At 42.4% G+C, this 72,089-nt stretch overlaps 1 protein-coding gene and 1 pseudogene across 3 annotated transcripts; both read right to left on the reverse strand.

Moving 5' to 3' along the window:
* Positions 1-13,214: 13,214 nt before the first annotated feature.
* Positions 13,215-49,268, reverse strand: KMT5B (lysine methyltransferase 5B). Of its 3 annotated transcripts, XM_066611082.1 has the most exons (11): positions 48,777-49,157; positions 42,423-42,541; positions 37,106-37,341; positions 32,816-32,963; positions 25,132-25,297; positions 23,965-24,074; positions 21,255-21,421; positions 20,807-20,826; positions 20,554-20,690; positions 19,908-20,104; positions 13,215-18,377 (listed from the first exon to the last, which is right to left on the reverse strand). In XM_066611082.1, the coding sequence occupies exons 3-11, from the start codon at positions 37,263-37,265 to the stop codon at positions 16,903-16,905; spliced, it is 2,580 nt and encodes an 859-aa protein (XP_066467179.1). In that variant the 5' UTR covers positions 37,266-37,341; positions 42,423-42,541; positions 48,777-49,157; the 3' UTR covers positions 13,215-16,902. The 3 variants fall into 3 exon arrangements, with proteins under 3 accessions (XP_066467179.1, XP_066467190.1, XP_066467186.1); XM_066611093.1 differs by lacking the exons at positions 42,423-42,541; positions 48,777-49,157 and adding an exon at positions 49,218-49,268; XM_066611089.1 differs by lacking the exon at positions 42,423-42,541.
* LOC136637880 (5S ribosomal RNA) lies at positions 41,688-41,807 on the reverse strand (annotated as a pseudogene).
* Positions 49,269-72,089: the final 22,821 nt, after the last annotated feature.

Here is a 72,089-nt window from a genome sequence, read left to right on the forward strand (position 1 = left end):
AATAAATAAAGGTGTACACTTAATAAAAACAGGAGGTATAATTTAGATAAGGAGCTAGAGCCCAAACTAAACAAAGTAGAGGATAATAGAGGGAGAAAGCACACTTGGTGTCTCTATTTTATAAACAGGGCTAAACAGGATTTAATCCTCTGTGTATAAATTCTGCCAAGCCCAAAAAACTCTTAAACCAGTGCAGTTTAAACTCAAATAAAAAGCAGCTTGAGGTTAAAAAACAATCCAGCCTAAGAGAATTAAATTAGGAGGATAAGAACCTAGGAAGGGCCAGTTCCCAGTCAGCCAGGGCAATTTAGCATAGTCATTGACCTTTAGGAGTTGATAAGAGCCCCATTAGGCAAATCCAAGCACCCCATTCAGGAGCCTGCAGAGTAGATTAAGCCCATCAGCAGCCTTTTGTCTTCCTGATTTGTAATCTCACCTGGGAAGACCAGCCCCCTTTCAATCAGCAACGAGGGAGGGAGGAAGAGCCAGCTAGGAGTATAAAGCTAGCGCCTGCCACTGCATAAGCCTCTCTGCAGAAGCACGTGTGGCCTCTGGGAACCCAGTGCCTCGGGAACGAAGTGCCAGGTAAGGCACAGTGAGTTTAGCATCCGTGCGAGTTCAGCAGCAGGGCGAGGAAGCCAGGGCCCCAGACACTGCCCTTCTCTTTCCTTGAGAAGAAGGCAGCAAACCAGTGAAGGGTTTTTAAGTACCCCTAAACAAACAAACAAACAAAAAATATAGACAGCCAGCCAGCCAGCAGCAGGGTGGGGGCTATCCAGTGTTTTGCATTGAGTGCCACATGTATGACTATATGTCTTTGGGGCATAAGTCATGGGTGTGTCCTCGGTGCAAGGAGCTCCAGGGACTCAGGGAACGCGTCCACTCCATTGAAGCCTTGGTGGCCGACCTGGAGAAGCAGAGAAAGGCAGAGAAGGGCCATGGGGAGACTTGCGGGGACAATCAGGCTTTGTCCTAACCTCAGGTGTGCAGCTCCTCAGCTGCCCAGGTGGGAAGTCTCGAGGCTGGAGGATGTCATCCTGGAGAGGAGGGAAACAATTCCCTGGGGGGGACCCTTTCTCCAGGGGACGGGCCCGTATCCGAACGCACTCAGGATACTCCTCGGCGGGAGGGGGGTCAGGGGCTTCTTGTAGTGGGGGATTCAATTATTAGAAACATAGAGAGGGGGGTTTTCGACGGATGTGAGGACAGCATGGCGACTTGCCTGCCTGGTGCGAAGGTTGTGGACATCACTTCTAATCTAGACAGGCTGGTTCAGGGGTCTTCATGTGTGGATGAGACAGTGGTGTAGGGAGGAGGGGTTTAGGTTCGTTAGGCACTGGGGAACGTTTTGGGAGAAGCGGGGCCTGTACAAGAGGGATGGGTTTCACTTGAATCAGAATGGAACCAGACTGCTGGCACATAACATTAAAAAGGTGGCAGAGCAGCTTTTAAACTGATCCCTGGGGGAAAGCTGACAGGATCCGAGGGGCATCCAGTTTGGGACTCCTCATCCCTATGGGATGGGATGGGGAGGTTAGAGAACAACAAGGTAAAGGCAGAGTAGGAGAAGAAATTGGGAATGGTAGCATGATGGGATGTGATAGACTGTTTGTTACAATGAGAGGATGCAGGGATAAAGGAGCTAATAAGCAGCCCATCCTGGGGCATTCCATGTTCAAATGCTTTTATGTGACTGCCCGAAGTCTCCGAGCAAAGATGGGAGAACTGGAATGTCTGGTGACACGGGAAAACATTGACAGAGGGGGCATAACGGAAACCTGGTGGAATGCGGAGAATCAGTGGGATACCGCAATCCTGGGCTATAAACTCTACAGGAGGGGCGTGTTGGAGGTAGGGTGGCCATTTATGTTAAGGAAGGGATAGAATCCAGCAAAATAGACATTGAAGGCAGGTCTGACTCCACTGTAGAGTCTCTGTGGGTTAAATTACCAGGCCTGAGGAGCGATGTAATACTGGGGGCATACTATCATCCTCCAGACCAGAAACCTAAAGGGGACCTTGAAATGAGGAAACAGATCAGGAAGGTGACAAGGAGGGACAAGGTTGTAATCATGGGGGACTTCAATTATCCTCACATCAACTGGGTCACTTATGTTCTGGTCACGAAAAGGAGACGGATTTCTTGACATGTTAAATGACTGAGAGCAGCTAGTCATGGAGGACAGGTGTCTCTGGATTTAATATTGTACTCTGATTTAATATTGTACTCAGGACCGGTTAGAGATGTCAATGTTACGGAGCCATTGGGGAACAGTGATCAAGCTGCGATCCATTTCGACATGCATGTTGGGGGGAGAATACCGGGCAAATCTCTCACAAAAACCCTTGACTTCCGACAGGCGGACTTCCCTCAAATGAGGAGGCTGGTTAGAAGGAGGTTGAAATGGAAGGTAAAAAGAGTCCAATCTCTCCAGAGTGCATGGAGGATGCTTAAAACAACAGTAATAGAGGCCCAGCAGAAGTGTATACCGAAAGTCCAGGAGGGTGCCTGCATGGCTAATGAGTCAAGTTAGAGAGGCCGTAAAGAGCAAGGAAGCTTCCTTCCGTAAATGGAAGTCTTACCCTATTGAGGAGAATAAAAAGGAACTTGAACTGTGGCAAAAGAAATGTAAGAAGGTGATACGGGAGGCAAAGAGAGACTATGAGGAACATATGGCCAGCAACATTAAGGGGAATAATAAAAGTTTCTTCAAATATGTTAGAAGCAGGAAACCCGCCAGAGAAGCGGTTGGCCCTCTGGATGGTGAGGGAGGGAAAGGGGAGATAAAAGGAGACTTAGAGATGGCAGAGAAATTAAATGAGTTCTTTGCATCTGTCTTCACGGCAGAAGACCTCGAGCAGATACCACTGCCCGAACGGCCCCTCCTGACCAAGGAATTAAGTCAGATAGAGGTGAAAAGAGAAGATGTTTCAGACCTCATTGATAAATTAAAGATCAATAAGTCACCAGGCCCTGATGGCATCCACCCATGAGTTATTAAGAAATTGAAGAATGAAGTGCTGATTTCTTGACTAAAATATGCAACTTGTCCCTCAAAACAGCCACAGTGCCAGAGGATTGGAAGATAGCCAATGTCACGCCTATCTTTAAAAAGGGAGAGGGGGGACCCAGGAAACTATAGGCTGGTCAGCCTAACATCTATACCAGGTAAGATGGTGGAATGCCTCATCAAATATAGAATCTCAAAACACATAGATGAACAGGCCTTGCTGAGGGAGAATCAGCATGGCTTCTGTAAGGGTAAGTCTTGCCTCACAAACTTTACAGAATTCTTTGAAAAGGTCAACAGGCATGTGGATGCGGGAGAACCCATAGACATTATATATAAGAACTTTCAGAAGGCGTTTGACACGGTCCCTCACCAAAGGCTACTAAAAAAACTCCACAGTCAGGGAATTAGAGGACAGGTCCTCTCCTGGATTGAGAACTGGTTGAAGACCAGGAAACAGAGAGTGGGTGTCAATGGGCAATTTTCACAATGGAGAGAGGTAAAAAGCGGTGTGCCCCAAGGATCTGTCCTGGGACCAGTGCTTTTCAACCTCTTCATAAATGACCTGGAGACAGGGTTGAGCAGTCAGGTAGCAAAGTTTGCAGACGACACCAAACTTTTTCGAGTGGTGAAGACCAGAAGTGATTGTGAGGAGCTCCAGAAGGATCTCTCCAGACTGGCAGAATGGGCAGCAAAATAGCAGATGCGCTTCAATGTCAGTAAGTGTAAGGTCATGCACATTGGGGCAAAAAATCAAAACTTCACATATAGGCTGATGGGTTCTGAGCTGTCTGTGACAGATCAGGAGAGAGATCTTGGGGTGGTGGTGGACACGTCGATGAAAGTGTCAACCCAATGTGCAGCGGCAGTAAAGAATGCCAATTCTATGCTTGGGATCATTAGAAAAGGTATTGAGAACAAAATGGCTAATATTATACTGCCATTGTTCAAATCGATGGTAAGGCCACACCTGGAGTATTGTGTCCAGTTCTGGTCGCCACATCTCAAATAGGAAATATTGGAAATGGAAAAGGTGCAAAAGAGAGCGACTAAGATGATTACTGGGCTGGGCTGGGGCACCTTTCTTATGAGGAAAGGCTATGGCGTTTGGGCGTCTTCAGCCTAGAAAAGAGGCGCCTGAGGGGGGACATGCTTGAGACATACAAAATTATGCAGGGGATGGACAGAGTGGATAGAGAGATGCTCTTTACACTCTCACATAACACCAGAACCAGGGGACATCCGCTAAAATTGAGTGTTGGGAGAGTTATGACAGAGAAAAGAAAATATTTCTTTACTCAGCGTGTGGTTGGTCTGTGGAACTCCTTGCCACAGGATGTGGTGATGGCATGCCTTTAAAAGGGGACTGGACAAGTTTCTGGAAGAAAAATCCATTATGGGTTACAAGCCATGATGTGTATGTGCAAGCTCCTGATTTTAGAACTGGGCTATGTCTGGATGCAGGTCTCTTGTTGTCTTGTGTGCTCCCTGGGGCATTTGGTGGGCCACTGTGAGATACAGGAAGCTGGACTAGATAGGCCTATGGCCTGATCCAGTGGGGCTGTTCTTATGTTCTTATATAGCAGAGCTTCACAAAACAATTCAAAAGGCTATCTGTAAAGAGCTTTCCTACCCCACGTTGGTGGGGACAGGTAGATGAAAGTGTCAACCCAATGTGCGGCAGCAGTAAAGAACGCCAATTCTATGCTTGGGATCATTAGAAAGGATATTGAGAACAAAACAGCTAATATTATAATGCCATTGTACAAATCTATGGTAAGGCCGCACTTGGAGTATTGTGTTCAGTTCTGGTCGCCGCATCTCAAAAAAGACATAGTGGAAATGGAAAAGAGAGCAACTAAGATGATTATGGGGCTGGGGCACCTTCCTTATGAAGAAAGGCTATGGTGTTTGGGTCTCTTCAGCCTAGAACAGAGGCGCCTGAGGGAGGACATGACTGAGACATACAAAATTATGCAGGGGATGGACAGAGTCTTTACACTCTCACATAACACCAGAACCAGGGGACATCCGCTAAAATTGAGTGTTGGGAGAGTTAGGACAGACAAAAGAAAATATTTCTTTACTCAGCATGTGGTTGGTCTGTGGAACTCCTTGCCACAGGATGTGGTGATGGCGTCTGGCCTGGACGCCTTTAAAAGGGGATTGGACAAGTTTCTGGAGGAAAAATCCATTACGGGTTACAAGCCATGATGTGCATGTACAACCTCCTGATAATAGAAATGGGCTATGTCAGAATGCCAGATGCAAGGGAGGGCACCAGGATGAGGTCTCTTGTTATCTGGTGTGCTCCCTGGGCATTTGGTGGGCCGCTGTGAGATACAGGAAGCCGGACTAGATGGGCCTATGGCCTGATCCAGTGGGGCTGTTATGTTCTTGTGTTCACATGTACATCAAAATGGTCAATGGGAATTCAATGATTGAAGCAGAAAAATGAATTCAATGGGAAGCAGTGAGACCGCACTACATACTTACTACGTACTTACACAGAGACCGTGTGCGTACACATGTGGTACACGATATACCAAATGCCAAGCGAAGCTTTGACCCCTTGCTAGCTGAGATGTTAAAAGACAGCAACATTAGGAAAACAAAGTATAACACATACTTGTTTTCAATGTTTTAAGAACAACCCCATTCCGAGTCAGATCAGTTGCGATTCTCACCTGGAACAACCTCATCTGACAAACAGCATTCTCCAAGAGTTCAAGTACAAGTCCATAGCAGTTAAGGTTGCCAACCCTCCTAGATTGGCCCAGAGTCTCCAGGAATCAGCATTGATCTACTGAAAGCAATCCTTGAGAATTAACAGAACCAGCTTGGCATAATGATGCAATGTCATGTGGGGGTGGGAATCTCCAGGAACAGCTACAATCAGAGTTGACAACTCTATTCTCTGCCCCACTACCTGAAATTCTTTAGCCACAGATTCCAGAAACTGAATTTAGCACCTTCTACTCCAGAGTCAATGCTCCCATCCATCAGTGGCATAGTTACACCAAAGTTCATTTTGGTTTGACTGACTTGTAGTGCTTATATCAGCCTTGTGTTTGCATTTAGCCTGACATATTAGATACTGTAGAAGACTTTCTGTATTTAGTGGACAATAGGTAATCAGTAATTACATAATCAGCTTGATGTAATTATTGACAAGCATGCATGGAAGCTAGTACTTTTCCCCACCATATGTTCTACAAGTTGATATTTTAGAATTCTGCATACACAAAAGTCTCTCTTTCTGCATTACAGCTAGTAGGCCCTTCTGGCCCAGCAGTGCCACCAAATCAGCCCTATTTATAGCTAAAATAGGGCTGAGATTAAGGGTGGAGTGGGACTTTCCAGGCAAGTTAGCTAAATCCACCCAGTTCTTTTCCTGGGACAGACCAGTATTTCAGTTCCACAATGCAGCTTATTACCTGTGTTATCGTACCTAAACCAGTCCATAAGATCAAGTTACATGTCACTGTTTAAAGCAGGAGTGTCAAACTCATTTCATACAGCGGGCCAAATAGGATTCATAATGCCTGCTGAGGGCCAGGTGTGATGTCATTAGGCAGGAAGTGATGTCATTAAACAGGTCAAAACCAGAAATAAGCATTCTGTTCTTATGTGGGAACTCATTAGCTGCAAACGACAGAAGAGAAAATACACACATCTTGATTGTATTTCAGCATATGGGAGAGCCCAATTTTCATGTGGGCTGCCCTTTCAGCAGTGACACCTCTGCACTGCGCAGCAGCTGAGAGACCAAGGGCCAGATAAAAAGTTTCTGCAGGCCACATTCAGCCTCCCGGCCTTATGTTTGCCACGTCTGGTTTAAAACAGGAAGTTTTCTGATGCAATTAAAATATTTAAATTTATACTGACCTGAATGCATTTTAATCCTGTTGCATATTATTAATGTTTGCTGGTACATATTTATAAGCAGGTTAAAATAAACAGAGTATATGAGGAATAACCCTGCTTGTTGGTTGTGGTTTATTTTGCCAGTAGCAAATGAAGGTCAACTATGTTTCACCCAAGGAAGTTTGCTTCCTGTTTCCTATTAACATTTGGTTAGTCTCATACCTCTAGTGTTCAGGTTGCTTTCCTGTATGTCTCATTCCTCAATTAAGCAAGAAACTTTTCTCTGTTAAGCAAAAAATACATGCTTTCACTGTTAATAAAGAAAAATGAAGATAATGAACAAGGAGAGGGCATGCGTTCCCCTGTATCTGCGAGTTCCCTGGAATAGAACCTTCACCAATACAGGGAGATGTCTGTATATGTGGTCCAGCAGCTAGTAATACATTTTAATGGAGTAGTAACTCCTGCGACTTCTCTGAGATTGTTGAAAAGCTTAGAAAAGAAAAAGCTCTGTGCTAAACTCTGCTTCTATTGAACATACTGTATATGCAAAATAACATTTCCCCAGCGCTATATAATGAAATGCAATATATTCTCAATGAAATTGCATCACAGTCTAAAAATATCCTGTAGGGCTGCAATCCTACACACGCTAACTGGAGAGTGAATTGAATTTGAAGACTTATCGAAGGAAAGATGAATTGTGCTGCAAATCCAGCAGGGAGCATTGCAAGATGAGAGCTAAATATTGAAGGGGGTAAAATCAAAGACTCTGATCCTCAAGACCTTCCCAAGATGCTGCAGGCAATTGCCAAAGGCAGCCCGCAGAAACTTGCTGACCTCTATCAACTCAGTTCTTGTGAACTCTACTCAATATGGGCAGACATGGTGACTCAAGTCCCCACCCCAGCATGGTCCCAAGGCCAGGCTGACTCACCTAATCATATTTATTTATCATATACCAGCTTCACCACCAGTTGATTTTTCTGGACAACCTCAATACCAGGTTGGGGGAGGGGAGGTAACTTTTTGGGAGACGCTTGAGAACTCTGATCTAAAGCTCTCTTTGCATTCTCTGTCTGTGTAGTCTTGCAAAGTTGTATATACACAGATGTGTAGTGAGCCATAGTTCAATCTAGAAATAGCAATCAGCAGAAGAGAAGCCAACTGCCCTTTATTTCTGAAGTTATAACCTTATTTCATGTTAAGCACTTATCATTATGCAGAAAAATTGACAGCCTGTATATGGCAAGGTAGGGGTGGAAGAAAGACAGTGCACCTCAGGGAGAATCAGCCTCCCAATGTCAAGAGGAATGGGGTTACGTTGTTCCATTAGGCTTTCCCCTCTCCAAAATGAAGGCTATTCACTTAAATGGGAAAAAGTAAAAGGGTGCACCTGAAGATATCATTAGCAAAGTCCCTACGTAAGACTCAATGCATCCTCCTTTGTACCAGCCCCATTCAGTAAGTTAGGGCGCAATCCTAACCAACTTTCCAGCACTGGCATAGCTGTGCCAGTGGGGGCATGTGCTGCATCCTGCAGTTGAGGGGGCAGTCAGGGAGGCCTCCTCAAGGTAAGGCAATGCTTGTTCCCTTGCCTCAGAGTTGTATTGCCCTTATGTCAGTGCTGGAAAGTTGGTTAGGATTGCAGTGTTAGTATGTCGGAAAAGCTGTCCTGAAACTGTGTGCCACAAGGGGAGTTACAGCATGCCTTGAAAAATGAGACTGCCAAATTTGATGCCCCCACTATTCTTCAGCTGGAACAGGAAGGCCCCGTGCAGCATCAGTCCTCTCGATCTGCACCAAGGTATGAGCCACAGCAGCATCATGACAGATCAGTATGCACTGGGAGTTTATCACTTATGATATAGCTGCCAGGAGCAGGGAAATTCTATTGGCTCAGGAAGCACAGTCTCATCCTCAAGACCTAAGTGGACAAAGGGCAGGAATACTCTGAACTTGCAATGATGCCAGCTTATTGTACTGGGAGCTTCTGGAGAAATCATACTAGGCCTATATCATCAATTGGAAGCATGAAGTATGCCTCTTTAATCCAAAAAGAGACTGTGCCTCAAGTACCAAGACTCTGAGAAACACTGAGCTGGAGTTGGAGTGAATATGACATTCCAGATTGGGATGGAGAGCTCGCTGCCCCAAGCACGAAGTAGAGTCTAACTGAAATAGAGACCAACAAAGAAACTTGGGCAACACTGCCTACAGGTGGCAGAAGAAAACATAATCCATAGCAGTGGCTCTCAAACTTCTTAGCACCAGGACTCACGTTTTAGAATGACAATCTGTCTGGATCCATCAGAAGTGATACCATACCCAGAAGTGACATCATCAAGCAGAAATTTTTTTAATGCTCCCCCATATAACAAAAATCAAATCAATTAAGTATTTTAAAAGTTTACAATAAGTAGAAGATAATTTTTTTAACTTAAAAGTTTAAACTTAAACTTTAAAATAAAGAACACTCCCAAGCAGTTGCTGATCTGTTAAAAAAAAAATTCCCCAAACATCCATAAGGCTGCAATCTAATCCACACTTATCCAGGAATAAACCCCATTGGCTATCATTGTTAAAAGCATATACATAGCTGCCTGTTAAAAGTACAGATCTGTAACATTTCCCCAAATGCACTCATACCAAGTCAAATCTATGCACCCACAGTTTGAGCAACACTGCAATAAGGAATGTCCTGAAACTACTGTGTGAACATGTAATTTTGTTGGATTTGTCTTCTGCTTTTCTTCTGCTCAATACCATTTTCAACTCACAATCACTACTGGAGCTTTAAAAACAAACCAAAAACTAATTTTTGCAGTTGTTATGCTCATTACACATGCATTCTTCTCTATTTTACACAGCTGTGCTCTTCTAAAGGGCCAGACGAAAAGCTTTCAAAGAAAGTTACAGTAGAACTTACTATGCAAACTTGATTGCCAATCTGATCCAAATTTGTTGCAGTTTACTACAAAACCCTGTGTCACAATATTCCCATGTAAATATATTATTATTAAAAGACTTCTACCCTGCCTTTCCTCCACTGCAAGCAGATGCCCAAGGTGGTTTACAATTTATAGAGTTAAAAATAAATGGTTGGCAACCTTCAGTCTCGAAAGACTATGGTATAAGCCTACAGCATCCGGTATTCCCAGGTGGTCTCCCATCCAAGTACTAACCAGGCCTGGCCCTGCTTAGCTTCCAAGATCAGACATGATTGGGCATGTGCAGGGTAATAAAAATAAAAATACTATGTACAATAGAGGTAAAAAAAATAGAAAATATAATACTACAACTTGGGAGAAGGGCAGCACTTGCAGGAATGCCCCCTCAAATGACCTGAGGTTTTCAGTCTCTGTGTTGTGACTGTCTGGGGAGGCAGAGAAAGCCCCCGGGGTGTCGTGAGGCATCTTGGATGGCCGGGCGGGGGTGCTACATTTGATCAGCACAGAGCCCCCTCTAGCTTCTGGCCTCCTTCCCAGTCAGGAGAGAGTTGTGCATCATCCTTCTAGCAGGCTCCAGTCCAGGAGGGAAACTTGAAGGGGGCTCCACAAGTAAGTGCACACAGTGAGGGGCTTCCCTCCACCTAGGAGGGAGCCCAGAACTTCATTCTATCCGCACTTTCCTGGGATAAGCTCCACTGACAGTAATGGGACTTCTGTATAGACATGCATAGGATTGGGCTCTCACAGCCCAATCCTGTGCATGTCTATTCAGAAGTAAGTGCCATTAGAGTCAATGGGGCTTACCCCCAGGAAAGTGTGGATAGGTTTGGGCTGACAATCTGTTCTTAGTCACGGGTGGGGAGAGAAGGTCCAAATGCCAGTCTGCATTTCTCTATCTGGTCTGGGGGAAGTGGGGTGGCATCTGTGTGTGTTTCACTCAGGGTGTATGTGTGAGAATGCCCCCCACTATCTACTATCCACTTTGGTGGTGAGTTGTAGTCTCACTCTGAGTCAGCTTAGCCAAGAAACATCACCTCTTTCTCTTCTTCCTTTCATCCCCCCCAAAAGAAAAAAGGCACACTTGATCAGTCAAGCTTTGCCTCCCAAAATGATTAAAAAATAAAAATACACATTAATTTTCAGCAGTCCCCTTTTTTCTCCTGACTTCTTTTTCTTTTTGGCATCCCACATTGGGTGCTACTATAAGATAAACAGTCTCTGGCTTCATGACCCTATGCATGTCTACTCAGAAGTAAGTTCCATTGTGTTCAATGAGTCTTACTCCCAGGAAAGAGTGCTTAGGATTGTAGCCTGGGTCTGTTTCTCATCAGTTTGCAATAAGCAGAATCACTCAAAAAGAGGCTTTTAATGCAAAGAAGAGGTAATCTATCTCCAACAGCCTGTGCAGGGAGTGTCTGTTTACACAACAAAGGCACTAGATTGGACTGAATGTTCACTTAATGACCTAATCTCATAACAGGGATTGGAGAACATATCCCTGGATCCTTAAGTGGCTCACACCTGTATATGTTCTTATGTGGGAGAAGGTAGTTCCTCACATAACCTGACCCCAAACCGTGAAGGGCTTTAAAGGTCAAAACCAGCACCTTGAATTAGGTCCAGAAATGAACAGGCAGCCAATGTAATCACCAAAGCAGTGGTTCAACAGAATAAAACGGCCTAGCTCCAGTAACCACCCTGGCTGCCACATTCTGCACTAGTTGCAGCTTCCAAACTGTCTTCACGGGCAGCCCCATGTACAGCACATTACAGTAATATAATCTGGAAGTCACTAGGGCATGGACTACAGTGGCCATGTGCGATTGACCCAAGTACGGCTGCAGCTGGCACACCAGCTGGAGCTGAGCAAACGAACCCTAACCACCGCTGTCACCTGGCTCTCCAGGGAAAGTTGGGAATCCAGGAGCACACCCAAACCACGCACCTGCTCCTGCAGGGGGAGTACAACCCCATTCAGATTAGGCAGATGACTCCGTACCTGCATCAAAGATTTCCTGACCAAAGGGACCTCTGTCTTTACTGGATTCAATCTCAACCTACTGGCCCTTATCCAGACCCCAAATGCCTCCAGGCAATGCTGCAGGATTTGCACAGCCTCCCTAGAATGAGATGGTAAGGAGAGTTAGAGCTGAGTGTCATCAGCATATTGGTGACACCCCACTCCAAATCCCCAGATAATCTCCCCCAGCAGTTTCATGTAGAAGTTAAAAAGCACGAAATGGACAGAATAGAACCCTGTGGCACCCCACACTGTAAAGGCCAAGGTGCTGAACAAGGAGTCCCCCAAAATCACCATCTGGGACTTGTCAGCCACGGAGCAGAACCACTGTAAAATAGTGCCCCCAATCCCCAACTTGGTCAGATGACCCAGAAGGATATCATGATCAATGGTATTGAAAGCCACTGAGAGGTCCAAGAGAACCAACAGGGATGTGCTCCCCCTGTCAAGTCCTTGGCAAAGATCATCCACCAAGGCAATCAAGGCTCTGTCTCAAAGCCTGGCCTGAAGCTGGATTGGAAGAAGTCCAGATAATCTGACTCATCTAGGACACCCTGAAGCTGAGACGCCAGCACCTGCTCACCTTACCCAAGAAACGAAGGTTAAATACTGGTGGATAGTTCTTTAGATTGGTAGAATCTAAACGTTTTTCAGGAGGGGGTGTACAATTGTGATCTTCATGATGGTAGGCATCGCTCTCTCCTACAAGGATGAATTTACAATGTGTTCCACCCAAGTGGCCAGACCAGCCCTAGTAGATTGAATTAACCATGCTGGGCAAGGGTCAAGCAGACATGTTGATGACCTCAAACTCCAGAGCACCCTATCCACATCCTCAGGCCCTAACAGCTGAAAATAATCCATGATGGAATTGAGAGGTGCCAGAGTGACAACTTCTGGAACAGTTATACCGGAGTCCAAGTCATGATGAATATGATCAATTTTATCTGCAAGTGCCTTGCAAACTCATCACAGCAGATGATCGTGCCCTCCAGCTCATTCACCGAAGAGGCTGAGTGGAGCAGATCAAGAACGACTTGAAAAAGCTCTGCTAGACGGCTCCTTGCAGACACAATGGTGGCAGAGAAAAAATTCTCTCTTAGCTGCCATCACCACATATCATTTACTTCTAGTTGTCTCGCTCTTGCCTGGCATCCTGGCCACTCAGACACAGTTGAATATGGTGCTATAAATCCTTCCATCAGCAATACTGTGTTTGGTATGGTTGTCTCCACAACAATCAGGTTTGTGCTTAAAAACAAGAAATAGCATGTGTTCCATTGAGTAGGATGCACAGTCTCCACTTTTCAAATCAATTTCACAAAGATGAGCATCATCACAGAAAAAATTCAAGCAGGTAAAAACTTGTTCAGAGCCAGCTCAGTATTTAATGAGTTTAAAATTCCAATTTCCCCCCTTTGGTCCCGTTTATTTCAAATCAATTTTGGCACAAATGAAAAATTGATCACTGTGTACACTAATTCTCTTGTAACACTTTTTGAAGTTTCCATTTTATATACTGGATACAGCTCGGAGCAAGGGTTAGAGCTATTCAATACCAACAGCATACTGCCCAAACTGAAGAAAACCCTTTAAACAATCAATATTAAAAGATACCCATTGATCATTAATATTACAGATATAATTCAATTATATTTATTGCATTTTTAACATGCCAGTGATAGCATAAGTTGGGGGAAAAATGAATGCCAGAAACTAATTTCAGTACCATAATCCTATTTTTACTAGAACTGAAACAAATTTGAAATAAAGTGTTAAATCTGCAGCACTTGAAATGAAATTTCAATAACTTAGTCTTGTCATTCTAACACAAATGATGAAACTTCCAATTTCCAAAGCAAAACCCCAACTAGAATTTTAAAAGTTTGGTGTGGACAGCAAGTTTTTCGACATCAACCAACTTCATTTCCAATGCACAGAAGTGTTTAGAGCTGCTGGGAAATCTGAACGCAGTGGTTTTTCAATCTTCTGACAGTGCCTCTGCTGATTTTTATACCCCAGCCCATTTAAAGTAAAATGTTTTCTGTAATGGCACAAAATTGGCCAAGGACAGTTCATTAACTAGAAAAGAGGGGCCGCTAATTTGCTTTTATTTTTCTGAAACATATTGGAGGGAGCACAAGACTTTAAGGGTAGTGTTTCACAAAAATATATTGTGGAGTTCCATAATATTCCACTGCACTCTTCATCAACTGTGAAGTAAACAAAATTTGTACTATCACATTACTTCAGCATCACAAGAGTGCTGCTCCTTTCTATGCTAATGGGTATCACAAGAAGGAAAAATCTAAGCTTAGTCTGCATGATCCAGGGTTTCTCAGGTTAGCCCAGCAGCACAGGAAAGAGATAATGCTGTAGCTCCGTACAACCAAGGTAACATAAGAATCCAGGTAGAATTGTTTTATCAACTGGTGCCAGAATAAAAAGAAGTTATACCTTCAAATAAAAACCAATTTATTTTCCAGGAAAACAAGAATAAACCCAAACTAAATTCCAAATACACATAAATATTATTGTGTACAATGTTGATTGGGATGCCTTGTTTTAGACTGATACCTGGGTTTGACACTGAAATTTGAGGGCATAGTATTGGCAACAGGATAAGAAAGCTAATTAAGGCTGCAATCCTAACCACACTTTCCTGAGAGTAAGCCCCACTGAACAAAATAGGACTTACTTCTGAGTAGACCTGGTTAATATTGTGCCCTAAGGGCACAATCCTAACCCTGGGTTAGGCCGGCACAAGTCACTTGTGCTGACCCCAGGGTGTCGCAATCATGCCATAAGGCATGTTTGCATCGACTTAAGAGTCAGGGAGGTCATTGCGAGGGGTTGTGCTGGCCTCCCCGTGCCGGATCCAGGTCATTGCGTTGGCCAAGCTCGTCAACGCAGGAGTCAGGGTGTGTGTGTGGGGAGAGCAGGGAGGAAGGGGAAAGGAGGTGTTTCGGGGCAGAGGGAGGACAGGCGATGGAAATTCCCAGGGTGGGCAAGCAGGGAAAGGGAGGCGGGGCCAGAATCCAGCAGTTATGTGAGATCATAACCCTGTTCCCGGGCAGCCTGGGGCAGTCCTGGGTTGCTTGAATTTGCGCTACCTCTTGAGGTAACGCAGATCCGAGTAGCCCTATTGGGGCTGCTGCTGCTTTACCCAGGGTAAGGGAAAGAGATTCCCCTTGCCCCAGGATGAGCCGCTTTCAGCCCCAATCCTGCCTTGGATGCAGTGCAGGCCCAGTAGCCTGCCTGCTCAAGGACAGGTTAGCATTGGGCTGCATGAGTAACTAGATGTATATAAAAGTGGAAATGATTGGAGGCAATGAGAATGGAGCAGGTAGCCATATACAGAAGCTCTATTCAGTATGTTCTACAGCTTTCTACAGACACTTGCTCCAACACACCAACTGCTTATAGTTTTGAGAAGAAAACATGCGAACAATTGTGTTCACAAGAGTGCCCCTTTTCATTTCAATGGAGGGTCCAATCTGCATACAGGAGGAGTTCACATACATGCATTTATTGGGAAGGATTACCTGCAAACCTACATCCACAATCACATGGCCCAGAAAAATGTCAAAAGCAAGCTAAAGTTCTCAGGAATTCTGCCCCCTATTAAAAGATTCTTTATGAGCTTCTGTGCACAGAACTGCAACAGATGAACAGCCCTGATTATATGTATTTTTATGCCAACTAAAAACCATTTGAAATGTCAGTTCAAATAAATTGTTAATTTCATAGTTTTAGAAATCAATTTATTCTTTACCAATAGCTCACCCTAACTCTAAAAAATATGAAGCTTTAAAAAAGTGCACACAGAGATTCTTGAAATCTCAAAAGGTGAGCTAAAACGAAAAAGAAAAAGTCGACTGGTAAGAGGTTAAAACTAGGTTTATAATTTCCTATTTATTGGCATGAATGTATTTCTAAACTTAAAAACCCTTCTGGTAAGTTATCAATTTTTTATGACAAAATTTCGCACAACACACAAATATTTACAACATATACATTTTTTCAGTCCTTTACACCGAATCTCAAAAGACAAACATTTTTATAGATTACCACAGAACAAAAGCTGTGACTTAGGTTTTTCTTTAAGTTTCATAAAACTATCATAAGTTAAAGTGAATAGGTTTCTTTAAATTCCTTGTAGCATTTTACAAGTGCAACAGAAAACTATGAGGATCCAATTAGGATAGCTGCAGTTCATTGGATAAATGTTGCCTGTTATAATCACATTGTTTCACAGCAAGTTCTTGAAAAAATAAGCACCAATCATTCTTGCAAAGAACAATTTTATCTAAAAGTATTGAAAAAGTGTTAAATACAAGGTGTTTTAATTTACATAAGAAATAAATACACCATATCCAAACTTGTATTCTGCATACTGATACCCTTGTACATATAATGTACTAAAAGTCAGCAAACTGTCAACACCTTTTGTTTTTTGTTAAAGAAATCAATTTGACTTCCAACCAACGGTTTGCTACTATAACAAAGGCCACAAACAGTACGTCTGGGGACAGCATACAGTGTTAAAACCGACAAACTCCAAAGGGGGGAAAACATCTAGCAAATAAACGGAAAAGCTGTAGTTCATTGCTGGTGATATTAACGTACTAGAAACCTTAATATGTTGCAACTATGATTTTTTAAAAATTAATTTTAGTCAGACATAAGAGCAAAGTAATGCTCTCAGAAATTAAAAATAATTGTGTAGTCACATTATTGTGATTTTAATTATCCTGCATGGAAAAATTTGATGCCGTTCTGTAATTTTGCTTGAGCCTTTATTTTACAATAGAGCATTTTCTCTAACTCAGAATTGCACATAAGAAGGCTATTAAAAAGTACAATAAAAATCTGCACAAATGACTTAAGGAGTCAGTATGCTGTACACTTTCTACAATATTATGTTGATATAAGTGAATAAACAATAAAGAAGTGCTTCCACTAACATTTTCAGAAAGTTCATAAACTGAGGAATAGTTGACTGGAATTGTTTAAAAAATGGACTTCCTGTTCAGTTTTAAGACCTCTAAGCTTATGCATTGAGCCTTAAAGACTGATCTTCTCTCCTCCTGGAAGAAATGTCAATGTCTATTGAATCTTTGCCAACTATAAGCCTTAATCGCTTAGCTGGAGGCAGAGGAATAAAATCGTCTTCAAAATCATCCTCATAGTCATCTTCTTCCTCCTCTTCTTCCTCTGTAGATGAAGATTCATCTACAGTTTCTTCTTCATATTGACTATAATCTTCGACTTCCATCCGTGACTCTAACAGAGAAAGAGGATCACTACAACACACACCATTCTCATGGAGGTCATCAGAATACGCACCCCTGTTTTCTTCTTCTCGCTTTAGCTGTATTTTCAATTTCGTTGAACTATTACTTGATCCTGAGTTAAACCCATTATTAAGCTTTGCTACATATAAGTTATTATCTTTCTCATGGTCTTTACTTAGTTTGATGCTTATTTTTGATGAATTCATTCCATCATTTTCTTGGTCATTTGTCTTACTGCTGCTATCATGCCGCCTCCGCAGAGTCAGTTTTGGAATCCCAGAGCTGTTTTCAAGAATTAGTTGTGCATCATACCTTGTGATTCGCCTTTTCTTTTTGCTTTTTGCAGTTCTAAAACGGTCCTTTGCTTTGAAAGTGTCTGACGTCACAATGGAGCAGCCACCAGATGCAGGAATACAGTCTTGATATCCAATGGCTGAATCCACTACATTGTTAATCTCTCCTAGGTTAGAACGTGAACTGATTAAATCTGGCACTTTGTCTTTGCCAGGCAAGTTATGTGCAGGATCCGTTTCCTCCATTTTTGTAGATGGCTTCACAAGTCTTCCTTGCCGGGATTTCTTTTTGGCCACAACCCTGTCGTTCTTCTGACACCTACCCTCCCCCTTATGTGATGACACATGCACCTGATCACTCTCATGCATCACATGAGATTGCTGCTCCACACTATTGGTTCGCATGCCAGTCAAGTTATTTTTATAGCTATTTAGCATATTTGGTTCAAGCTTTAAGTCAGAGGTCTCCTTCAAATTCATTCTCGTTCTCATTGACCTCCTTGTTATATATGTACAGGGTGATACTTCCCCAGGTTCATGAGCACCTTCCACTGAATTCAGTTTGTATTCTCGAGCTGCATGCCTCGTTAAGCAGCCACCAGAAACTGCCACTCTCACTGGTCCCTCTGTTTCTTTTTCCTTCTTAATGGACAAGTTTTTGTACAGGACTATTTTGGGCTCTTTAAGAACCAAGTTCCCCATTTCGAGTTTTCTAGATGCATTTTTCTGCTCTGGCCTTCTGCACTGATTTCGCAATTTTATCTTTGAAAGTAAAGGCTTTGCAGGCTTTTTCAGTCTCTTTGGTACCCTGGAATTATTTAGATGAGTTAGTTTGGATGAGGTAGAATTTGATGAAGCTGGAATTCTTGAAATAGACTGCCTTGTTAATGTTCTGCTCTTGCTGTTCTTTTTTACACCAACTGAAGATTTGCGGTTAGCTGCAAGATCAAACATAATAATGTCAGAATTTCAAGTAGTAGTAGCAGTAGCAATGCTTTGCCTGTATGTATGTAAACAGGGGCTGTGTTTGTTGCAGGGGGCTACATATAGCATAAAGTGTTAATATTGCTTACTCAAATCTAAAACGGTGTTAACAATGACTTTAAATGGTGAATCTCTCCAATGGCAACTTCCGTGTAAGCTTTCCGCCTGCTATTTTAAAGCCACTTCTGTAACTCATGCTGCTCCTCACTAAAGTCACTCAGCACTCCTATACACTGGTATAGTCCTAGTGATCACAGATAGTATTATACCAGTGAGTATAGTCGTTTTTCTCAACCACTGAAAAGGGATCATCAGGATCCCCATCCTATTCAATTTCTTATGCAGATAACTGTTGTTTGCATTATCCATGTGGATAAATTGAAGATCTCTCTAAGGAAAAGCTAGTGTTAAAAAGCTCACAAATAATACAGAACAAATTACTGACTACCTATGAGCAACAGGATAGATCCTAACTTGTGCAAGTGCAATTAAGCTCAAGCAAGGTTACTTTCCAACAGCTGCCACTTGTGCATTCTGGAAAGCCTCTATTCAGGATTGGGAGATCTGCAGGAAGAGGGTGGGATGGGACACTGGAGGAGAGAGAATTCCCAGCAACTGAACAGAGATTTTTTGGTGTGGGAAGCTGTGGGAAGGAGGTGGCAGGACAGATCCCTTAAACAATTTTTGTTCTGCTTGCACAAATGAGGATCCACCTCAACACATGTCCTGCCTAGGATGATTTGAAAATTTTATATCCAGAAAAAGTTAGATGTTATAGTACAGTCATGTAAAACTCAAATACTTTAGCAATTCTGTCTCTCAATCAAGTTGGCAATAACTTCATAAGAGAACTCTAAAATAAGTGAAAGCTAGCAGCATGACACCAAACAAAAATGTGAATCCGTATAAACTGCACATGACCATTACTTACGCCTAGATAATAAAACAATGTCAACTGCTCATCAAAGTGACCATAGTGAAGAGTATAAATTCCCTTAAGACAAAAAGATAATTACATTTCTGAAACGTAAAGAGTTATTTGCTACACAACTTGCTAGCTTAAAATTATTTGCCAAGCCTATTTGACCTATTGCCCTTCTTCTATCTCCAAATTCTAGAATCAATCTTGGTTGTTTTTTTTAATTAAATGGGATATTTTAAAGCTAAAAAGACACAATAACATTGAAACACACTCCTAGTACAAGGTATCAGTCATTCAATTAGGTTTAAAGCCTCAATTATATCACAATGCCTCCTGTTCTAGGCACTTTCATCAAAGGTTCAGCTACCACAGGGCCTGAAATAGTTGTTTCTCTTTTCAGAGGCCTAAAGGGAAATAATGGTTTGGGAACAGAATTCACTCAAACCCTCAAGATCTGATTGAATGAATCAGCTCTAATGAGACCCAAATGTTGGGTCTTCTTTAAAAGACAACAATCACCAGATGAGAATGTTTAAAGAAAAAGAAATCTCTCCTTGCTTACTTGCATTAGCTTTTTCCTGAGTGGTATCTGCATCAGTGTTAGAGCTGACAGATTGGCTGTCGGAATTTTTGCTGCTGTCACCCAACTTTTTAAGCCTGTTCAAACGCTTATCTGTTTCTCTAAGTCCATATTTGCTATTGATCACAGGAGTAGGTGCAGGCAGTCCCACTCTTGATTTAAAAGCACCAGTTCCACGTCTATAAGAGAAAATACACATTAAGAATTCTAAACATAACAGTAAAAAAACTGTATCTGAGGAAATAGTAATTAGGCCAATATACATTTAGGTAAAACCAAGTTCATGCAAATATTTTCAATTTATGCTTTTTTAAGCATAGGGAGTTTCAGAACCTTAGGCCACAACACACACGCCCACTATTCAAAGCAGTGTAGTTTTCATATGCCTTGTCTAGTATGCTTTTTCAATCGTCTTTCAAAAGTATATCAGAAATGGCCCAATAAAGCAAGAGGTATCAGGAATTCTTCCTGCACAGGTGGCATCACTGTATATTAACAAAAACCATTTTTCTGTTACAAATACAACCATACAACTTCTAATTGCAGGCAAACTTTAACTATACACCCATGCAGCTGTGCAGCTCAACTACACTATTTTTACAACATTTTTAGAATGGTCACAACATACCTTTCACATGTGTAGCATTCACAGAATTCATTATTTTCTCCAAAAAACCCATCTCCATAGTAACAAGAAATTTCTTCCCCAGGTTCAATATCTCGCAGAGCTTTCACACATGCTGTATCCCGGCCAGTTGACACAAACTATATAGGAAAAATAACTTATTTTTAATTAGGCAATTAGATTGAGAAATAATTTTAGAATATTTCCATATGCAGAAAATGAATTTGGGTGGTTTTAATGCTTGCTCAACACTTACCTTACAATTGGGTCTGCAATCTGAAAAAAGGTCCAAAAGATAAAATCAATAAACTGCTGTTAAGACCTGAAACATGAATAGTTACAGATATCTAAAGTAAGGTTTCATACTGATTTCATAATTCATTATAAAACTCAGTTGGTGGTTTGGTTGGCAACCTTCAGTCTCGAAAGACTATGGTATCAGCCTACAGCACCCAGTATTCCCAGGTGGTCTCCCATCCAAGTACTAACTAGGCCTGACCCTGCTTAGCTTCCAAGATCAGACAAGAGTGGGCATGTGCAGGGTAACAGTTAACTAGACAATATTAGACAAGAAAAATGCAGCTCATCCTCAATGCAATTTTGTTCATTCTAATTAAATTTAGGCTGAAATTCCAGTCAAAAATAGATTAAAAACTCATTTTTAATGCAACAGTCCTACTGCATTTCCTTTGCTAGCTGCTTACCATGATTGATGAATGCAGCTGGACCAAGCCACAGCTGAGCACAGTTTTTCCGTGTTGAGTACATGACACTGAAGTCGTTCTCTCCATGTCTGAGCAGCATGTTCTCTTCTAGCTCAGAGAGTTCAGCAATGCAGCCCACCAATAATTCTATCTTGTCATTTCGTTTCCTAATGAATGAAGAACAAACTATTTCAAGAGTGATCAAAAAGTTATTAAATGGGATCTTTTTCCAGTGAAGAATACATTAACAAATGGAAAAAAAACATTCTGTGACCCAACTTGAAACTTGGATATAGGACCGTATTTGGCAAATGAAAACAAGAACTGCAACATTTACAGCCCAATCCTATCCAGAACAGGAGAAGTGGCGCTAAATGGCTACCGGTGGCTCCTGAGCTGGAATTGAGCAGACTGGAGGTCTCCTCAGGAAAAGGGACTTTTGTCCCCTTAGCCCAAGTAATTCCGCAGCCTGCTCAATGGGGCTTCTCATATCAGTGCTGGTACAGATTTGAGAAGCCCCATGTCAGGCCTCCCCACTGGCACCGTTTACTCGCCAGGTGGCACAAATGCGCCTTGTGGCACTTTTGTGACTTCCAGCAGAAAAGGTCCATTTGGTGCTGAGGTCCGTTTGGATTGGGCTGCTAATCAGTTACATTAATTCACTGAAAATCTTTTGGCTTTAATCCCAATTAGGTACTCAGAAATCTATTTAAATTTTCCATGTAACTATTTAAATATTCATGGCGGCACGTATCTTCCTAGAAGAGGCCTTCTTCAGTCACAAAGGAGGAAACATTCTTCCAAGATGCTGTAACACAGGCATACAAAATCTAAGGTCAAATAGAATGTTTTTTTCCCCCTTTGGGACAATTTTGTTATGGTATACAAATTCATGCAGATTTAAATCCATTAAAATCTATGTGGTTATTGCCTAAGATTGCTTTGAGTGACAATAAAAATCCTGTACATCTACCCATCAGCTTTTCCACTGTTGGGTTCAGAAACTGAAACTTCTCCCAGCATTTTAGTAGCCATTAGTTATTGGAAATCTGATTATCTGGAGATTTTAGTAGCTAGAAATCTGTGAACTCATGTTCTTAGAATCACACTCAATCTTGGCAGAATTTTTTTTTTTTTTAAATATTCTCCACTACGGACCCAGGGGGAAAAAGTTCTCAGTTTGTGTATTATGTTTCCAGTCTGACTCCACCCCTTTTAAAAAAACTAATTAGAGATCAGGGCTTTTCCACCTTGGGGGGTGCAAGTACCACTGTAGCAAGCATTGGTATTTGCAAGTACCACTGCCTCCAGGGATGGCTGCTGAGTGGGTAAAATGAGCAGCTCATCACACAATTATTTCTGCAGCAAGGCAGCAGCTTCTACAGTTGTTGTTACCTCCTGGTTTCTCCCCCACTCTGCCCTCTTCTTCCTTTCTTACCTAAACTGCATCACTTCTGGAGGGTGAGGCCTGGGTTGTCACACAGCCACACCTTACTGCCCCAGCAATCATCACTTCTGGCACGGTGGGCTCAGACAAAGCAACATCACACAGCTCCTATGACAACAGTGGTGCTTCACACACACTGAGAGTAACTTACAGAGTAATAAGTGTAGCCACTAGTAGCACATGTACCACTGGTTGGAAAGAATGGCTAAAGAGTATACATTCTTAAATATGTATACACTTTAGCCATACTATTCCATAAATACTGGAATGTGTTCTACAAAGTAAAAACTTTTCAGGGGGGGAGAAGAGGGTCGAGGCAATGCTACCCTTAAACACTACTAAATAGTGTTCAGTGGCTGCATTGTGTTTGCTTTGTTCACTTACTCCACTTGGCAGGCAAAGAAAATTTTTCACCCTATCTACAGCATCCTGATTGTCAAGAGGGTTTGATTTTTCTAAATGAAAATCTAATTGAGTAGTAATTTCTTCTAGTTGTCACTTTCAAAATTTTTGAAACCTAATAGCAATTCAAAGGACTCAGAGGTATTTCTGCAAAGAGGCCACTAAACAACCAAACTTTTTAGACATTTATGTTTGATTTAACTTTCATATTCTTCACACTTGCAATTATATTCTCTTACTTGTTGTTGGAGGTTTGCCACTTAATTTTGTTCTACTTTAATTAAAGTCAGATAACAGACTATGATTTAAAAAACTAAGATTGTTTTGTTTTTGAACAGATCCTGATGCTGTATCATAAACTGGCTTTGAAATGCAGTTAAAAAGAAAAAACCATGTCTGAACACCCAGTGGGTTTAGGAAACCTTTAGTATAGTTGCCTGAGTTCGCTAAGTCATGCCTGGAGTTCCATAACATGACTACCCCCTTCCATATGTGCCCATTTTCAGTGATTTGGGGGGGGGGAATCTTACATGTATGGAAAGGGGGGAGTTGCCCAATTGCTGGGGCAATGAAACCGCTGCGGCACAGCAAAACAGGGAGAATTGGCATGAATGTGCACTTGAATGCCCTTCCGAGGACAGATGAATGCTCAAGGAGCTAGGATCCCTCTAAAAGAGGTCCTTTCAAGTAAATAAGTAGTACCAAAGCAGCAGCAGATCCAGGTAATGATGGCTGTGAACAGATGTGAACAACTGCATGAAAAGGGGGCTTTTCACATCTCCCCCAACAGTAAATTTTGTATTTTAAAAAATCTATCATGAAAATTTGGTATAGCAGCAATATAGCAATGGTAATGCTTACCACTCTTTTGTTGCAACTATTTTGGCTCCATTTTGCTCTGATGAGTAGCGGTTGCATGGCAATATCTCAAATCCACTGTCAGTTGCAAACATTCGTAAATAAATAAATACCTGCAACAGAAAAAAAAACAACAGCTAAGTAGTACTGTTGCACTGTTTTGAATGAAACTGTATACTTATACCCAAGCTCAAACTCAGCTAATCTCTTCACAAAACTTCACAGTAAAATGACTACAGGTGAAAAGTGCATTCTATAAAATTGTTTACAGTGAGCAGAAAAAATTTAAACACTTCTTTATAAGTCTACCTGACAGGGACACATGAACAATTGCATCCACTCTGTTTCATCCATTTTCAACTACCAGTAATTCCAGCATTCTCCACCTGGGAAAAGACTGTTTTCAAGTACTGCAAAATATTCACTAGAATGCTAATGTGCTCACACCAGATTTCAGGGCTCCCAGTAACCAGCTTCTGATCCTAGCTTTGTCCAACTTCATACTTTGTTATTTTGACAAATAAAAAAAATTAAAATTCTAGTTTTTGAAGGAGATTTTTCAAGTCCCAGATTTTTCAAGTTCTCCTAGAGAGGGCATAGTCTATAATATTTATAGCTGCTTCATTTTTGACTTCAACAGCCTTTACAACCAAAGACCAACAAGCTCTTTAAAAGATAAAATATCTTCTTTTTCAAAAGAAGAAACCCTCAATTTCTGAGATTCTATCCAACATGCAATTTATTTTTCAAAAATGGGTTGCAGACTATCTCTTCAAAGAAAGCGGAAGGGGAAAACTCAGAATTTCCAGCTGCCCACATCTATTCAACACTTGTCCTTAAGCATTACACTTGCATCAGCTAATGGTAGGAGTAGGCAGTGGTCCCAGAAGGCAAACTATTTCCCCCCCATTTCTATCATGCTCCTTCTGCTAACTGCTGCCTCCTCATTCTCTCCCACCCCAACTGTATGGCTTCTACTATGCTGATCCTGGAATAGCTTTTATCCCCTTTCGTTTCACCTTTTCCCACTGTCTTCCATCAAGTCTGCTATTCAGTGTCTTTTATATCCTAGGGGCTAAATAAAGTTAGTTAAGCTTAAATTTGCATCTACAAGAGCCTCAATGCTATACACTAACAATCTGAACTTGGTTTAAGTATAAATATACCTACATGTTCCTTGAACAAGGTTTCCTGCATTTTGTTCTTGTTAAGAAAATAGTGCCGGGCCCAGTCACCTGATGTCAAGGACTTGAAGGCTTTTTCCAAGTGCTCATCTTTTTTAAAACGCTCAATAACTTCCTTGAGTTCTTCCTGCCTTCCTTTTATTGGTCGAAACCTAAAATGCAACAAGAAGCCAGTTCAGTAAATCAGGCCACATTATTCACTTATTAGGTCTTAAACAATTGCATTTCTGAGACAGACCTATAAATGAAAGTGAATACTGCTATCACCAAGCTCTGCACAACTTGAGCATTAAAGGAAAAACATACAACAGAATCACGGCTATCAGATTTCTTATTTACAGAGCTGTAAATATTTTTATTTAGAGTGTTATATCCCAAGCAGATTACTGGGGGTTGTTAACAACTGGAAGTGGACCAAGTACTAGATTAGAGCAGTGGTTCTCAAACTCTAAGGGAAGGTTTGAGAGCCGCCAATAAGTCTTTGCCTCAAAAGGCAGGGGGAAGGCAGGGACACGATGCCCAGAGCACTCCAGAAGGCAACCACAACCACTTTTGATTTTGCGATCGAGAAACAGGAAGTGGTCACAATCGTCTTCTGGAGGGCTGTGCACTGTGTGGGGAGCCTTGTTGAGGCTGGCACTGGACTCTCCTGATCCCCGGGAGGTTGCTGCAGGCGGTAGTAAGTGGCAGCACGCCCCTGCGCCCCGATCAGAGGTGTGATGCTGGGTATCATGTCTCTGCCTCCCCCCCCCTTAAGGGAAAACAGCACAGGGCTCTCAGGCTGGGGTGTTGCAACGCCCCAGTTTGAAAACCACCGGATTAGAGTGACAGAAGCCTCCTTTTCGCAGGCATCCTGCACTCACTACAGGAAGTCAACTGTGCAAACATGAAGTCTGTGCTGGTTCTTGTCAACCACTAGCAGTGGTGCAGTGTAAACTGAAGCACTCCACACATGTGGGTTATATGGGTAAGAAGCACTGAAATAGCACACTTAACCCTCAAAATGGGAGTGACTTGTGCATGCTTTTAAATACACTAATGCAGTGTTTCTCAAAATGTGTACCTTGGAGTCCTAGAGCTCCCTGAGACCTCATCAGGGACTTCACAAGTGCACCATAATTGGCCACTCTGCCATGCTGCACTATTCTGTGCATGTGCCAGCATTCTGAGGCTCTCCAAGACTCTGCACATGTGCCAGCAGAGCTCCTCAAAACTCATTTTACGAGTACATGCTTTATAAGTGTAAAGTGTTCCAGAGAACAAAAGGTTTAAGAACCACTGCACTAATACATGGGGTAACTAGACTTGACTGCTTGCTTCTTCCCACATTACACAATGGAAGCAAGTACACTGTCAATCAAGATTACATAAAATGGATATGGCTCCCAAATAATTTTTAATTTTAAAAAATCTGTTTAAAAATTGTATTAATCATTCCTATGATCTGCAAAGATAAAAAGAACCTTCTACTGTGGAATTAGCAATCCAGAACAATAGGCAAAACATGGTTACAGGTAAGCAGACTGTAAGTTACTGCACCATCAAACTAAGATGCAGCTTGACTGGGATACTGATCATCTGTACATAATCACTGTGATGAGGCTGCAGGTGAATATAGTTACTGGATGTATCAGGAAAGGTATTTCAATAGGCAGGGTAAGCAAGTAAATGTATCTTTATGCCACTAGTCATAACTATGTAATGGGGTAGAGAGATATTAGCACCCATGTGCAAGATAGGAAGTCACATATGGGATACCACGTCTAGTTTTGTTATCCATTTTCAGAGAATAATTTTAGATCTAAGACATAAAGCAGAGCCACCAGAATGACTCCAAGAATTATTGAAATTTAACAGCTCAAACTTATGCATGTCTACTTAGAAGTATATATATAATTGCAGCCTTTATTTTACCAACACAATTAAATTACATTTAAGTAGGTAGGGCTGCAGAAGGTGAGGGGAGCCCTGTGCAGCACTCCCTGAAGCTTGGAATCTTCAGTAAAAGTGCTGCAAAGCACTTGCGTTTTGCAGAAGGTTTTACTAAACCTTTTACTGAACATTCAAGCCTTGAATGTATATGAAAGTACCCCCCTCCCTAGTTCCTCCCTACAAGGATTAACTGAGGGAGTTAAGCTCCCTCAAAGTTTGAGGAATGCTGCTATAGAAAGAACATAGAACTTAACACAGAAAGTTAAAGAGTTAAACACTAAAATGGATATTAACAAAATTTTTGGCTGCATAACTGGCAGGCTTCATTTTTAGGTTAGTATCCTGATACTAGAATACTATCTTTGAAATAACTACAGGAGCAAAGCTTTTAACTGATTCAAGACAATCAAATATGCCATTTCTGAAGAACATCTTACAGTTTCTTCTTTAACACAGTCCACTGGGGATACTGCATGATGCCACACAGTTGTCAAAATTAGAAATAGATGCTAAGTTACCTGGAATTCTATCCCTCCCAAAAATAATCTCTGGGAGGATTAGCAGATGGGTTCTATGCATTAGTTGATGGGTTTTGCTCATGCTCAGATACTAGTGGTAGTTTAATAATTTGTTTTAGCCACAGACTAGCAGAGACAACTAAATATACATATGAACATTCTAAAACTGTGCTGAATATCATGTTGGCAACCTTCAGTCTCGAAAGACTATGGTATCGCGCTCTGAAAGGTGGTTCTGGAACAGCGTCTAGTGTGGCTGAAAAGGCCAAATCGGGAGTGACAATCCCTTCCACACTGGGAGCAGTACATATATAAAACCTAGCCAACCACACCAATTCATCAGCCTATAAAAATATGTATAAATCTGAGTATCCTGAACCTAAAATCATACATGCAGCCACTATTAATTTGCTTTAGTTTGCTTTCACAAACTAAACTCTTGACTCTTAAGAAATAGTCAAAAGATTTCTATCAAATATATCTACTCAATTGCAAACCTAAAAGTGATTTAAATTTTGAGTAGAGAAAGTGTGATCCTATTGAAAAAAAATTGCACCAGCAGATCATTTATCACCACATCATATGAACTCCAATTGCATTAAATAGTGGGGAAGATATTCTACTCAAAATCGGACCCACAGAGGCCATCATGAAAGTCACTGCCAGTTCTTGCATAGTTTCCTTCAGAGCACATTATGGGTATGAACTGACTGAGTTGGTTTTCCAAAATGAGGAATAAATTTTATGTAAAGTACTGTAGCCATGGTGCAAAAACCTTAATATTAGCATGTGCTGAATCCCATAAGCTACCATCTTTAATTCTACATGAATCTACCCAACTACAGGTTCATAATAAACTGGTAAAAAGACTGAAAAAAAGACTTCAACCAAAACTTTGGTGAGTTAGTTTTGTAAACTTTTTTCTAACGAAATCATGGCAATCTAAAACCTGGATAGTTAAACATCCACAATCCACTGAATCCTATGATTCTGAAGTTAATAAGGTGTTCCAAGTTGTATGCAAGTGTTTAAACAACGGTATGAGTGCGAAGTCTCCACCCATCCCTTTTAGGGTAGCTTTCCCCAAAACCACTCCTGAGGGCTGAGGAAACCTTGAAAATAGTGTGCAACTTGGTGCAAGGGATTCCTTGCATGAGCACCGCTTAGAACATAATCCTCTGTGCTTTAGATGCAATGGCATATTACCCTAATTCTGTTCTGAGATTATATACCATTAGGGAGACTAAAAATTGATCTCTTTAGGATCTATGCTCCATACATAAATTAACTTGATATTCTAAAAACACAACATACAACGTATTCAAATTAAATTATGGCTATAATTCTATGCAGATGCACCTGGCAGTCAATTCTATTGAACACAGCAGAGCTTCCTTAAAAGTAAACATGTACAAGTCAGCACTATGCTAGACTATATACCTTTTATATTTATCTGGAATATTTTTTAATTCTTTATACATTTGTTTAAAGGATTGCAATCCACTTCAAGAGTGTGGTATAAAATGAATGAGACCTTTCACTGAGAGTTTCAGAATAGGAATAAGAGACAGGAGAAAGAAAAATTTGTAAGTTGATTTTTCTGTTCTGTAATCTTTATGGGGCACATGGGAGGGTCATAATGAACTCATCAAAATTTACCAGAAACGCCTCCTAATTAGCTGCTGTAGCCTTAAACAGAAGTGTACCATTTTAGTTTGCACTAAAAGGGGTACTAAGGGGGTACTAAGGGGTACTAAGGTTTTGCCAATTCCCCATACTCCTCTGCACCCCACACAATCCTGTTCCAGAGAGTCCTCCAATCCTCAGGAGCAGATTTCCGGGGGGTACTGAGGACAAGTGTGCTGAGAAAAGGGCAATGGAAGTTCACTTATACTATACAATCCATTATGATTTAATGTTGTCACTTTCTGGCAACCAAGCTTTGACCCTCTTGCTGTGCTGTTTATCAACATTTTCCTTTTTCTTCCCTCAGTGAAGAAATTTCTTCAAAATAATCCTCAACGATCCCTCTTGTGCAGGTTTTACAAGTTTTTATGGACAAGTGCTGGTTGGAACAAACACTGGTTGGAAGATGCTTCTTCTCAGTAGCATTCCCAGAGGTGGGGCACGGCGCTAGGTTTTGCAGGACGCCTCAGTGTGCATGTAAGCTGCACCTCCCCCTTGTTGCTGGAGTCTGTCTGGACAGTGAGAGCAGTGCAGAGGTGTCTCTTCCACATTTCTCTTGACGCCTGGAATGGTTCTGACAGAGAGGGGGAGGGGCAGCTTACATGATGTGTTGAGGTGTCCTGCAAACCTCAGCGCTGTGCCCCCCTCTCAGAATGCTACTGCTGCTTCTTTCTAGTGTTCCTTTTTGCTTTAGTTTGTCCCTTTTCCCTTTGCTCTACAGTTCTTTTCTAACCCAATTCCACATCCACAAAATAGGTACTGTGCAGATGAAAGGTAAATGTCTACATTTTTTGATCAGCAGGTAGAATAATAGAAAAGCATACCAATTGAGCCAGTTGCAGGAATTAGATAAGTTACTAGGTATAGAATAGTCACCCAGATGAACAGATGACAACTATGTCGACTTGCTTGTCTCTTCCCATAACACAGTGTGGGAACCGGCATATGATAGCTTTTCACTTCTCTTTTCCAAAGGAAAGCAGCCATTCACAAAAGGAACATAATTTCATTTTTAAGAGATATGTTGGTGTTAATTTTAGATTTTAATTTTAAAATCAGGTTATTTTAAAAGGAGAAACACTGAAATGGATCTAAAAGGTGCTCTTTGGGGTGCTTAGCACCTCATACTAGACTGTTACATGAAAAAAGTAAAATGAAATCCAGAGTTGCTCCCCTTCTTGCGCAAGAACTTGTGCAACCTCTTCTACAAGCAGAATCATGGACACTACTATAGAACTTACCTATAACAGAAGTGAGTGAACTTGTGCACAAGCCTGTGCACAAGTGTTTGCAAAATAGCACTAGTGACAACTTTCCTTCTTCTGATGGTTTTTTGGATAAAATCTGATTTTTAAAAATTTTTTATCCACACTGCTAATGCCCCAACATACTGACTACAAAGTCAAACACATCACAAGTGCTGCTGGAAGTACTTCTCCCAACTTTAGACCAAACTTTCAATACTGTCACTCTGACAATATTGACTTCAAAGACAACTGGTAACAACAACCTAATGTGTAACAAACAGAAAAATCTTTTTCCAAGTTCAATCAAGGTGAGCAAGTGAAACTGTTCTAGGCATTTAAGGCCCTTGAGTGTACATACTGACAATTCGCATTTAATAATTTTAAATAATTTCGGCTTCACAACCCAAACATCTCCTGGAATATCTTTTGGACACCCCAGCTTTAGATATATCATATCAAAGTATCTTGCATGGACACAGAGATAATTAGGATTCTCACATGAAAATGTGACACTGAAACTAATCCAGAACTCACATATTTAGATTGAGTAAGGACTCTACTCAGCCCCAAGAACCTTCACCTTGGTGCATTGTGCTGTACTTCAGGTAATTGGGATTCTATGGAGCAGGTTTCTTACAGAACAACCCTATATTTGCTTACTCCCACTATGTTCAACAGAACTTAGTCCCAGGTAGATGTATACCAAAATGCAGCCTTGTACACTCATCTATCCAGGCTGTGATCTTGATCATTCTCTTACACACACACATGCTAATGGATAACTTGGGAAAACATACCCAAGGATATTAATATCTCGGGTATATCTTCCCCTTCTAGTAATTAAAAATTGCATTACTTTCAATAAGTATTGAAAGGATGATGTAGTGATTTGAGAGCTGGACTTGGACCTGGAAGATCCAGGTTCAAATCCCCGCTCAGCCATGAAGCTTCCTAAGTGACCTTGAGCCAGTCACTATCTCTTAGACTCACCTACCTTACATGATCGTTGTGAGGGTTTGTCATGAACTACTACTAAACCAAACCCAGCCAGGATTTCATGCAAGGGGGGAACACAACTGGGCATCATTAACTTTTTTAAAAAACAAGAAAATTTTAAAAAATAGTTTATCACTGGATCCTGCTTTTCAAAAGCTCTGTGGATAATTCAAAAGGTGTTCCTTAGAACTTCTCTATCATTTTCTTTCAAATGACAAGACGTCCTGGAATGTCAAAACCAAATATTGTTGTACCATGTCTTGGCAGAGTATTATCTAAACAAGCTTATTGGTATAAGAGTCAACATTTTAGAAACTTGAAGTTTCTCCCACTAAGTCAGAATGTAGGAAGAGTCACTGATGGAATATTTAATGTCTTCTCGCAGGCATAAGAAAAGGAACCTCTAAAGATTCTAGGAAAATTTCAACCAGTAAATAGCTTTCCTAATACTTTAAGGCTCCCAAAATTTTGACAGATGAAAGAAGGTTTTAAATTTAATGTGACTTGTCCAAGCACAAACACCCTATTAAGACTAGAACAGCTACAAAGAAATTAAGTTCTTAAGTTTCTTCTTGGAATTTTTGTTCAAAAACTCAAAACTCCAAGTTATGTCAGTGAGAGGTTTTAGCAGCTGACTTTTAAAGTACAAATTAGTTATTCTTTTCCAGAAACACTTCTGCAAGGTTTCAAGACAGTCATCTACCTCATTATATATACTGTGAGTTTAAGGTAGTAATTGCTAGCAGAAAAATGTGAATTCTAGTCATAGAGAATTCCTTTGCAAATGCAGCATGTAAGCTGAAGTTCACACGTTAAAGCAAACTGAATCAATCATTACTACACACACACACACACACCAGGCAAACTGCCTAAATGGAAGTGAGTCGGGATGACAGAAGGCAGTGAACAGTAATTATACAACTATTTGTTATAATTTTTTTCATATCACTCAATAAGTGAGAGATCTAAGTCAACACATGAGCAGTAAAAGATGGTAACTCTTATAATTATCTGAGAAGGTAAGTACTTTGGTAGCACAGTGTTGCAATTCTGTTATCTTGTTTATGGTAGGTCTCACTCAGAACATGGGTAATGGGGATTATGGGAGGTCTGAATTACAAGAGCCAAAATCTACTTAGCCAAACACTCTGGGCTGAAGTTGGATTCCTATTTGTTACATTATAAAGATACCATTTTTACAAGTTGAGAGTTGTCAGCAATACATTTATTCTTTACTACTGAAATGTCCAATGCTTCATATTTTCTAGGAAAATAAATCAAAGGAAATTACCTAGTGTTCATTTTATGTGTTTGAAACCCTAAGTATGGATCAAGAACCAAACTAGTTGCTAGGTCATCATTCTCACACAGCTCCTTGGCAGACATTCCAGAGGAAGGCACGTAGCGACTTTGGCCCTCAAATCCCGAACCACCACTACCTGTATAAAATCAAAAGAAATGTCAATATTAGCTAAAACAAACTAGTGAATCTTATGGACTTTCCCCTTTAAGAGGCAATCTTGTGAGGAAAACAACAGGAGTAGGTGCTTCTAGACAAATGCAGTTTGTCCTAAATGCATGCTAGTCCACAAGGAAAAAAAAACCAGGGGTGGGGGCGGCTTCTGTGGTCAGACTCCAGTAGCATGATTTGTCATCTCTGTTTTGGGAGGGCCCTTGGTTTAATCAACATTTTTTATCACACAGAAAGGAAACTTAAAGCATAACTGAACCATGATCCTGGGCTTCAGCTCAAATCAATTAAAGGAAATTATAACATTCAGTGACATCACAAAGATCATCAGTAAAGTTTTGTTTTGGTCCAGTTTAAAAAAACAACTAGTTATATATTTAATAGTACACAAATGGAAATTTAAAACAGAAGGCGGACATGCTGACAGCAGAATAACGATCTTGAGAAAAAACTGGTCTACTTATTTGCCCATGGCCGGACGACCAGTGGTTTCTTTCAAATGCAGTCTTTGTGGCATCCTGTCCACCTCCACAATGCTTTTGCACTGAACTATACATGAGCTATACCATACCTGATTTACAATTAGTTTGCCTGGTGTGTTTTCAGGTTAAACGCACAATGTACATTTGGGCCTCAACCACAGTGGGCGTATTCTCATCATCATATTAATTGATCCCTTTGAAGGTTCAAAATAATTATAAACATTGCCACACTCTCATTTGCATGATGCTTTCATTTGACTTCAATATTTGGGTTTTCAAATGTGGGCAGTATTTGGAAGGAACAGGGATCTACAGGTACGAGGAGAAAGAAAATATGGGAAATACAGTACTGGGATGATTCAGTTAAGGCAGGGGTGTCTAACCTTTTTGGCAGAAGGGCCACATCATCTCTCTGACACTGTATCGGGGGCCAAGAAAAAAAGAATTAATTTGCATTTCAAATTTGAATAAATTTAAATAAATGTATATATTAGAGATGGAACATATGAATGAATGAAGGTCTTGCAATAACTCAAGACCTATAAAAGGCCTTGCACAAAGCAAGGCCGGCCTTTCTTTTGCTGCTGCTGCTGCATCACAGATGTGAAACAGCAAGCAGTGGAGGCTGCCCTGGTCCTACAGATCATGCAAGAGGTTGAACAGTTGCTCTCATGCTGAGAGCAGTTGCGTTGGGCCAGCACAGGCTCCAGCAAGTCTCCAGAGGGCCAGAGGCTCATTGAGAGGCATGGATTGGGAGTCCCAGGGCCGGGGTTTGGGCACTCCTGAGTTAAGGGAACAAAAGGTTGGAGACCGACAACGGCTCTGTAACCTGACAACCAGAAAGTCAACCAAGAGTCCTGTTGGTTAGTGAGAGTTTTGTAGATACTGTTCAACTATTTTCAAGATACAATTTATCCAAGTCTTACAATTAGTCACCTGCCTGGTTAGATGCAAAAACTACTTCCCAGCAAATCCTCTGAGGATGAGTCATGTCTCTCCCATTCTCCTTTCTAGTGTTAACAGTAGTAATGCTTCCTTTTAGAAGCAATATAATAAGAAGCACAGCATGAAGCTTCTATAATGAAGCTCTGCCTGCCATAGGCTTCTGTTGCAGTTTGATCTAAATGGTAAGTTGGTGACCACCTTGAGTTAAACAGATTTTCATGCAACTGGTCTATTCATGTCAACAGTGGAATAAAGAAGCTGCAATCTCAGAGAGGTTTATGACTTCTGTTAACTGAAAAAGAAAAATTATACAAGTAGAGTACTTGCATTAATAGGTATGGGTTGCTTTTGACAAGGCTGCCAACATATTGTCAAAACCAATTTACATTGTTCTTTCCAGCCTCAGGAGCAGGTCTGATACTAGAAAAAAGGAAGATCATCACATTCACTGCTCACATAGCATGACAGCACATATTGAGACACTGGCACCTCTCCCTTTGCAGTCTCAGAAGTTGCAAAAGATGATGTGTTATGAGGAGGAGGAACATAAGTGCCACAAGTGGTTGCACTCTGTACCACTTATTTGAATAAGAAAAAGAACCTCAGGAAGCCAAATTTGTCCTCTCATAAATGTAGCATCAAATGAAATATAATTTTGCTTAAACATAAAAAGACTGCTCTGCCAATAGAAAGATGCAGATCTAAGAAGAGCCGTGCTGGATCAGACCCAAGGCCCATTAATTCCAGCTTCCTATATTGCACAGTGGTCCACCAGAGGCCTCAGGGAGCAAACAAGATATCCTGTTCCCACTCCCTTGCATTTGGCATTCTGAAGTATCCTACTTCTAAAACCAGGAGGTTGCGTATACCCTTCATAGCTTGTAACCTATGATGGACTTTTCTTCCAGAAATCTGTCCAACCTCCTTTTAAAGGTATCTAGACCAGGTGTTATAACCACAGGTATGGTAGAGTTCCACAAATTATATGCCGAGTAAAGAAGTTTTGTCTGTTCTAACTCTCCTGTCATTCAATTTTAGTGGGCATACCCTGCTACTAGTGTTATGTGAGAGGAAAAAGAACATCCCTCTATCCATAATTTTATACATAATTATGTCAGGCGCTTTTTTCTAGACTGAAGGGCCCCAAACACCGTAGTCTTCCCTCATAAGGGAGGTAGCTTCAAACAGACCACTTTCCTACACTGTATGTACATAAAGATAGCAAAATACTCTTCCTTGGAGCCACTTGATGCAAAGTGAATGATACTACAGGTATGATCCTTCATAACATGATCAGGCAATCACCAAAAATCTCTAAAAGTGAAAAGGTGTGTTGGTAGCACAAAACACAAGGCACCCTTTTCTCCCTTCACTGTTGGACAAAGACAAGAATTATGAATATGATGTAGCAGGGTGGGTAGAAGACAATGGTTTTTTATTAGCTGTGGTCACCAAAAAACTGGGATTGTCTGCTCTCCCCCAAGAGTCTTTGCCAAGCAAGGGCCACAAAAGACCCACAACTCCTTTTCCCAAGGTAATGGGAGGCAGAGAGCTTGGCACACTGCATCACCAAGATACTGTTATGTCCAGCCTCAGACAAGCAGGGGATTTGGAAGCTCCCCCTCCTCCTAGAAAGGGTGGAAGGGAACTGCAAGCACTGCAGCTGAAGTCTCCTCCATCACAATTTCCAGTATCTCAGTAAGGCTCCTGCTGGTCAACCCTGTGCCAACTAGGCACTCTGGATACTGTGGCCAAGAACCGCTAGTACTCTCTCCATCTTCAAGAGCTGAAAAGAGTGTCATAGGCTTGCTAGCTCTACCCTGTGCTGACATAGTGCTCTGAATGCTTTGTCAACACAGCAACCAAACCACCCAAGCTTTCCTTTCACACCAGAGAGTTGGAGAGCAGGTGGAGTTCACCATACAATTGCAGAACAATTCCTGCCCACTTCTATGGTACCACTGAGAAGAAAGCTGGTGTTCACTAGTCTCAAGCACCAGGGGGCAGCATTCCACATGCCATGAAGTTAGGAGTAAGTAAAAATGGAGAACATTAAATTTGAAGTGGCTCTATATTTCAAATAAATTAGGGTTGTTAATCCCAATTTTAATTGTTTTTACCAATATCCAAGATCACAGTAAAATAGGAATTAAATCAATAAGCATAATATTGTTACAATGGCTCCCATGAACACAACTACAATCTACAGCCCACTTAAATCCATGGTACATTGGGTCCCTTCGGGAAGAAAGGCAGGGTATAAATGAAGTAAATAAATAATACATAGCCCCCTTGAGTTTCATAGCTGCAGACTTCACCATCAACACTTGCTTTTCTGGGACACATCACAAATATGTAGAAAACTAAATTCATTACCACTGGACGTTAGGCATCAGACACAATTTTAACATAATTCATACAGAAGAGCATCAAACAATCCACATTATGTTTTCATTGGGTCTTAGGTTTATTTATAAATAAGAATCAATGAATTTCTACATTGATCTGTCATGATATAAAGGATCTTATTAATGCAAAACAATGTAAATATTTACAGATATAATATAATCCACAAATACAGCCTTCATGAAATTAAAAATGCACATAGTGATATTCCACAGGAAAATCAGAAATTTGACAAATCATAAAGCGAGATAGTTCCTTCACATTAACATATACATACATCTGCTTGATCGTCTCTCAACTCCATTTTTGCCAGTCTTTGGGTTTTCCTTTCCAGGGTGTTCTAATTTGGACTGGTTCTGAAGGTGATCATTGGATAACCTGCTTCCAGTTCTGCGGCCATTCACCACCATGTTCTTGGATTCTCCCAACCACTTCATTCCCACAGGCAATCTGCCCCCGTTGCATTTAGTCCTTCTTCCAAAGGCTTTATGGAGTCAATTTTAATTCAACTTCCTAGTGGAACAAAACACAAATAGAACCCAGTTCAAAAACTCAGTAAGAGGAAAAACATACCATATGCTCTATGAAATAGTTCAGGTATATTAATAGTCAAGCAACATTTTCAATAAAACTATTTTGTATTTTTATACATAAAGGCACTAAAATAATAACCTTTACTACTGTAAGTATTAGGCACTTGTAGCAGTCAAATGAAAACCTGCTTCACCAAGTTTCACTCTGTGAAACACAAAAAAACAGCATATATATACGTACAATTACAGGAGGAATTCATGCACATCTTGTCACCTCGCACAATACTTCCTCAGCCTAATAGGAGTGAGTGCAGCTAGGAGCAGAAATTGATCAAAGGCTTCTTCTCCTACCCTTGCTTGGAAGCCATGAGCAAAGGCACATGTCTGTGTTGAGAGGAGGTTCTCAACATCGATAGACTCAATCCTATCCTCAGTTGTGTGCAAGAATGCATTCTACATTCTTCTGCACACAAGAAAAACATTCGTGAATTGGACTACAGATGTTAAATTTACAGAAAATCTGAAACTGCAGAAAACACGTTTTTTCCTAGAATCCCAATGGAAATTGCTGGGGGGGGGGGATTAAAATGCATGCAATGTTTAATTTTCTTATCAGCTCTTAACCCTTTATGAACATAAAATGTATTATGTATAGTGTAGCACATAACCATTGAACTGCTTGGTATACTTATGAAATTTTAAAGTTTTTATTCAAACAATAATTACAAATAAATCTGAGATACATCAGTATCAGAGATGGAGCAGCAAGTTGTTGCAGTCAGAGGTATTCAAACATCTTATTTTTTGCCAGCTGTAAAAATAGCAAAAAACAGAAAACAAAAACAGAAGCTAACATTGCTGTAAAGAAAACAAAAGGGTTTTTAAAAAATGTGGGTGGACTTAAAATGATTTTAATTTCAAGACCAGCATTAACCAGAAACAGAACAAACAATGCAAAAACATGGTTTTGGTAAACAAGTGCTGAAACAGGGGAAAAAAGAATACACATAACAATCACTCTTCCAAACTGCTTCCAATGCTCTGGAAAAAAAAAAAGTTTGCCTGCAGTTCACAATGGTAATCACTGGAAAGCTTAGGACTGGTTTTGTGGAACTGTAGCTACATGACAAAATGTTATTTATGATGGTGCATAAAAGGACAGCACTACCTCCTTATGCACTAATTGTTGAGGTATTTAAAGAATATCAACAGCATCTGGTACCAGAGATCTGTTACGTTTGTCCAGTGTCCAATTTGCTTCTGCTTTAAGGTGCTCCAAAGCTGTTATACCTAGGCCTCACTTCTCTGTAGAAACATACAATAATAATCTTATATTTCCTGAATTCTCTATCATCCGCTTCTTCCTCCATCTCCTTTTTCATTGTCACATAAAGCCATCAATGTTTATGGTAATTTACAGAATAACATAAGCAAGAAGTCTTCTGGCAACAGAGGGGGAAAACTCAGAGAAACTGAATCTCCCTTGCTACCAAATGCTTAAACTTCCCTTCTGTAACCATCTTGTCCTCTGGCACTTATTGCAGGAAGAAGTGGACATAGCATACCAGGTTGCTGGTTGAGCCTCCCCAAACAGCAATTCCCCAGCAGGGTGAGCAAAGGGGCAGATGCAGTTCTGGAGGCAGAAACAGAGGTACAACTGGAATGAGAAGGGTGTAAGAAGTAGGAGGAGGCAGCATGCCTAGTGCCCTACGCCTGCCTAGCTTAACCCCTCCCTTCAATCTCTTCGTTTTTGGGTTTACCAGAACCCTAAATTCCTAGCTATTTCCAAGTGCTCAAAAATCCCTTCTGTGTATAATACAATGTTTACACATACAGGTGAAACCTGTTTATGAGCAGATTTTTCATCCACAGATATGGCTCAATCCGGGTGCTCTAGTCCCGCATTGAGCCAGACCTGGCTCCACCCCAAAGGGGACCAGAGCGCTTTCTGAAGCCTGCAAAGGAAGCCTCTGCGGGCTTCAGAATGGCCTAGGCAGGTAGACGCACACCACCTCTGTGGGCTTCCAGAGGGGCCCAGAGCACAGCTCCAGTCCCGTTCAAAGGGAAAAAGGGGCAAAAAATAATGAATTTGATTATCTGGAATTTTCGTTGTCAGTGAGGAGTCCAAGGATTCCTTGCAGATACCGAGGCCCCACCTGTAACTGTAAATCCTATGCACAATATGACTTATACAAATTATTGCAGGAACTTCAGTGCACATCTTTCAATACCACTATAACATTTTAAGTTGCTAGAGTTATTTACTGTGTTTTTATCATTAAAAGATCACAGACTTACTGCATTAAATTCTGAAATGGTCAACCACAAAGCCTAGAATAACTGAACCACAATAACTGATAACAAAGTATTTTGTACAACCAAAGTGAAGTAAATCTCAGCTTTTAAATATAAAAGCATAAAAGATTTGTCATATCACCTCACAAGACTGCATTCTTTTTCTTCTTCATATCTCAAGCTGTCAACTACTATGAGCCTCAAAACTGGTTTCAGGTTTTAATACCGAGAGTGATAGTATGATATAGAAAGCAAGCCCACCCCAATATGACCAAATTCACAATATTCATCCATGTTATTCTAGTTAACATGTGACACTTGTGTGAGGGCTTGGAAATTGAAAAGTTTTACTATTTTAAAAGTTAGCCATCTCTCTTGAAGTCATCCAGAATAATAGTTTTTGAGGCAAACTTCCTGATGCACTAGATTAGTACCATAAACAATATCAAACCAAATTAAACAGGATAGTGATTCACTTTAAGAATAGATCCATGAACAATGTAACTGCACTTTAACCAATCATATTTTTGTTAAGGGGGGGCAGAATTTGCTAGTGCTAAGTGCACAACAGATGTGATCATACTCCCTTGTCCTGCGCATGATCATGTTCCTTGCCATATTTCTTAGTAGGGTGGATTAAACGCTCTGAAGTCACAGGTAAGAAGAAGGGAGTCTCACCTGGAACATAAATTTGGGCTCAAGTCTTAATCTGTGAGAGGCTGCAAAGTGAGTTGTTGGTGATCTCTATTTACCACTACCTGCAGGTTTTGGTGGCAGGATCAATGCCAAGATTTAGGGCAGAAGGAATCAGGCATGTCCGAGACACTCAGGACCAACTGTCAAAAAGTCCAATCCAAAGCCAAAGTAATTACTGCTGAAGGCTACAGGCTTTTATGGATATAGTTACATCTAGTAGGTAGTAAGCAGTAAACAATCCCATCTTTCAGGGGCTTCTCCAGCTCACTGCTCTTTGGCATTGCCACCTGACTACTTGTTAACATGGTACAGTCATTGGTTTGAAAGCATCTGATGCTGAACCATCAGTGTACTGTGGTCTTCACCAGTTCCTGGGTTAGGAGAGCCTGTAAGAGCGTGATCAGGGGCATCTGCCTACTTGCCTCTCCTTTTGGGAGGGTGCATATACATGAACCTCTCTTCCCAATCACCCCCAAGCTCTGGGGAGCAAACAGAAAAAAAGGAACAAGTTACAGCTTCTTCCAGCCCAAGAGTCAGTCAGCAGAAGCAATAACAGCCATATCTCCTGTTCTTGATTGCTTCTCAGAATACAACAATTAACACCTGAAAACCCTGTTAAAGGGTTTAAATTGCACAGAAGAGAGGAGTCCCAAAAGCTCATACTGTTTGGAAAAGTTATGCTGAACTTGGAAGAATTAACAGTATGAGCAGCACATAATATGGCATGCTGAGTTATCATCAGTGCTTGATGAGGAAGGGCACAGTGCAAGCCATGCAGGTATCTGAGTATTTGTATGCAGGATTTCAGAGACAATATAAATGCTGGCAATTAAAAATACTGAAATTCTGAAAGTCTAATCAACTAAAAATATTTCACTTCCTCATTATGTAGAAAATTCTGGTAAGATACAGCACCACTAACCAACAGAATCACTGACAACATACAGGTGGGCAGACTGGGCCAGGGAGGTTTGTGGGGATGGCAGAAGCTGCTGCCAAATCCTATGCCCGTCTGGAGCCATGGAGCCCAAGCTCAAGAGCAAGCGCAGATCTGAGAAGACCCATTGGGGCCAGTGGTGTTCTACACGGGTAAGGGAGCCGATGTTCCCTTACCTGGAGGAGACTCTGTTGAGCGCTCTGGCTCTGTGGAATACGGCAGCAGCCATAGGATTGGGCTGTCCATCTCTTTGATTCAACCTTAAAACTGGATCAGATGAACTTAACTCAGGCTGAAGATAAATCAATATACTATAAATATGCTTCCCTCTTCATGTTAAGTCAACCCTACAACCTGCAAATGGTTGGCAACCTTCAGTCTCGAAAGACTATGGTATAAGCCTACAGCACCCAGTATTCCCAGGCGGTCTCCCATCCAAGTACTAACCAGGCCTGACCCTGCTTAGCTTCCAAGATCAGACGAGATTGGGCATGTGCAGGGTAACAGTTGCTGTCAACCTGCAAGGAAAGTGGTAAAGTTGGCAGGCTGCACAAAGACTACTACACTGATACAAAGTGGTAACAAGAGTGTGGTACCAATATCACATTAGAAAAGGACATAGCAGTATGGGTGGATAGTTAGCCACTCTTGCAGCCCAATCCTATGCATGTCTACTCAGAAATTAAGTCTCCTTGATTCAGTGGGACTTACTCCCAAGTCAGTGTGCACAGGATTACAGCCTTAAACCATAACAAGGCAAAGAAAACTTTGGAGGAGAGACTGGCATAAATGATTTGTGCTACAAGACAGTTAGTCACAATGCAGTCAGCTACATCAGTGGAACTCTATACACCTGAGTAATGGTCCACCTGAGTAAAGGTCTACCTGTGTAATAGTCAGTTTTAATGAGATTGCAACTGGCAGACAAAAGAGCAGACTGAATTTGCCCCAACCTGCTTCACATAAAGCACAGGAGTGCTCCTTTGACATGTTCAATACTGTGCTATCAAAGAGTGTAAAAATCAAGGTGTCCATTTGTTTAATAGTACAGACTAGGAATATCAGAACTATAAAAAAGTAAATGCCTTTATGCTTGCAACTAGACAGAAATCACAGTAATAGATAAAACCTACCTATTCATAAATTAGATGTCAAACAAAAAAGGGCCATTCCTACAATTCCACTGCTTTTTCTGACAATTGCAAGAAGTAAAGTCACAGGATCACATTCTTCAAATATAGAAACTCAAGACCTAGAATATAGAAAATCTTGCTTAATAAGATTAATTTATATTAATCTACTACAGTAACAGAACAATTTTTAAAACAACAAATACCGTTTGGTGTAAGGACTACAGTTCTTTGTAAAACTGAGGCCACAATCATGAGCACACTTACTTGGGAATAAGCCCCACTGAACACAATGAAATTTGCTTCTGAATAAACATACACAGCATTGTTCTGTAAGCCAAAAACATCACCTAGCACTAAAATCGAGCATTCATTAATTCTATCATCATAACTGAAGTAATGTTAATGTGAAAAGTAGTGATAATAAGTATAACTTATGGAATGAAACTAACAGCCCGATCCTATGCAGCTCATATGGCCCGCAGGGTGCCCTAGCAATGACTGTCGTGAAGGTGCTGTAAGAGAGTGCATGTCACAGATCACCAGCAGCAGTTGGCACTGGGTCTCCATGCCAGCAGAAAACAGGTGAAAACCACCCAGTGGTAAGTTGGGGTAGCTTTTCAGGACAAGGGGCAGGCAAGTCGGAGGGAAGGGTTGGGCCTGGCGGAGGGGGCAGGAACAGCATCAGAAGTTGCTGCCAAATCCTATACCCCCTCCTATGCCACAGAGACCAGTACAGGTCTCCTTAGTTCTGTGCCAGCTAAAGAGCTGGCACAGATCCAAATGGACCCACTGGGTCAGCTGGGGCTGTACATGGGGTAAGGCCGGGTGGTCAACTTTTTAACTTTAGAGCTCCTGGATCGTTAACAATTGTGTAGTAGAGGAAATTTCAGCAGGTGCAGCTTGTCATCTCATAGATGACAAGTTGCACCTGCTGAAATTCTGTCCTCTACACCAGTGTTTCTCAAACTGTGGGTCCGGGTCCACAGTTTGGGTGGGTCACGAGCCAATTTCAGGTGGGTCCCCATTCATTTCCATATTTTATTTTTAATATATTAGACTTGATGCTACCATGGTATGTGACTACATTAGGGGAAATGTTCCAGACCTGTACTTTTAACAAGCTACTATGTATATTCTTTTAACAATGATAGACAATAGGACTTACTCTTGGGTAAGTGTGGGTAGAATTGCCGACTAGGATTGTGAAAAATGTTCCTGCTTGATGATGTCACTTACGGTCATGACATAACTTCCAGTGGATCCTGACATTCTCATTCTAAAAAGTGGGTCCCGGTGCTAAATGTGTGAGAACCACTGCTCTACACAATTGTTAACGGTCCAGGAGCCCCAACGTTCAAAGGTTTGCCAACCCTGGAGAACGAGAACCCATCTTCCCTTACCCCAAAGGTTCCTGAACTAGGCATCACAGTGCCCCAACAGACACTGTCTCTGCCCCCTTAAAGGGCAGGGTGATGGCAAAGGCAGTGATATGACCGTTTTCCGGGAAACCGGAAGTCACATGTTTTCACCCGAAACAGACATTCTGAGCTTTGTAGAGGCTCAGAAAAGCTTCCAGAGGCTAGGGGAGCACGACTTCCCTCATCTTTGAAGGCTTCACATAATGTCAAGCCTCGCTTGGCAACAGGCAACAGCAGGTCCGCATCCCTGTCGCCAAGCAATGCACAACTGTACTACAACATGGACAACTTATTTTTAAAATATTTTAAAATATAATAAATAATATTTATTATTAATAATAAAATATTGAAATAAAAACATCCCCACCACAGAGTTTTACACAGATTTAAACATAACTAGTAACTGGGTTTTGCTGTTCATTTTATTGTATTTTTTAAAAGTCTCATGACATTTTACTTATTTAAGAGACTTGTGTCCCACCTTTCCTGTTCTGCAAAGGAAGTGCTTAAGGAAACACAATACACACAATTTTAAAAATCAATAATTAACATAAAGAAAAACACAGCTCCAGAAAGAAAAAAGGAGACAGCATTAACTAAGAGGAGACTGAACAGATGAATATGACACTTAGGCCTCAAAGGCTAAAAAGAACAGAAATATATGTGCCAACAGTTTGTGTCATAACAATGGAAGTGATAAAGCCAGCCTTACATTCAGGGGCAAACAGTTCCATAACCTAGGTTCCATTGCAAAGAAAGCCCTCTCATGTGTCACCACTGAACTTACTCCTGCTAGTGCAGGGCAAAACGTGCAACAAACTCCTCTCAGATGATCTCAGGGGGCAGACAGTTTCATTACAGGTGCAGACCCTGAAGTACTCTGGGCCCAAGTCATTTAAAATAAGCAATCTAACATTGGTAAAATATTAAAACTAGCACCCTGAATTGCACCCAGAAATAGTCCAGCAACCGATATAGCTGATAAAGCAAAAGAATGCTATGCTCTTCATACTGGCCAACAACCTTGCAGTAGCACTGTACACCAGTTGAAGTTTCTAAATGGTTTTCAAGAGCAATCCCATATAGAGTGTGTCACAGTAATCCAAGCATGATGCAACTAGTTCATGGCCTCCATAGTCAGGTCTGACTGATCCAAGAAAGGCTGGCATGCCGTCTGGGCAAAAGCATCCAGGATCACAACTTGATGCCTAGAAATCCAGGTGCACTTCCAAAGATCAAATCTGTGCTTCAAGGAGAGTGTAACCCCATCCAGAACTGGGTGGCAATCCAGAACATGGATCACAGAACTCCTAACACCTCTGTCTTGCCCAAATTTCAACCTCTTTGGAATTTTATAGATTTTATCATCTATAAAGTCAAAGCACAGGTTAGAACTCATTTGTCTCAGGAAAAAATTCTTCAGTTCACTGAGAGACAACAACATTTCTAAGGCCACACACTATACGAGTGCTTAATTTAAACTTGCACAGAACTGTTACCTAAGGTTTCAATGGATAGGTATAAAAACAAATACAAAATATAAATCTGTTACTATACACCACAAACTAGACACCTGTTCAAATAAAGGTGAACACAAAGTATAGTTATATGCTTTAAGTTACTGAGATAAACTCCAATATGTAAAGGAATTCAATATCTAAAGTCAACAGTGTGAACTGCAAAATAGTAGTATTGCTAATTTGTGGCAGGCTACTTCAGCTGCATATGTTTTCATTCAAAAAACTATACACATACCTATTAAGTCTAATAAAATGTATCACCTGATCTATTTGTGAGTCTATACATCTTAAGGTCTAGGGCCGAAAAGGCAGGTCTAACTGAGCCTGGACTATATTACTTCAGTCTGCAAGTGGGATTCTACATAATAAAATACTAATAAAACACTTCCAGCATAAATAACACTTGCATTACAGGAAGAAGGATTCTAGCCTAATTTTCTTGCTGACAGGACAGTTTTCAATGCCCTGGAGCAGGGGCTCTCTAACTTTTTAAGGGTCCTAGAGGCTGCTGCCTGATTGCTAGGGGGTGTGGCTATAATGGTGATTGGGCAGTAGTGCCCCCCAAGCAGCAGCTTGCTTAACCCTTGACACACCTGGGCTAATCTGCCATCAATTTCACAAACCACCAAAAATTGGGTCATGACCCACTGATGGGTTCCAGTCCCATAGTTTGAGAACCACTGCCCTGGAGTATTTCTTTGTTTTGGGGGGGGGGGGGGATTTCAGTATACAAAGCTTCATCTAGAGCTTGCAGTTCAGTCCTGACACAGATTTATCAGCTCATTGGCTATTTATAAGAATTAAGTTTTATGTTCATACCAATGGTTTTCAAATTTTCTATATTCTAGGACAGTATTTCTCAAACTGTGTATTGGGAATCAATAAGTGAGTCGCAAGCCAATTTCAGGTGGGTCCCCATTCATTTAAATATTTTCAATGTATCTACCATGACTGCATCTGGGAAAATGTTACAGACCTGCATTTTCAACAAGCTACTAGATATATTCTTTTAACAATGATAATAAATGGGATTTACTCCTGGATAAGTGTGGGTAGGATTGCAGCCTAGGATTGTGAAAAAATTTTCCTGCTTGAAGATGTCACTTCCAGTGATGACATCACTTTCAGTGGGTCTTGAAAGATTCTCATTCTAAAAAGTGGATGCAAAGTGTGTGAGAACCACTGTTCTAGGAACACAAGCCAATGCAGAAATATCTGCCACAGAATTCCAAAGCATTCTGGGGGACTGAATGCACACTCAATAGCTACAGGAATAGGTAGAAGAACATCAGCAATGGTTGGATAACCCATTACAGTACTACTTTCCGAGAAATGCCAGGCCATATTGGGAATACTGTCTGAAAATAACTCACATAAACCAAACATCCTGTGTGTCATTTTCCCCCCAACTATCTAGAGCTCAGAATTTGCCCACTCCCCTCAGTTTCACTTCACTGTTTCCCATCACATTTTCCAGATTTTTCACCCCAGTAATCAATCCACCAATCTTCTGCTGATGCGTCCATCTACTTCTGTCAATAGAACAGGAACATTTCTCTCTTTGAAGATACTCTTTGATACAAGCATTTTGTAAGCAGGGAAAAAAGTGGTGCCCTAATAAAGACTACGTAACAAGATATGCATTCATAACACTTCACAATGGGAAAAATCTCATTCCTTAGCTATCAGGAGTCCCTTGTAGAAAAGCTGCAGATGTACAAAAGTTTCCCAGCTGAACAAAAGTGACAGTTCACAGCTCTGAGAGTGCCCCTGTTGCAAAGCCAAGCCAGACCTTGTATCCTGACAACTGACAGCAGCACACTTCTTCAGTTGCTCAGCTGTCTGGGTCAGAAAAAGAGACCTAGTCTATCTTCTGACTTCTTCCTGAGTCCGCGCTGCCCCCTGCAGGCAGCTTGTCTTCTTTGGAGGCTGGGAGCAAGAAGATTCCCAACATCTCCACTGAAAGCAGCCCTACCCCATTCCCATCATAGATTCGTGTGCAAGCATCCTGGCAAAAACCAGGAACAGCCAGAAACGAATGCATCCTCCTTAACGTGCCCTCGTGCCTCTGCCAGCCTCGCCTCAGAAGATCCCTTTAGAATCCGGAAGGGCCACAGGAAGAGGCCAGCTGTCACTGCCACCCACCAACCCAGTCTGTGTGCCTTGCGCATGTCACTGTCACGAGTGGTTCAGCGCCTCTCTCCTCAGCTCCTCAGAAGCCTAGGGTTGTAATTCCATCCATGCTTACCTGGGAGTAAGCCCCACTGACTATAATGGAATTTACTTCTGAGTAGACATGCACAGGATTAGGCTCTCAGTGCAGCCGAATGGGCCTTGGTGCACGCTGGGCGATGGGACACATCCTTTCCCCCACCCCGCCCCATAGAGCCACTTGAAAACACCTCCAGGAGTGAGGTCTGTGAAGCTCCACAGAGGCCTCAGAAAGGCCGCTGAAGGGGCTCTTGGAAAGGGAACAGGAGGAGGCCAGGCAGACATAAAGGCAGCCAGCGTCAGATCCCACTAAGAGGCAGCCTGTCAGAGGGAGAGGGCTGGCTGCCCAGTTCTGGCTATACTATCCCCCAATACACTACACAACACACACACAAAGAACACATCTCTGGTTATATACTATCCCCACTCTCTCTCTCTCTCACACACACACACACACACACACACACACACACAAGAATGCATCTCTGGCTATACTACCACCCCACACACACATACACACAAAGAACACGTATCTGGTTATACTAGCCCCCCCCACACACACACACACCACACATCTCTGGCTATACTACCACCCCACAAGACACACACACACACAAAGAACACATCTCTAGCTATACTACCACCCCACAAGACACACACACACACACACACACACAAAGAACACATCTCTAGCTATATTATCCCCACCCCACCCCCCCACCCCGAACACATCTCTGGTTATAATACCCCCTCCACACACACAGAACACATCTCTGGCTACGCTACCCCCCTCACTCACACACACAGAACACATCTCTGGTTATACTATCTCTACACACACAGAGAGAACAGTCCCTGCCTGCAGACTGACACACCGCAGCCAGGCCGCCTCCTCTTCCGAGCACCGCTCCCCGTCCTCAGAGGGAGCTTTCCTCCTAGCAACAGCCCCTTCCCTTCCCCTCCCTCAGCTTTGTCCTGGGCGTCGGGGAGGGGGAGGGGAAGGGAGACAGCAGCACCCCTCCCACCCTCCATGAGGCGCCCTGCCCTCGAGGGACCCCGAGACAGCGCTCGCGGGGGACCCCCCACCCCACCCGCTCTACCCCGGCCCAGCCCGAGGGGCGCCGCTCCCCCCGCCCCCCCGGAAGGAGCGGGCCCGCCGCCGTGCCTGCCCAGCCCAGCCCAGCCCCGCTGTGCGCGAGGCTCACCTCCTGCCGCCGGGGCGCCGGGCCCCTCCGCGCAGTCCCGGGCCGCCCCGCCGCCGCGCAGTCCCGGCCGGGGCGGAAAAATAATCATAAAAAATAATAATAATTCCAAAGGGAAAAATGGCGGATTAAAATCCAAGATGGCGGCGCGAAGGACGACCGGCGCGGACTGCCTGCGGATCCCTCCGCGGGCCCGCGAGAAAGAGTCCCTGGCCCCTCACGGCGACCCCGCGGCGCAACCACGCATCCTCGGCGGCTCTGCGGAGGGCGCCCCGCGCTGCTGCAGGCGGAGAAGCGTCCCCGCGCACGAGCTCTCTGCTCCCCACTCCTGCCTCAGCGGCCTCAAGAAGCGCCACCCGCTTGGGCGCTCCGAGGCGGGCGGAGGGACACGCCGAGCCAGGACCTCTTTGCCACGGCGGAGGGAGACCGAGAGGCTCTTCTTACCTTAGCGGCTCACCCGACACGGCCCGTCCTCCGCAGTCTCTCCACACCTCTCTCCGCCGCGGAGGAACACCGCGGCAGGCCGACATGCCGCGCGGAGGGATACGTGCCTCACGGAACCTCCTCGGCATATTGCTGGAGCCCGGGGCTGGGGAGAGAAAATCAATCCGCCCCCTTTAAACTCCCGGCCCTTTAAATGGGGCAGGGCTGCCGGGCAGCCGCACCTCGGAGCGGCTCTGGGGCTGTCACTGCAGGGCAGGCGCGCGCACAGCCAAGCCAATGCAGGTCGACTCCGTTTAGTCCAGTCCCGTTTAGTCAATGGGGCTTACTCCCTAGAAAGTGTGGAGAGCACTGGGCCCACGGTCTATCAGCCCCGTCCTCTCCACACTTTCCTGGGAGTAAGCCCCATTGACTCTGATGGGACTGACTTCGGAGTAGACATGCAGAGATGGGGCTCTCAGGCTGCAGTCCTAGCCACACTTTCCTGGGAGTAGGTTCCATTGACTACAGTGGGACTTACTTCTGAGTAGACAGGCATACGATGGGGCTGTATGTTATGGGTCCCCCCTACAGGGGGTTTCTATACACCTCTTATTTTTTTACTTCATTGGAGGGGGCTGTTAAAATAGGGGCCTGTCTAGCGCCTGAATAAGCCACCCTCGACATTTGGCTGATCAGCTGTATTAGGCTTTGTGGGTCCCAAGTTGTGGAAGACTGCAGGGACATGCAGTGAGTGGGAAGGCAGGTGAGGCAGAGCCTCCCCAGCAGAGTCCTTTGAAAAGCACCACCGCCTGCCCAAGCACCCATAATCCACATGCTCTGCGCACCTTCTCTCCTTGCTCTGCATGTGGGTTGTGGGTGCTTGGGCGCCTCACGCGGTGGTGGCGCTTTTCACTGGACTCTGCTGGGGAGGCTCTGCCTCCCCACCCACCCCTCGTCTGTGCAATCTTCCACAATTTGGAACTCACAAAACCTAATACAGCTCATCTGCCATATGTTGAGAGCGGCTTACCCAGGTGCTTGACAGCCCCCTGCAGTGAAGAAAAAAACGAGTTGTGGTGCATGGGTTGTGGGTGCTTGGGCACCTCACACGGTGTGCTTTTTGAAGGACTCCAGTGTGGAGGCTCTGCCTCACTTGCCTCACTGCATATGGGTTGTGTTGCTTGGGCACCTCACAACAGCAGCGGCACTTTTCAAAGGACTCCAGGAGGGAAGCTGTGCCTCACCTGCCTCCCCACTCACCACACATCTCTGGAAGACTGTATTCTTGGGTCCTCGTATGATCCTGTGTGTTTTCTGCTTCCCCACACACCACAACCTTGGGTGGGGCAAACATCATTGGAAATACTGCTGTGCTTTACTACCTGTACTGATCCTCTTGTTCTCAATCCCAACAAGAGTTCTCTGCTTCATAGGTTGGCTTTATCTTCCTTCAAATATATTGGGGAAAAAGGGAAGGTAACCATGGGTGTTAAAAGCTAACAAATCAGCTATTTAAATATGCCCCTGTGGGAAAAGGACAGGGATCATGTTGAATACTGTATCAGAGTTCAAATGTTCCCTGGTGAAGGGGAAGGACCTTGATGTCCTGATAACACAAAATGCTCTGTCTGGTGCCACTTAATATACTTCCCAAGAGAAAATGAACAAAAATGCCTAGAAATGTGTCAGAACTAGATGTGAGTAAGGCCAAATCCTATCCAATTTTCCTGTGCTGGTGCAGTTGTGCCAGTGGGGCATGTGCTGCGTTTTGTGGTAGTGGGGCTGTCACTGGGGAGTCTTCAAGGTATGGGAACATGTGTTCCCTTACCACAGGGCTGCATTGTGGCTACACCAGAACTGGAAAGTTGGATAGGATTGGGTTCTAAGACCGCAATCCTATGTACACTTACATGGGAGTAAGCCCCACTGAGAATAATGGGACTTACTTCTGAGTTGACATGCATAGGCTTAGGCTCTAAGTTCCTTGTCCTGCTCCATCTAATTATTTCAGTGTACCCTGAGCATTGATTCTTGCCTTTAGTTTTCATAGGGCCTGGTTTGTGTTGATTCAAGTAAGAAGTTCAATGTTTTTTAACCATTGTCGAAAATGAAAAGCAGAAAGCAAATGTCTTTTCTTTCCTGTGAATATTTGTGCCTCCTTTTTTCCTGTTGGCTTATTTTGCAACAGTTTTGAGCTACTGCAAATGTCTCTATTTGCAGGCAAAAAGTTCTGTTTGCCTTTTATTTGTGTAAATTAGGGCGCAATCCTAACCCCTTATGTCAGTGCTTTCCAGCACTGGCATAGTGGTGCCAATGGGACGTGTGCTGCATCCTGCAATTGGATGTCACTCATGGAGGCCTCCTCAAAGTAAGGGAATGTTTGTTCCCTTACCTTGGAGCTGCATTGCTCTTATGTCAGTGCTGGAAAGCACTGACATAAGGGGCTAGGATTGCGCTCCTAATGTCCCAAGCAGCAACTCACTGTAGACTGCAGTAGTTACTTTCACAATTGGGGAGGGGGAAGTATCATGCTATTTATTATGTCTGTACAGGGCTGGCCCACCCATGATGTGGACTGAAAGTCTTGGGTGGACAGTGAACTAAGAAGGAGTACCTTGCACCCTACATCTGCCCACCATCTCCCTCTGGCCCACCACTCACCCATCTCTAATCCTATTCCTGCTCACAATCAGAATTGGGGTAGTGGCAGCCACTTCTTCCTCAAGCAGAGAAAAAAATCTGCAGCTGACACTGCACCACCTCCTCATCTGTCATTCTGCTCACATTAATAAGAATATTTATATACTGCTTTTCTTTTAAAAAAGGTAACTAATATAACTAAATAAATGGTTCTCTGTCCCCAAGGGCTCATAATAAAAAAAAGGACTCAAAAGAGACTTCAGCAGCAGCCACTGGAAAAGATGCTGTGCTGGGGTGAAGAGACAATTGCCCTCCCTGTTGAATATAACTGAACACCACTTTATAACGTGACTTTTTGCCCAGTAGCTGGGTGAGCAAGAAGACACAAAGCACAATGACCCCCAGCCTGCCCCCATCTTGCACCTCTTCACTTGCAGTTCTGCTGTGATCTCACTTCCTTTGTGTCAGTGGAGGAAGGGAGGCCATGCTGGAGCTTCAGGTAAGGGAGCATGGTGTGGGGTTAGACTCTGAAGTGCTGCACTCCAGGTGTGCAAGGTAGTGTTGAGAAATGGGGAGGGGAGGTGGCAAAATTTGAAGCTACCTTGGGCACCAGTAGGCATTTTGAAGTCAGACAAGAATAATAAGAACAGCCCCATTGGATGAGGCCATAGGCCCATCTAATCCAGCTTCCTGTATCTCACAGCGGCCCACCAAATGCCCAGGGAGCACACCAGATAACAAGAGACCTGCATCCTGGTGCCCTCCCCTGCATCTGGCATTCTGACATAGCCCATTTCTAAAATCAGGAGGTTGCACATACACATCATGGCTTGTAACCCATAATGGATTTTTCCTCCAGAAACTTGTCCAATCCCCTTTTAATGGCATCCAGGCCAGATGCCGTCACCACATCCTGTGGCAAGGAGTTCCATAGATCGACCACATGCTGAGTAAAGAATCCTCTTCCTTTGGTCATCTTTCATACTTCCTCATGAGGGAGTTTGATCCTGGTGGGCTTCTGGCTGTAGAAAGTATAATTTCAACTTCTCCTGCATCTACTGTTCAGGGGTCTGCAGAAGATTCCTACAAGGATTCCCCACGATTATGGAACCTGAAGCTCTTCTTGTCTGGATCTTCATCCTGTGATGACTTGGTCCCCAAAGAGAGGGCTTTTTGAATGGGAGCTCCATAGTCTCCAATCCTGACTTTCATTTCAGAAGTAAGGTTTTTCAGTCCTTTGATGATGGAGAGCCTGCCTTAGAATTGGCAAAGCTTTACACCTGCCTCTAGATTTATTCTGAGTACTCTTCAGGAAATCAACACATTGCAGTTTGCATTCATGCTATTGCTAGTTTCTATATATAAGATAAACAGGGAATGCATTTGAATCAAGTTTTCAGCTGTTTTCTGAAAGACCTGTTTGGTCTTAAGCACAAGACCTGTTTGGCCTTAAGCACAAGAAAGACTTCTCCTTTGTGTTAAAAAATTGTTTATTTTTGACAGAAAATAAGAGATTGTAAAATGTAAAAATGAATAAAGACACTTGTTACTGAAATATACTGTAATACATTTATTTTAATGTACCTAAGTTAACAGATGGTCAATACTAAATGATAGATGGCCTCTTCTTATAAATAAATGGGTGTAATTAATTTAAGGGCTCTGCTGATGTCATAAGTTGCCAATCAGCAGGTGAAATGATTTATTAAGAGCTGTAGCCATCCATTGGAGAATTATACCCTTGTATTCCATCAGAAGGCATCTATCTCCGGACCAGATCAGATGGAAAGCTCTTCAACCTCTCCAGACTGAGAGCAAAATCCAAAGTCCAGCTGAAATGTCTGCGTGACTTCCTCTTTGCCGACGATGCAGCTGTCACTACCCACTCTGCCAAAGATCTCCAGCAGCTCATGGATCAGGATGTGGACTCACCTCCCTGCATTACAATCTCTGAGCATGAACTGGAGGTTGTCCATGACTTTGTGTACCTTGGCTCAACGATCTCCGACACTCTTTCTCTCGATACCGAGCTAAACAAGCGCATCGGTAAAGCAGCTACCACGTTTTCCAGACTCACAAAGAGAGTCTGGTCCAACAAGAAACTGACGGAACATACCAAGATCCAGGTCTACAGAGCTTTCGTCCTGAGTACACTTCTGTACTGCAGTGAGTCATGGACTCTTCGCTCACAACAGGAGAGGAAACTGAGCGCTTTCCACATGCGCTGCCTCCGACGCATCCTTGGCATCACCTGGCAGGACAAAGTTCCAAACAACACAGTCCTGGAACGTGCTGGAATCCCTAGCATGTATTCACTGCTGAAACAGAGACGCCTGCGTTGGCTTGGTCATGTCGTGAGAATGGATGATGGCCGGATCCCAAAGGATCTCCTCTATGGAGAACTCGTGCAAGGAAAGCGCCCTACAGGTAGACCACAGCTGCGATACAAGGACATCTGCAAGAGGGATCTGAAGGCCTTAGGGATGGACCTCAACAAGTGGGAAACCCTGGCCTCTGAGCGGCCCGCTTGGAGGCAGGCTGTGCAGCATGGCCTTTCCCAGTTTGAAGAGACACTTTGCCAACAGTCTGAGGCTAAGAGGCAAAGAAGGAAGGCCCATAGCCAGGGAGATAGACCAGGGACAGACTGCACTTGCTCCCGGTGTGGAAGGGATTGTCACTCCCGGATTGGCCTTTTCAGCCACACTAGACGCTGTGCCAGAACCACCTTTCAGAGCGCGATACCATAGTCTTTCGAGACTGAAGGTTGCCAATACAATTCCATCAAGTAATGTAATGTAGGGTCTTCATACAATATGGAAATCTTATTCTTCAGTGTAACTTTTCTAATGTGTGGATTTAGTATTTAGATGACTTCATATAAACAGGCATAGCAAAAGCAACCAGAGTGGTTCCTCCACCCCAAGAGGTCAATTTTTAATTTCCAAAAGTTGTTTTCATAAGTTGTTTAAATTGTTAAGTGTTATGATTTTCTATGGAAAATGGCAATTAGTAACACTTGTAATAATGTACACAGGAAAAGGAAAATATTTTCATTAAAAAGTGCCACATTTTTAGCAATTATCATTTCAAGCAAAAATGACAGTTGATATGTATTCCATCAATGGTGTTTACATTTTTAAGGCTGCAGATCTGTCACACTCACCTAGAAGTAAGCCATATAGAACTCAGTAAATCTTACTTCTGGCAATGATTGAGAAGTAAAGATGTATGGATCCAAGCAGATGAGAAACCTCCTTAGGTTGCACTGATTTGCCATATACTATATACAGAAACTCTTGGCAAATCAAACAAGCATATAGTGCCAAAAATACTGGAAGAATACCAAGAGGAAGACCAAAGAAAAGATGGCTTAATAACATCCTAGCGCAGGAGTATCAAATATTAGGCCAGGGCTTTTCAGACTGGGGCGTCGCGATGCCCCAGCCTGTGAGCCCTGGTCTCTGCCCCCTTAAGGGGCGGGGGCAGCCTGGAGGCAGGGAGGAGGCAGTGGGGCGAACCCCAGGATTGTGCCGCTCAGGGGGGCTGCAGGAACTTGGGTACACTTACCCAAGCCTCCTGCAGCCTCCCAGGGCTGCAGGGAACCCTGCGCAAATGTCTGCAGGGCTCCCCAAAGCTGTGGGGAGCCCTGCAGACATTTGCTCAGGGCTCCCCGCAGCCCCAGGAGGCTTGGGTAAGTGTACCCAAGCCCCTGCAGACCCCCTGAGTGGCACGATCCTGGGGTTCGGCCCACTGCCTCCCCCCTGCCCTCGCAAGGACTTACAATGGTTTTCAAACTCCCTGAGAATTTGAAAACTGCTGTGTTAGGCCCATGAGCTGAATGCAGCCCCTGTAAGCAATTTATCCACCCCCTATTATAATTGGGTTATAACTGGGTTCTCCCAGCATGAAAATTGGGCTTTCTCATATCTTGAAAATGTGATCAAGATTTGTATGTTTTCTCCTCTGTCATTTGCAGCTACTGAGTTTCTGCATGAGAACACTGCTGATGGTCAGTGCTTATTTCTGACCATCAGCTGCTTAATGATGTGACTTTCTGCTTAATGATGTCATTTCTGGCTCTCAGCAGGCACCATGAATACTAACTTTTATAATAATAATACAGGTATTTCTATACCGACTTTCTTGGTCCTCAGATTTCTCCTTAGACTTTATTCAAGGCGGTTTACATAGGCAAGCAAATTAAATCCCAGTAGGGATTTTTACAGTTTGAAAGAAGGTTTCTGTCTTTCAAGAAACCATAACATTCAGGTGTTTCTTTCTTGATCTGGTCGCACATTCTGGCCTCCATCCTCCCACGCTCAGCAGATGGAATAACTTCAACCGTGTGTATGAAACAAGTTTGACAACCCTGTTCTAGAAATTTGAAATATGCAAAATGTGGTTTACTAACTACCACACAACTTTGTCAAGATCACATGGAATGGCTAAATGTTGTCAAGGACACTGATACGTTGTTTCAGCGGGAACTTCTTTTATAACATGACCGTTAACAACAGAGCGAGAGACAGAGAGAAATCTTACTTCTGCATCAGTGTGCATATGATACCCTGCACAAGATAAAACTAGGGACAAGAACACAGTGATTGCAGCTCTTGGGAAAGTGGGGGAGGGAAGAGTATTACTTATGTTCTTATGTTCTAAGTACTATGGGCACCCCCTTAAGGGGCAGAGGAAGATGGGGGTATAAATCTATTAAATAAATAAAATGGCCATCTGGCCAGTCTTGGCATAAATGGCAACTCTTCTTTCAATTCTGAGCTATCAACAGGGAAGAAACAACATAGTATTCCTCACAGATTCAGTCCAGAGGATGCCACTTGCTACTGAAGTTTCTCGCAGGGGTAGCCAGCCTTTCAACTTTAGGACTCCTGGACCTTTAACAATTGTGCAGAAGAGGGAATTTCAACAGGTGCAGCTTGTCAGATGAAAATTGGCCACCCCTGGACTCAGTAAAGTGGAAGGTTCAGGAACAGCTCTGGATTTCTCATACTGTTTAAACACACATTTTGCTATTTTAAAAATAAGACCTATTGCTGGCTGTATTTGGGGTGCTGATTTTAAAAATGGCATCAATTTTACCATGTCATGTCTCGTTTTAAAGATGGCATAGCCTTGTTAGTGAAGGATTCAAGCAGCTTCCTCATGAGGAAGCTATATGAACTATTCACTAACTGTGCCTAGACATGTTTGAACAGTGTTATTTACCGTACTCAGAAGTAAGCCCATTGTGTTCAGTAAGATGCTGTAATACTATCTTATAACTGGAAACAGACACCTCTAGCTATGTCATATTTCTAAAATTAGATATGATAGGACAAAATGGATACCATTTTGAATCAGCATCACAAATTCATATTAAAACACCTTAAGTTTTTCTGATGCTCAAATGTGCAGGCCTGTGTGTTATAAATTTATTTTCTTCCCCAGTATGAATCCATCTCACAACACTTTGCAAAGCTACTCCTGCTCTTCAAACCTGAAAACAAATTTCTGAAGAGGTGTCAGTTTCGAGGCAAACCGCAAACCAAGCTTTTGAAAAACCTTATTCTTCACATTCATGAATATGTGCCCGTGGAATCTCACAATGGCATACTTCTGATAGTTATGACATTGTCTTCCAATTATGAGAAAAGATTGAAGAAAACAAATGTCCAGTAGAATGGCAGGTCAGGTAATCATATTATTCATGACAACGTTAGGTAAGTGTTCCACGTGTGAGGTTTCAGAAATTTTTTTTTTTTACTCAAGTGAATGCTACTCATCCTCAAATGAACTGTTAGGCCATCAGGCAAATGATTAAGAACACAAGTTCATGTGGTATTACACTATCTTCATTGTCAACAAGCAGATCTTGTTGAAGGCTCTTGAGAAGCACTGTGAACTAACACTTTTCAGAGCCAGCCCTGACAACACAAATTTGTAATGCAAGTGGATAACAGTTTCTGAACCTCACAGTTCTCCCTCAGGGTTTGTCAGTTGTTGTGATGAATCTTTAGGACTGCCTGCCTATGAAATGTGGTACAAATTCAAACTGCTGTTTCATTCAAGGCAAACTTTTCATCACTTGAAGCTATTGTCCTTCCATTGCAAACTTACTACAGGTTGAACTATAAAAGTTTTTTTGGGAGATGAGTGCCACCTGTAGTCAAAACCAGTGGCGGGCAAACTTTCAACTTTAGGAATCCTGGACCTTTAACAATTGTGTAACAACCCTCTTCTATACAATTGTTAAAGGTCCAGGTTTCCTAAAGTTGAAAGTTTGCCCACTCCGGTCTCTACTAAAACTAAAGACTAAAAACTCTGAAAACTAAAAGTGGCTAAAAACTTAAACCACACTCTAAGCTAAAGACTAAGGATTAAAACTGAAAACTGAAGTAAAGGCTAAAAACTAAAAAAAAGTAAGAGCTAAAAACTAAAACCTTACATTTTATCCATAACTTTGACAGGCTTCCTCAGAACCTAAAACTCAGGGCTCACCTATTTGTATATGGATTGTAACTGATTGCCCTCTGCGTTAGGAACATGATGATCAGCTGTTGGCTCCAGCTGGTTCCTTACTCTCTGTGTAACATTCTTTAGGGCTAGTATCCACGCATTACTTCTTCTCATGGTTTCTTCTTTCTTATTCATATTGTTTTGGTGCTTATATATTGTGGAACACTTGCTGAATATATTGTGGAGCACTCAGTGATAACAGGACATAAAGTAAATTTTGACCACACTGAGGTGTTGTCTAACCCTGTCCATTCACATAAAAACAGAGAAACAACTGAAATATAGATCACCCTGGTAGGGTTAGAAGCATCCCTAATCTACCAATTCTTTTTTCTATAAGTAGTGAAATGCAGTAGATGTCATGGCGGAAACTATCCCCCGTTAACAAAGATAATAGAGAAAATCTATATCAATATTATTATTCAGAATATTTATATAACTCTTTTCTACCAGGATTAATTCACAAAGCAATTTATATAGCAAAATAAATAAATGTGCACAATGATAACTAAGGGCCCAATCCTATCTAACTTTCCAGCACTGGTGCTGCCATAATGTAGCCCCAAGGTAAGGGAACAAATGTTCCCTTACCTTGAGGAAGCCTCTGTGACTGTCCCCCCACCACAGGATACAGTGCATGCCCCATTGGCATGGCTGCACCAGCACTGGTAAATTGGATAGGATTGGCCCTATATCCTTTTGCTAACAACTCCTCACTCTAGTCCCAACGTTCAGTTTTACTGCCAGAGAACTAAAAGTCACAGTCCACATTCTCTTTGCCCTCTCCCAGGATTTTAAAAAGGAAGACGGGGTTTCCCTCTTGACTGACAGTCCTTTTTATCATAGGATTAATTTGATATTTCTTTATCACATTGCTTTTTCTGCAACTTCCTCACCTTCTTCTCTGGACTAAACTGTGCTGTTATTTCCTCAAAGTAGCATTTCTTCTAAGGTGCTACAGTCACCATAGAGGAAATGTTATGTCTGTGTTTATTGGCAGTCTACCATCACTTTTCCTTGCAATATGTCCAGGAAAAAAAATCCCAAGTAACCACTTTAATATTTATTTTACATCTGTAAAATATTAGCACCCAGTGGCCCAATCTCTTACTACAGTTCTAATTTCTATCCCCTTATTAAGCCATTGCTGCCCAACATTGCATATATGCAACAGTGATCAAATGTGCACACTTGCAAGCAGTGCAGAAATGGGTTGTTAAACCATGCTTGTTACTCAAGCCAGGAAGGTGTACAATCAGACTAGAAAGTTCTTGAAGCCACAACCACATCACCAGGTTCTAATCAGTTTGGAGATTGTCTGTATTACTTCTTTTTCATGAGTAGAGGTGTTTGAAAACTGTTATTTACTTTACTCAAAAGTAAGCCCACTGTGTTTGGTAAGACTTGGGCTGTGATCCTATCTTATTCAACGGAAAGAAACACCTCTAGTCATAACATAAATGTCATATTTGGAAGCAGCTGCAGGAAATTCTTGAAAAAATTGACTTCATTACTTCATGAAGTACTTGCTTCATTAAACAGTACTACCTGTCCTCTAAAATAACACCCTATTTTATTTTTATTCTGCCTTTCCATTGGCATGGTCAAGGAAGCTAATAAAGTCAAAGTTTCTCAGAGCAATTCAAACATATCAATATATAATAGTAAGAGGTGCGTTTTTTCAGTTTTACTTTTTTACATTTTTTAAACAAAAAATGAAAAGTGTAGAAATCTGTGCTTTCATTTCTTTATTATTGAAAAAACCCATCTCTAATAGTAGGAGAGAATGCTTCACATGTAGAATGTTCTAGATCCAGTACCTGGCATCTCCTAAAGGATTCAAGATGCCAGGTTAGGAACAAACTTCTACCTGAGATCTTAGAGAGCTAGTGCCAATTGCAGTAGACAAAAATGAAGTAATTACTATTATAACATTCCATCTCTGAATCAAGAAAACTCCTATTTAACAACTAGTGTAGGCTGGATGAGGTGAGATGATGATAAAAAATTATGTGTTAGGGATTGTGGTCTGTAAGACATACCTTACACTTGTGGGACTGGGAAGGTCTGAACCCTGAGCTTCTCTCTCCTAGTAGTCTCATGTTGAACTGACATACTTTTTTTGAGGCGCAAAGTGAACTCTAATCTGCAAGTCTTTAAACTTCAAACAAGAATGTATAAATGTACTTAAAAGACTAAAAAAACTGGCTGAAAGAAAGCATACACTATAGTGCTTCCAGCCCATCACTTTTTGTTTAAATCAGCCATTTTCAACTGGTGTGCCACGAGAGATCCACAGGTGTGCCACAGAAATTTGGGGGAAGGTCATTTATTAGTAGGGCAATGGGGATGTGCGCCCCCCACTGGCAGCATGGTGTGCCTTGACAATTTTAGTGCTTTCTCAGTGTGCTGTGAGATGAAAAAGGTTGAAAATCACTGGTTTAAATGTTAGAAGGAAAGAAACTCCACTTGTCTGCAAAAGCATGCAGTTCTCTTCAGTTGGTTTTTTCTCATTTGGTAGACAAGGGCTGCCTTGTTTCCACTTCATTGGCAGAAAAATCAGGAGATCTGTCAGTGTAGCATCTGCTTGGAAATAAAAAAAGAAAAAGAAAATGTATTGATATACAGCACCTGAAGTTTATAAGCATTGTTTCTAAAAAAAACTGGGATCACAGACTGTTAAGAGATTCTTAGAATGGTTATTTGTCATTATTAGCATGGTTATTTGTTCAAAGAACTGGTTAGAATGGTTATTTGCTCAAAGAAATTGCTATAATCTTTGGTTGCAAATGGCAAATTGTTCATTTTTAAAGGGGCTAATCTGATTGAATTCTCATTATGTCATAGCACTATAATTCCTATCCTCTTTTATGTACAGGGCAGATAAGCCAAAACAATAGCCCACCTGTTGCTCTAACCCTTCTTCGGTTTCCCATCTCCTCAGCCTCAACCTCTCCTGCCTCACTCTCCAACTTGACCACCTTAGTTATGTTAAAGACTGCAGTCCCAATTGTTTCATTCTGGTTGAGTTCTCCTCCCACATGACAGCCTTGCTGAGCACTGCCAAAAAAAAATTAACTTTTATTTTGGTTATTTAAAAAATCCATTATACACTTCTGCAATTCTTCATTAGCCTGCCATATCCTTCAAGTGCAAATAACTTTTGAGGGTTGTTTTTTTTGTCCTAGTCTTTTTCTTACTTGAAAAAGACATCATGTGAATCAATAAGACTAAATAACTAAACAAACTATCAGGCAGCACAATTCTGAGCTGCCCGGCGTGTGGTGCTGCAGCAGCGCCAAAAATGACTGCCGCTGCATCCAATGCATGCCAGGCAGCTGCTGCCTCCTCCTCAGAAGAAGGGGACTTTCGTCCCCTTTCCCAGGAAAAACCGAGAAGCCCTGCAATGGGGCTACTTGATTCTATGTTGACCCAAAGGTTAGTGTAGAATGAAGAGCCTCCATGTCAGGCGCCCAGCCCAACACGGAGGTTCTGGATCTGGTGGAGTGATGCTCCCCTGGTCCTGCCTCTCTCCCGCCCCACTCCCTCCGCTGGAACGCCTCCTTCCCACTTCTCCCCATGCCCCACCTACCTCTCTGCTGCTCAGTGGTCTGCATGACCACTGAGTGGCGGAGCTCCGGCACTCCACCAGCGCTAGCCCACTGCTGGGCTAGTGCCGGCGGAGCACTAGTGCTCAGGTTCAGAAATGTGCCTTATGACATATTTGCAATAGTGCGTGCCAGCAGTAAGCCGGCTTGCACTTTTTAGGATTGGACCCTCAGTCTTTGCTTAACCCCAACTGTACAATTCTAGAAGCTGCAGCAATAATAAGGCCTTATTTAAAGAAAGAAAGGGATCAAATTATAATTCCATTCAATTCTGTTCCATCTCTGGGCCTGTTCTGATATAACCCTTTACAGTTTCCTCCCCACAGAAAATGTTCAGATAGTAACATTCTCATTTTTCTCTCCAACATTATATTAAAACTCTGGATCAGTTTGTTCCTGCTCACATCGGTTGTGGATGACATTACTAAGCTCTGAATCTCAATTCATTCTCAGCATCCAATTCACCTGGAGTCATTCTAACATTTAGCAACTTTTTCCCCCCAAATTCATAGAAATTAGGAGAACCATATTAACTAGTCCATCAGGCTCCATTGTAACCCATTTCTGCCCAGCCCACAGGGGTACACATTTGATCCCTGTTGAGTATATGCAATGTTGGGCAGAAATGGCTTAAAACAGGGGTCTCCAATCTTTTTGGCCAGAGGGACGCATCAAATATCTGGTGTGGAGGGCCGGAAAAACAATTTAAATATAAAATTTAAATAAATAAATTAGAGATGGAACTTAGATGAGTGAATAAATGAATGAATGGGCTCATTCATTCAATCTCTCTGGCCCTCAGAACACCCTCCAGACATAATCAGAGCACAGTTCTGGTCATGTTCAGTTGAATGGGCCAAAGGCTTTCAGGGGACAAGAGGTTGGCTGCAGGCTGGAAAGAGGCTTGGGCCGGGGTTTGGAGACCCCTGGCTTAAAAGAAAGGACAAGGAACAATTAGTTAAAGGGCCAGTAGCTCAGAAAAGCTTCAGTAGTAATTTTCCAGTTCACACTGAATAGGCTGGAGCTGAAATAGCATCTAAGTTTAAAAAAAAAATCAGGTCTGGGAAAAAACATGACAACAGGGAATACATTGGAATATAGTATATTGGCAACAATGCGGTAATGGAAATGCGCAAGATACCTCGAGGAGATAGGATGTGGTGTCAGCAGTGGCCCCTTTAAGGGTTAAAGCCTGGGCATTCAGCAGGGAGTGTGCTGCACAGCTGCAGCCACTTGAAGGCAATAGGACCCTCAGGCATAAAAGCACCTAATGAAGGGAGAGTTTGGTGGGGGTAGAGAAGGAGAGTGAGAGTGGATTGATGGACTGAGGAACTAATGGACTACTGGAACTTCAGATGGACTGATGTGTGAATGGACTTTGGAGGCTGCTGGAGACACTGCAATTGGTGTTTGGCTGCCATGCCCAAGACCTGTGGAGAACCAATGTGCTGCTGTAAGGAGAGGGAGGAAAGGAAGGAGGACTTCTGCAGGTGAAACAGGTGAGCTACCCTGGTGGTGGGGTCCAGCAGTACTGGAGTGCAGAACCAGGGTCATTTTGGGGGAAAGAAGGGGAGCTAATCAGCATAAAGTAGGCACAATTCTCTAGGTAGTGCTTGACCTTGGAATCTTGCAAAACAAATGCCATCTTTATTTTTTATAAACAATGAACAGAGGATGCCCATTTCAAAGAGACAGCTAGCATGGAACCCAATTTGTTTGTGTGTCTGAGAATGTAATATTCAGTGCGGTCTAAGGGTCAATTCTTAAATGATATTCAGATTGAATTATGAAAAAAGCCTCAGATTGGAGGATAATTTGTCAGAAATATATTTGTCTATGAATGAACTGAAACACAGCAAGGGAGGGATGGTGACAATATTGCCACTCAGCCTCCATTAATGTTGTCCCAGGAGCCTTCATCCTTACAACCAAGACCTACGCATGGAAATAGCTCCCATTCAGCTGAAATTGGCTCTTAATTAGTTATCCTATATACAGAGCAAAGGAAGCACACAAGAATCACAGACTTATTCTGGTATCAGCTCTTGTGCACTATTGCCCAATTTATCAGATACATTAGACTACAGTCATAGTTAAACTATTTTCAGGCCCACTGAGAGATGTTTCATAATTTAGGAAAGACAATACTCATGGGCTTTAACCACTCAGGAAGCTTCTCTTCCAATACAGGCTCTGTCTGGAAATGGTGGATAAGCACAGAGCAGCTACTGTGGCATATTATTTAATATACATATAGGTTCATTTATGATATTTAATATAAATTTAAAATTTTTATATTGGCATATTATTTGTGTCAGGAAGAACTTTTTTCTTTTCAGCCATAGGGTTCCTGAGGGCTATTTACATCAGGCTGGCCTCAGAACTCAGCAGCCACCAGAATGTCTGGACTAGGGTGATGTCTGTGACCATCTTGTCCCCTCCAGCTGCTTAAAACTAAAAGTTTGGAACTCCCAAGGCAGAGCTGTGGTGTCAAAGAACTCTTTTAAAATTCATTGTTAAAACTAAACAGGGAAATGAAAGAATCATCACATTTGGAGTCTTAATGAGTCATCAAGTAAAATATTACCAAACATAGTCTCATGAAAACATTAAAGTGGCAGTATCATTACTGGTGAAGGGAAATCTCTGATGGATTATTTCTCCTGTTAGGGGTTATAGCACATGTTCTGCCCTTCCCTTTTCATGGGCTCTGGCTACCATCTGCTCAGGCCTTCTGAAAATTCTGAAATGCAGAATGTTGATTCTTTTCTCACAATTATTCACTAAATTATAATTTCCAATTTTACTGATTTCTCTGCAAACTGTAATATTAACCCATGGAACAAGAGATTGGTATTTGATAAATTCCATTCATCCAGTTTGTTTGGGGTCACATTCATCTGACCAGGAATGAGACTGAATCACTAGGATTTAGATTTACTGAATGCATCTTCTACTTCGTATAGACCAGCCTGACAGTTTACTGGAAGTAAAGCTGTTGGCAAAAATGACTGAACCTAGGTAGGATTTTGTCAGACTTGTTAAAAGTGTTTAGTTTGTAGTTCTTCATACCTGAAGCTGAGAAATTGCCAGTGCATCTGGTCTAGCTTTGGTATGGTAACAAATTTCCTTTGGCTTCTGCTGAGGAGTTCTTTTTTGGGCTCTGTACGTATGACTGTATTCTTTGTTCAACTCTGCAAAAATGGCAGGTGCAAGTGAAAGGGACTGCACAGACTGTACACATTTCTTAATGGGCATGCCTGATATTGTTAGTGACAGAGGCACCAAAAACAACCTTCCCAGTTTTGTTCCTTGTATATAGAGAAAGCTCTTGTTCCTGGAAGAATAGTAGGAAGTTCTACCCCCTTCTTTGGCTAATTATAACAACCTGCAAACAGCTGTAGAAAGAGTTGGGGGAAATGGCACAATCCTATGAGATAATGCAACATTTCTCAAACTGTGCATCAGAACCCAATAAGTGGGTCGCAAACCAATTTCAGGTGGGTCCCCATTCATTTTGATATTTTATTTTTATTATATTAAACTTGATGCCACCGTGGTATGTGACTGCATTTGGGGAAATGTGACAGATCGGTATTTTGAACAGGCTACTATGTGTAATGCTTTTAACAATGATAGTCAATAGGACTTACTCCTGGGTAAGGATGGTTAGGATTGCGGACTAGCATTGTTAAAATTTTTCCTGCTTGATGATGTCACTTCTGGTCATGACATCACTTCCAGTGGGTCCTGACAGATTTCCCATTCTAAAAAGTGGGTCACAGTGCTGAAAGTTTGAGAACAACTGATGTGTTATAGGACTCTGAGAAACAGGGAAGAAGAATTTCTGATTTCTTTCCTTGCTCAGTGAGAACATAGTTATCGCTTACTGGCATTTAGAACACCACATGAATTAATCCACAATAAAATCATGGAGAGTTTCACACAATACTACTTTAAGTTACCTAGGTAAGAATTGTGGCAGTTCTATGCACATCTTCTCTTCAGGAAGAATCCTGAAATCTTTGAGTGTGCTATCAACACCCATTCATGAATCCATGACAGGTGCTCAGTGGTGTCACTAGGATTCGTGCCACCTGGTGCGGGAGGCCTGCGCATCAACCCATGCAGTGGGCGGGGCAACACCCCAGGTGGTGGGCATGGTGACGTACCATCACCCTGCCCCCACTGGTTTTTTGGCTGTACCCTTTGATAGAACACAGATATTTCAATGTGGTTTGTTTCATTGCATTCTGCATGAAATTACACATTGATATATAACATGATGGTCTTATTCCTCCAAACTCTGATTTAGTGGTTTTGAAAACTTGTAGAGTCACAAAAGTCTGATTCCTGTAAATACATCAAATTTCAGAATTGTTCATATCTTGGGAACTATTGGTTGCAGGCAGTGGCATATTGGCACCTGGGGTCCATAAGTTTTTGGCACCCCCAAGACAAAATTATTTTTAGTAATAGTCATTATATAAAATGAATAATAATAATAATGATCACAGAAGAAGCACAGACAGTGAACATTTTCTTTTATTTATCTTATATACAGTATAATAGAGTTCACATATATTAGGTTCACATAATAGGTGAACATTAGAGATCATAAACCAAAACAAGGAAGGAATACCCATCAAGATAATATGTAGTGGGCTTGTGGTCTATCATAAATACAAAAGTAATTTTGTTGTAATATAGAAGAAAGGCAAAACAATCGTACATTTATGAAGAATACCTTTGGTTTTCTGGAATGCTTGCAAGCTTTTTATTCCCAGTGGTAATCCAAGTGTAATCCACTTTTTGTTACGGTGTACACCTTTTGTTATAGGATTCCCAGTATAACCCACTTTATATTACATAAGGCAGTTGTGTTGTCCTTTTCTGGTTTTTTGGCTATAACATTCAATAGAATAGAGATATTTCAACACAGTTTTTTCATTGCATTCTGCACAAAATTACGCATCAAATGATATACAACATGATGGCATTATTCAAAAATACCAAGATTTTAAAAATTGGGAAGTGGCCTCTGTCACCTCCCCTTGCAGCTTGGCACCCAGGAACCATGGCCTCCCAGGCCCCCAGTTGTATGCCACTGGTTGCAGGTTATGTCATCCATTATGGAAAGGTGGTAGAAGTGAATAAAAAACATTGATGTCATGATAGTCTCATGTGGAAGTTTTCTATAATAAATGTTCTTGGTTAGCGTATGTTGCTTGTGCTTCCTAGGGTTATAAACTGACCAGAAGCAAACAAATCTAAGCTAGTCTTGTGCCTTTAACAGAAAACAGCAAATGGCTCTGAACTTTAGGTGGTCTTAGGCAAGCTACTTTCCTTCAGCCCCCCCCCATCTGCAGTATTAGAGCAATAATATGGACCTGCCTTACAGAGCTGTTGTGAAAATTATCTCAAGATAATGCCTATAAAATGCCTTGAAATACCTAATGTCTGCAGTTCAACCTTCTGCCACAGTTGCAGGGGGCAGTAAGAAAAGTGGCAATACTACATGCTCCCCTGGATATGACCCTGTTGTCCCTTGTCCACCACTGCTGTCTCTGACATGATGCATGAAGAAAAAATTATCCTTACCATGCTCAATTGCAGAGTTTTTGCAAACAAGGAAGTGTGAGACTTCCTATTTTATTTAAGGGCCCACTCAAAAGAGAGCTCTTTTATCCATTTGGTGCCATTACACAAAAACAGAAGTTCCTGGTTTGAGAAAATGGTGCAGTGAAGCATGTTAAGGATGCAGATGATCTTTCTACCAAATGAAGAGCAAATCAGTGGGGTTACATCCACAGCAGGCTGGAGCAAGGTGGTGAAGTTGTGAAGGGCACTCCAAATCCACAGTTCCTCACCTCTGCCTCTCACAAGCTGCATCAGGGTTTCCTGACTTGCACAGGATTTACTCAATATCTTCAGAATTGTTCAGACATTCTGGATGTGATCTGGAAATTATTGTCACTTTGGGGAAATTAGCATTCTGTCTCCTGTTCAGGCTTTATTCATAATTATAGGGGAAAGGGGAGAATATTGGGGACACCAAAAAAAACACAAAACACTACTTTGAGTCTCCTCCTGACTAGTCACAACCTCCTGACTAGCCTGACCTTGGCCAATGTTTAGGACACACAACTAAGACTACCCTGCCACCATGGTTACTTAGACCAACTCATAAGTCACTAGATCTGTACAATACAAGACCCAGTATGTGTGAATGGGCTAGTGTTGACCAGTAGAGAAGGTATTCTTCACAGAGTGGTTTGACAAGAGCATAATTCTCAGAAGCATTCTTCAGAGCAAATCAGGAGTTGATGGGACTGCTCTACCCCCTATGGAATTGCCAAAGCTGTTAAGAGATGGCACTGATAATGTTTCCTTGCCTACAGCAGTTGCCTAAGTCACCTGGAAATTCAACACCTGTAAGCAGAAATACAGAGACAGCCTTGTGAAAAAAGATACCTTGTCAGTAGCTGACAGAATACATTAGAATACAGAAGGGGTGTCACTGTGTGCTGTGTGTTTAAAGTCAGGGCCATCCTGTAAAGTAGTGAGGTTGTGCACTGCACAAGTGCACCACATCTGAGGGGGCTCTATTCACATAGGAAGGAGGAATGTGGGTGAAGCATCACTTCTGGAAGGAAGGAAGGAAAAGTTTTTTCTTCCTTACTGGCACAGAGGTGTCCTTTTCTAATAATAATAATAAATAATAACAGGTATTTATATAACGCCTTTCTTGGTCTTTATTCAAGACTTTATTCAAGGCGGTTTACAAAGGCAGGCTTATTTAAATCCCTTATTAAATAGGGATTTTTACAATTGAAAGAAGGTTCTTTCTTTCAAGAACCACTCCATTCAGGTGTTTCATTCCGATCTGGCTTCACATTCTGGCCTCCATCCTCCCACGCTCAGAGCAGATGGAATAGCTCGGCTTCAGCTTGTCAGCTGCTTCAAGGTCGCACGGTGCTGGTGGCCTTGAACTGGCGACCTTGTGGATGTTATCTTCAGGCAGACGGAGGCTCTACCCTCTAGACCAGACCTCCTGCCCACAAAGTGATGCACACAAAGTAATGCACACACAGTGAAGGTGCCATGTGGACAGGAGTGGTCCTGGTTTAAGTTAGAGCTTGTCAGACATCTTCAGCTACTATAGTCTTTAGCTGCTGCAGCTGAGGGGTGGAGCTACAACAATGAAACTACAGTTGTGTTAGAAGATTACTTGGATCCAGGTCTTTTCCCTGCTACCAAACTCAGCAGAAACGTCTAGCCCACAAAAGCCTATACCACAGTAAATAAGTTAGTTGAGTGGTTGTCAGACTGTGGGTCTGGGCCCCCAAAGCGGGGTGTGACCCAATTTTTGGTGGTTTGCAAAACTGACAGATTAGGCTATGTGCATCAAGGGTTAAACAAGCTGGTACTTTGGGGGAGGGGAGCACTGCTGCCCAATCTCCATTATAGCCACAGCCCTTAGCATTTATAAAAAGGCAGCAACCTCTAGGGCTTCTAAAAAGTTTGAGATCCACTGACAGCCTTTAAAGTGCTTTCAGAATCTTGGAGCCCAATCCTATCCTTCCCTCCTTGCTAGTGCAGCCATGCCAAAAATGGGCACATTGCCTCCAACAGGGAGGCAGATTGGGAAGCTAAACCCCCTTACACCTCTGTAAGCCTCCATGTCCGCAGTGGGTCTCCTCAGACCTGCACTAGCGATTTTGCTAATGCAAGTCCACGGAGAGAGAGAGGGTGGGAAGGTTGCAAGAAAGAGGGATATTATCCAGTGTGCCCCCATCCACCTTCTCCTGCAGCACCTCTGCCCCAAATTCCTTCCCCTCCCTACCCAGTTTTGCCCCTTCCCATTCTGCCCTCCCCTCCCCTGCCCCACCCCTTTCTCTGATTTACCTGTTCCAGTGGGCAGTGGGAGAGCTGACGACACTTGGGGGAAGGCTCCAGCCTTCCCGCCAACATCCCTGGTAGTGTGTTATTAAGCACACTGCCAGGGCACCTTTAAAAACTGGCACTGATTGCTTTAAGAGGCACTGTGGGACAACAGTCAACCTGGGTAGGATTGGGCCATTGGTCATATTTAATGTTTTGCAGGGTAAGAAAATGGATGTATAAACATATTAAATTAGCCAAATTGTAACTTACTATTGCCTGAAAATTCATCAAGCAATCAAATGTTGGGGAAAAGGGGTCTTTCATGAAATGCCGCATCCCTTACGGCCTTAGGCCCTATGATTTTTCCACCATAGCATGCAACCACACAAAAGTGGGTTGCATCTGTCGGGGGTTATCAAGTGCGTTAGGAAAGGTAAGAGTATTTCCCCTTATCTCCCCATAAGCCTCCTAATTGCCAATGTGTCTCCTTGGACTTCCACCACCTCTTTAGCTGGGGATAGCATCCCACACATGTCGCCTACACCAGATGCCACACCTCCCATCTCCGACATGCCTCCCCCCCATTCTGCCTTTCCCCTGCCCCAATAGAACACTGCTAATTGATATGCTAGGTTTCTCTTATTTTACTTGAAGGTAATTTTTACATGAGAGGAGCATTAAATAATAGTATCCCCCACTTGTAATCTAAAGGCTACAATGCTCCATAACACTACATGTGCAAGATGGGCCTGCTTTTGGATAATAATAATAAACTGATAATTGACATTGCATAATCAGCTCTTTGCTTTAATGTGAATGACATGATGACACTTTGTAGGAAAGTAACTGAACGCTTTCCACATGTGCTGCCTCCGACGCATCCTCGGCATCACCTGGCAGGACAAAGTTCCAAACAACACAGTCCTGGAACGTGCTGGAATCCCTAGCATGTATGCACTGCTGAAACAGAGATGCCTGCATTGGCTCAGTCATGTCGTGAGAATGGATGATGGCCGAATCCCAAAGGATCTCCTCTATGGAGAACTCGTGCAAGGAAAGCGCCCTACAGGTAGACCACAGCTGCGATACAAGGACATCTGCAAGAGGGATCTGAAGGCCTTGGGGAGGGACCTCAACAGGTGGGAAACCCTGGCCTCTGAGCAGTCCGCTTGGAGGCAGGCTGTGCAGCATAGCCTTTACCAGTTTGAAGAGACACTTTGCCAGCAGTCTGAGGCAAAGAGGTGTTCTGCCAAATATCCCAACTCCCTTTTAATGCCCGCTTTTTGGCTAATTAACACCCTTCTTTTCCAGGAACACCAGCTGCAGTGTGCAATAGAATGAACACAGAACTCCTTATCTATAGCAATTAACAAGAATTTATTGCTACAAACACATACACTCCCTGCAAGTCCTCTTGTCCAGAGGCTTTCCCTCCCCAAAACTCCACTTAACTCCGGGGTAACGTCTGAAGCCTCCAGTCCAAGTCCAATCTGGTCTCCAAAACACAGTCCAGTCTTCTGCAGTAGAGTGCCTCCTCTCCAGCAGTGTGTCTCCTCCAGCAGGGTCCTGGCAGTCCTCTCTTCCTGTAGGTCTGGGTCAGGTAGCCCTCTTGGTCAGCTTCCAGCTTGGCCAGCCCTTTGCTCCTTCTGAAGCTGCCTTTTATCCTGCAGCCCCTTGTTAAGTCCAAACTCAGCTCAGCTGTGAGCTACCTTGTTAAGTCCAAGTTAGGCTCAGCTGAGCCATCTCTTCAGTCCATAAGTCCACGTCCATTCAAAGTCTCATCAAGGTCAAATGAAGCTCAGGTGTCCAACCAGGTCTCCATTGACTTGATTGATTACAGCTGTGGAGCCAGCCCTGCCCTTCCCAGAGCTGTCAAACAGCTGTCAAAACAGGGAATCGCTGTCAACACCACATCATCCACCTGATGATCTTCTGATCTTCCAATACAAGAGGCAAAGAAGAAAGGCCCATAGCCAGGGAGACAGACCAGGGACAGACTGCACTTGCTCCCGTTGTGGAAGGGATTGTCACTCCCAGATTGGCCTTTTCAGCCACACTAGATGCTGTGCCAGAACCACCTTTCAGAGCGCGATACCATAGTCTTTCGAGACTGAAGTTTGCCAATACATAAATACATAACTGATCTAGAATCAAGGTACTTTTCCACTTGCTTATGCCTCCCAAATTTCTGACATTTATTCAGTTGCCTCCGGTTTAGCAGAGATCAGTCAAATGCAATATA

The sequence above is a fragment of the Tiliqua scincoides genome, chromosome 1, assembly GCF_035046505.1.
Source record: "Tiliqua scincoides isolate rTilSci1 chromosome 1, rTilSci1.hap2, whole genome shotgun sequence".
NCBI lineage: Eukaryota > Metazoa > Chordata > Lepidosauria > Squamata > Scincidae > Tiliqua > Tiliqua scincoides.

Excerpts from the sequence above, each read along its gene's own strand:
- KMT5B (XM_066611093.1), bottom strand. The coding sequence starts at position 37,265 with ATGAAGTGGTTGGGAGAATCCAAGAACATGGTGGTGAATGGCCGCAGA. Across the intron at positions 25,298-32,815 it reads ACACATAAAATGAACACTAG|GTTTCGACCAATAAAAGGAA; the intron begins GTAATTTCCTTT and ends GTTGCATTTTAG. Across the intron at positions 20,105-20,553 it reads GAATGCTACACATGTGAAAG|ACGTGGAACTGGTGCTTTTA; the intron begins GTATGTTGTGAC and ends TTTCTCTTATAG.